At 41.8% G+C, this 72,089-nt stretch overlaps 2 pseudogenes; both read left to right on the top strand.

Annotated features, from left to right (window-relative positions):
• The first annotated feature begins 22,286 nt into the window (after positions 1-22,286).
• LOC110296558 (Y-box-binding protein 1 pseudogene) lies at positions 22,287-23,324 on the top strand (annotated as a pseudogene).
• Positions 23,325-26,399: 3,075 nt separating this feature from the next.
• LOC110296790 (small ribosomal subunit protein eS24 pseudogene) lies at positions 26,400-26,834 on the top strand (annotated as a pseudogene).
• The last annotated feature ends 45,255 nt before the right edge of the window (positions 26,835-72,089 follow it).

The following is a 72,089-nucleotide window of genomic DNA, read 5'->3' on the forward strand; positions in this document are numbered from 1 at the left end:
CTCCTTTATAAATATTGCTGTGGTCATTGTGTCTCTTCACAACAGTAAAAACCCTAACTAAGGTGCCTGTTTATTTTATGGTGGCCAGGAAACAGAGACACAGACAGATAGGAAGGGTTCACGGCAAGATACATCTTTTAAAGATATGTTCCAAGTACTGTACTTCCTACAGGTAGAACATACCCTTCATAATACTGCCACTTCTTAAGAGTCTAGTCAAAGTTTGAATTCATCAGTGGATTACCTATTGAGTGTGTCATAGCCCTCATGACCTGTCTGGAAATTTCTCACAGATACACCCAGAGGGTGTATAATAATACTAATCCCCTAAGTGTCCTCCTTTCTATCCTTTGTGTGTATATGTGATAGATGTCAGAGTGGGAGGACAGGATGTGTGCTCATTTGTATGCATGGGTGTTTTCTCTATTGCTCTTCATTGTATGTTTTGAGACACAGTCTCTCACTGAATTTAGGGCTTACCAATTTGGCTAGGCTGGCTAGCTAATGAGCCCCTGGGTTCTATCTGTGTCTCCTAGTGCTGGGGTTACAGGTGTGGGTTATCACACCCAGAGTTTTACATGGATGCTGGGGATTCGAACTCAGGTCTTCATACTTATACAGCAGGCTCTTTATCCATTAAACCACCTCCCGTCAAGTTCCTTATATAAAATGTATTTGTATATAACTTAAGCACATCTTCCTGTACAATCATCTAAGCCATAATGATATTTCAATGGCAGACTGAATATATGATTGTAACCCTATATTATGTTCCTTGTGTTCCTTGGTTACATCACGGGCACCTTTTTAAAAAATAGAGTTTATGAGCATCACACAACAAAATTACTCAGCAGTGGCTTCTCAGGATATGTTCCTGTTAAGGGTCATGTGATTATAAATCATCTGTATAATACCAAATATAATGTGAATGTTAGGCCAGGTGTTATTATACAGTATTAATGGAAGAGTTGATAATGAGAGATCTCCGTACATGAGCTGCATTGGTGTAATTTTTTTTTCCTGAACATTTTTGAAGGATTTATTTTATATGTTTGAGTGTTTTGCCTGCATATATGTATGTGTACCATGTGCACGCTTAGTAACCACAGAAGTCAGAAGAGGGCATTAGATCCTCTGAAACTGGAGTTATGGATGGTTGTGAACCACCATGCAGGTTCTGGGAATCAAAGCTGGGTCCTCTGTAAGAGCAACAAATACTCTTAATCTCTGAGCCATCTCTCCAGACCCCTGAATATTTTTTTGGTTCATGTTTGAGAGAAGCATTGGTTGAATAACTCGTGGCTATGGAAAAATGACTACATCTTATTTCCATTTCATTGATGAGAAAATTGAGTCTAGATTCCCCTATTTAAGAGATCAGCAACAAGAATGGAAAGTGCATTGTAGGTGACATGCCCTTCTTAAAAGCTGTACTCATTCCATTATAGGGGTACAATAGACTGAGGGACTGACTGGCTTTTCTGTCCTAGCATTTTGAAATATCACTTCCTTCCATTACCTCTGTGGTTGGTTTTTTTTTTTTTTTTTATGTCTATTTGTTTGTTTTGTTTTGTTTCAGAGAGGATCTTACATTGTAGCTCTGGCTGTTCTATTCTCTGTGCTGACCATGCTGGCCTGAAGTTCATAGACCATGGAAACTGGTCTCCTGGAGGGTCTCTGGCATCCCATAAACGGATATGGTTCAGATTTGTCTTTGCATTAGTTGGTGAAGGGTTCTGTATGCTTTCCTTCAGTATTGTTTTATTATAAGTGCCTCCAAGGAATGATTTGACAAATAGCTAAGTTAGATTGAACATTGCTTCCTGGCCTCTCCACCAGTGTTCCAGTATCCTAGGCAATCATTGAGCCAACCTTGGGCTTTGAATTTTGTAAGTATGTTACTTATTAAGACAAAATGCCTCCAGTTCTGACAGAGAGATAGTGAAAGAAATCAGGCATTGCAGTTCACTGAATTAGAGTAGAAATCTCAGGGCAAGTTCTACAAAGTAAATTTGGAATTCTCATTATAGTCATGTATGGCAGATTACATTACATATTAGAAGAAAGTTGGTGGGCTCCTCTGATAAATGGAGGTCCCTACAGATAAAATAACAACTAAGTCACTTTCATATGCAGGAATTTATAATTGCTTAGGGAGAAGGTGGATTATACAATAGACTAGAATTGGAACTATGGCAAGGGCATGAAGCCCTTGCCCCTGGCTTTTAAGAATAAACTGACCTTAGGTAGGGCTGATTTTTATCCCAGTTGTAAACACTGCCTGGTTCCTGTCAGATTTTTTTTTTTTTTTTTTTTTTTTTTTTTTTTTTTTTTTGGTTTTTCGAGACAGGGTTTCTCTGTGTAGTCGTGGCTGTCCTGGAACTCACTCTGTAGCCCAGGCTGGCCTCGAACTCAGAAATCCGCCTGCCTCTGCCTCCCAAGTGCTGGGATTAAAGGCGTGCGCCACCACGCCCGGCCCTCTTTTTTTTTTTTTTTTTTTTGGTCCTGTCAGATTTTATGTATGCATTTCTCTGTTTTGTGTAGAGTCATTATACATCGGATGACCTTAATGTATCACCTAACTTCCTTGTTTTCTTCTGTAATATAAGTCTGATTCTCGCTTTGAGCAATTACATTCAGATCCAACACTCTCTTGTGTTTGTGTCTGTTTGTCACTTGCGGACTCCTTGCTCACCTGAGTACTGGGACCCGGAATTCTTCTGCGGGTTGAGGGACTCCGACTGAGCCAGCCCGCGGCACAGTGCCCCACTTTAAAATCCATATAAAGTTCTCAAAGCAATGATGTTTGGTAGAAGCCTCTTCAGAAGAGCCTGCTGGTGGCTGATTGCAGTTAGTAACAGCTTTCTGGGGGTGATAGGGACAGCCTGGGGTACAAAGGTACTTTCAGGAGCAAGGGAAGGAACACAGCTATGCAGGCGGCTGATATAAGACTTCTCAGACCCAGGGTGACTCAAGGCCAGAATAAATGAGAGCACAGAGCCACATGGCTATTGTATTTATGGGGAGGGGTATGCCTCCAAGGGAGCAGGGAAGAGCAATTTGGGGTTGTCAATGTTTGACACAAGAAGTTCCTGGGGGTGGCATCTAAGAGATAACTGAGACAGATTTTACATACAGTCATGTCCCCAAACAAAACAGCAGAAGATGGATTTGAACATAAAATTAACTAGGGAATAAAATCAGTCTTCATCCTCCTCTCTCTTTCTCTCTCTTTTCTGTATAAAACCCAGGGCCTTGTATGTTCTAGGCAAGTTGTCTATGACTGAGTTACATCTCTAGTGCTCCTATCAAAATTTCTTAAGGGGCTGGGTATTGTGGCACATACCTTTAATCCTGGCACTTGGAGGGCAGAGGCAGGCAGATCTCTGTGAGTTTGAGGCCAGCCTGGTTTATAAAGAGTTCCAGGACAGTCGGAGCTACACAGAGAAACCAAAACCAACTAACCAAACCAACAAAAAATTTCTTAAGAAAATTTCTCAAAGATGAATTCTAAAATTCAAGGTATGACTGAGGAAGATATTCCAAAAGGTTTAGGGGAAGAGATCAGTATCTACCACCCTAGAAGATGCTCCTTTGGAACAATGCTCATTTAGTGTTAAAGGTGCTAAACATTTAAGAGATCCCTGCCATTTTTTTTTCTGCCTAAAAGCAGGGAACAAATTTCCTTTTAAAGAAGATGCCTTTTATATTTCCTGAAAGAGTGTTTGTCATAAAAAAAATGAAGTGCTTGTTGTGCCCAGACCTCGGGGTCCCCACAGACCAATAAAAACCACCAAGAGTCCAATTCATATGTAAAAGCTAAGTCTTTATTCAAGCTCAAACTTTGACATCTCCAACCTCTCCAATGCAGTGGATGGGTGTGAAAGGCCCTGAGCTGGTGAAGCCCTCTCTATTTATTACAGTTTCAGTACGATAAGGGGCTTTCTAACTTGGCAGCTACATGATTGGTTGACATTTGAAAATTACAGCTTGGCACATTTCTACTGGCTAGTGATGATTTCAGCTTGGTATGAATAATAGTGGCTTGCTTAAGCAATCTATTTTGAGACATCTGGAACGTTAAGTACTTTCCTCCCAAGAGCTGATTGGCTGTTACTAGGGTGTGGAGTGGCTGTTTGCTAGAGGAGTTGTGGCCGTTGTAGGAGTGTCTTAGTTCCTGGAACAAATTGTGCTTTTTCCAGTAACTGAGTTCATGTTAAGGTTAAGCTTAACATAAGATGGAGTCTGAATCCAAAATGGAGTTTGTAATGTTAGACTGGGCCCTTCAGAGCCAATGCCAAGCTGAGGTTATTGAAGCAGATCTTATTACACTAGCATTTATCACCCATAAACCCCCACTATATTTCACAGTCACATTCTCTTGATTTATTTCCCTTGAAGCTCAGATTGTTTTCCCTTTGTTTAGAGGCTAAAACATCACATTTGTTCATTCCTTCTTATGCTCTGGTGCTTGTAAACCCAATCAGAATGCACAGGCTTTCTGCTAATCTGTAGCTTAGGCCCCTGGCACTGTAATCTAAGAGGGTATAGAAAAGTTTTTCTCCATGATGAACAGTAAAGGACAGTAAATATATCCACTGTAGAACTGAAACTGTACAAAAAGGGGGAGGAAGACTAAAGTTACAGATTTAAAAATATATAGAAGTAATATAAAAAATTATACATCAAAACTTGGAGGAGGAAAATAGAAATTCTGAACTTACTTGCCTAGAATGGGTTATGTCCCCAGTTCCTTAAGAAAAAAGATTTGTTTTATCTATCTGTCTGTCTGTCTATCTATCTATCTATCTATCTATCTATCTATCTATCTATCTATTTATGAATATATGTGGGTGTAGGTGTTGTTGTTACAGGTATTTGCAGACACCCAACTTTTTACATGAGTGCTTGAATCTGAACTCTGGTCTTCATGATTGTGCAATAAAGGCTCTTGAAGCTGAGTCATCTCTCCAGCCCCTATTCCTGCCATCTTTAACAAATATTTCCAAGGTAGAGTAAATTAATATTCTACCTTAGATTACCTTATCCATGTTTATGGGAAATCAATGTATATAACCTAATGATGACAAATAATGGAATTGTCATTTTTTTACTTAACAGGCATACTGAGAAATATCAAACTGACCAGTAGAAGAAGCAGAGGAGGGATGGAAAAAGAAAAGGAAAAGCATTGTGAAGTCATTATTCCTCCTGTTGGGAATGTCCTTAGTACAAGGAAAGGGAAGTATGGTGTAAGTCGAACAATAGAAATGGGGAAAGCACAGGGATGTTGGCTTCCACAGTGATGAAAGAAATGCAAATATAAACAATGGTGTGGTATTACCACAAACCCACCAAGATTGCTAAGACACAAAATGAGACCATAGAAATTATGCTAGTATTTCAACCCTAGATAGAATAAACCAGTTCATACAAGGCTATAGCATATAGCCACTAGACTAAGCTGGCTACAGGGACACTGTGATTGTTATTTTTGGTTGTCAACTTGGCTACATCTGGAATAACTAAAACCCTAAAATGGCTAGTCATACCTGTGTGTGGGGAAACCCTGCTACCTAGTCTACCATGACCTGATAGCGCCTCTGAGCTCCGAGCAAAATGAAAGACTCTCTTTACCAGCAGGACTTCCCCTTCTCCCCTTGTCTACATGATACAGATGGCACACCACATGGAAGGCAAGAATCCACTATTAATTTGGAGATTCTTGAATGGCATACACACATGCAAATGATATAAGTCTAGGAAGAGGAGAAAATTGGTTTCTCAGCAAGCTGAGCTGAGTCACATGGCTCCAGGGCATGAAAACTAGGACATAGGAATATAGCCTGAAAATAGCATTATACAGTAAGTAGAAGGGAATTTAAGTTTACATTATATAAATAATTCAGGCCTTGATCTCATGAAGGTCAAGGCAGGGAACAGGTAAAGCACTGTCTCATTGGTTAATAAGTGTTTACATTGCTTTATTTGCTTTGAATTGTTTTAATCATCAAAATGAGTGTGGTTGAGTTTGGTGGTTATACTAAAACTCTTCTGAGAGAGAAGTCAAGCTAAATGGTCAATGAATTCTAGTTATTGGACCAAGGACATGCTATTTTGGAAGAAAGGCTCTGTATTTGTGTTGACAGGAAAGGAGAATAGTCTCTGGACCCCTTCCAGAGTGGTATGGATCAGATATGACAGGGGGGAACCCCCTGAAGAACTAGAAAAGTTTGAGAAAATCAAACATTCACATAGCATGAATGAAAACGTATTACAATTGGCTATTGATAAAATTAGCTCATAAAAAGACAGTTGTCTTTTTTTTTTAGATTTATTTATTTATTTATTATTTAAGTACACTGTAACTGTCTTCAAACACTCCAGTGTCAGATCTCATTACTGATGGTTGTGAGCCACCATGTGGTTGCTGGGATTTGAACTCAGGACCTTCAGAAGAGCAATTGATGTTCTTTACCACTGAGCCATCTCTCTAGCCCCCAAGACAGTTGTCTTTTACCTGCTCAAAGAGCAGAATTTCATCCTTAACTGATCTGTGCACCCTGCACAATCCATAAGAAAATCTTAATGGTACCAAAATTTTTGGTTTTAAGATTCATATGTTGCATCTCTGACAAGATTCATCCGCTGGGATGCTGAACTAACCTACTGTTCCAACCCCCTGCTCCCTGATGTTGTCCAGAGACTTGTTTCCAGAACAGCTTTAGGATTGCTGCTGATTCTAGGTCATCTCACCTTATCCAACCTTTCAGACAGATCTGGTGAGAACTTCAGTCAAGCGCCGAACCATCCAAATATGCAGAGACTGGATAACAGATGCTAAAGCTAGCTTTCTTAAGTCCAGTTTTTATAAATTATAGATAGGTTGTCATTTTAAGGGATAATTTGGAAATGGTCATAATTTTGAGCAGGAAGGAACTAGATGGGATGGATTACTAATTTCATTCTTGAACAAGGCATTGTGTAAAAATAATCTTTTGATAGAAATCTTTGTAATTGATACAAATTGAATTTATAAGTTTTTACATGGGTTCAAAATCTATATTGATACAGAATTTTAGGTTTTCATTGGTGTGAATCTGTATATTGATACAAAATTTGAAATTAATATTGTTACTCTTAGATAGGCATTGTGCCTATACAACTCATTTAAGAATATGAGGCTTAGACCCAGTCCTTCTAATAACTGCTTGACAAACTGTTTAAGATGACTAAGTAATACAAGTTAAGGGCCAGATAGCAAACTCATGGTTATATTAGATTCTGATTTATTTATAGTAAAGTGTTTTCAGTTTAGATGTTCAAGGATACTATTTTAGATAGTTTTCAAAAACATAAAAAAATTCATAGAATGCGACATTTAATATTATTTCATTATTAAGGATCTTTTGACTATGAGACAGGTCTACTCCTGACAGCTTCCCCATACTCCTTCCAAGAAAAATTGAGCATTGTTACCTCCAGGCAAGGTTGCTTATCATGGCAAGGCAGCTATAGACAGAAATTGCCTATTTCATCTGCAGGCAAAATACTGTCTGGGAAGAGGACACACTGTGCAGGATAGTTGACTGACAGTTCTGCCAAGACAGGGTAAACAGTCCTTCATAATCCTGCTTTGCAAAGGTCTGTCAGATGATCCTGGGACAGAAGGCTGAAGACAGATGCTCCAATGTTATAAGAAATTAGGGGGCTGTCCAGGTAGTCAGCTCTCTCTACAACTGTTTAAATTTGAGAAGCTCTGTTTGGTGCTTCCTACATACCCAGGTGATATTTCAGTGGCTCTCAAATGTCTGATGGGGTTGAAAACTATTTATAGTCTCATAATCAAACTCAAGTTATTTGGCATTGAGAGAACGATTATTGATTGTAAGACACGGTTTTCAGATGATGTTACAGGCTAATATCTAATCATAAATCAGGGATAGAATTATCACTATTTAAGTTAGGAATGATGGTAGAATACTTTATCTAATTGACAAATATGATAGATTAGATGTTAATTGCATATCATACTTTGTTATTGACGTGATTGTTATGGTTTTATTTAATTTATGTCTGAGAGAAAAGGTTTTTAAAAATTGGACAAAAAAGTGAGATGTACAGAGTGGTTCTGATGTTTTTATTAGAAATCTGCATGTGAACTCTGGGGGTCCTGTTTCCCAATTGCTTCTTGATTAATCAATAAAGATGCTAGCAGTCAGTGAGCTGGGCAGAATAGATGGGACTTCAAGTTTTCCCACAGGCAGGCTAGCTGATGCAAGGGAGAAGAGGAGGTTTTTACCATGCTTCAGAGGAAGAAAGAGCCACCAGCCATGTGAGATCTTGGGTAGAGTGGCCATTGGCAGCTTTCCCAACTGGGCCTGGGGTAGCAGGCGGTATATTAGAAACATAATTAAGCTGAGGACAGATTTGGGGAGTTGAACAAGGAGAAGGTAACTGAGCAACTAAAGTTTAAAGTAGATTTAGGGTTCTGAGCTGGGAGTGGAAAAAAGGGCATAATAGTCAAGAGAGGCCCTACCATTGAGAAAAAGCATAGCAAAGATAAGTTAATGTGTGTGTGTGTGTGTGTGTTCCATCTGCACAGCTGAGGGAATCTGGGTGGGGCTGGTAACATGGTCCACCTGGAGTTTAAATCAGGGTAACAAAAACTACATACTACAAATTGAGAACCACAAAAACAGATACCATAGCTGATGCCTGGAACATGGGGCACAGTCAGCTGACATATAACACATGTGAGGCATTTTTACTCAATTAAACTTATTTGAACTGGGGAAATCCACTTCTAATCTGAATTTTTGAGGTGGGAAGAGCAATCTGTAATCTGGGCCACACCTGCAGGTAGCCTATATAAAGGACATGGAAGAAGATGAGTGGCTCTCTTTCTTGGCTTGCTTTTGCTCTCAGTGGCAAGTCCATTCCTTCACCAGCGTTAGAGCTGACTTCTTTGGGATTCTGGAGTATCTGGAAGAGCATCTGGGAAATCCAGCCTCGTGGGCGAAACAGCTACTGGGTTCTTGTACCTTCCGTTGGTAGACAGCCATTATTGGATTAGCTGAATCAAAGCCATTCTAATAAACCCCCTTTATATAAAAAGAGTCATTCTATAAATTGTATTCCTTTAGAGAACCCAGACTAATACTAGATTAAGGAACAGTACATCTTATCGAGATAATGTTGTGCCAAAGAAACCAGGCATCAAAAAGTACATGTTATTTTACTTCTGGTTTTATCAAACATAAACACAGTCAAAGCTAACTGTCAGTAGCTTTAGGAGAACAGGCTTGACATGGCTGTTGTTGGAAAGGGGTGATCAAGAAGTTTCTGGTATGTTGCTTACATGATTCTTTTTTTTTTTTTCTTTTTGGTTTTTCGAGACAGGGTTTCTCTGTATAGCCTTGGCTGTCCTGGAACTCACTCTGTAGACCAGGCTGGCCTTGAACTTAGAAATCCGCCTGCCTCTGCTTCCCGAGTGCTGGGATTAAAGGCGTGTGCCACCATGCCCGGCAATTACATGATTCTTGATCTCAGTGAAAAATATATACTTTTATTTGTCAAAATGTATCAAGGTATGCTCTTAAACTCGTGTATTTTAGACATTTCTTTTGCATGTTTGTATGTGTATATGGATACTGCATGTATGTACATGTGTATGCATGCGTCTGTGGAAGCTGGAGGTCAATGCCATTCTTCATATGGTGTTTGTTAGAGACAAAGAATAATCTCAGTGTCACACAAAGGAAGAAAGAACAAAGTGGAAATATCTTGGCAAGCAACTCTTTTTGTGAAGAAAGGTGTGCCAGAACCCAGACCTGGTTAAGAAGCTGGCCAAGATGGCTGCTGTCTTTATTATCCCTGTCATACATAAGTGGTGATTTTCTCTCATCCCATGGCGGTGGTGGTGGTGGTGGTGGTGGTGGTGGGTCACTTAACAATCTGATGAAATTTGTTAATCAGTGTGAAGAGAAAAGGGAATGTTCAGGAAATAGAAGCCATTATCTTGATAAAACCAAGACAAAACAAAACAAAACAACCCCCCACTCTCTTCCTGCCCAAACCCTTCTATTTACATTTAGTAGAAAATAAACAAAAAACATTTATCAGCTGGGTGTGGGGGTGCTCACCTTTAACTTTAGTTCTGGGAAGGCAGATGCAGGCAGATTTCTGAGGTTAGCTACAAAGGAGTTCCTGGACAGCCAGAAAATAAACAATCAAGCAAACACACAAACCCAAATGACAACAGCAACAACAAAATCATTTCTCAAGCTGTTACCTTGCTTTTGTTTCTAAGACCTGGTCTCTCACTGAAACTTAAGCACAGCTGGCAGATTAGTCAGCTCCAGGGCCTATGCCTGCCTCTGCTTTTCCAGGAGAGCATTACAAGCCTACACCACTAGACCCAGCTTGGTTTTACTTGGTCGGTGAACCCTGGTTCCTATGCTTCTGTGGCACAGACTTCATCAGTTGAGCTATTTCTTTAATCCTTCTTTTTGCTTTTTTGAGGCAGGGTCTCTCATAGACCAGGCTGGCTGGTCTCAAATTCCAAACCTGCTATATAGTGAATGATAACCTTGAACTTTTGATCACCTCATTTCTGCCTCCCAAGTACTGGAGTTACAGGGGTGTACTACCGAGCTTGATTTATGAGATGCTGGGGATCAAACGCAGGGCCTTGGGTGTGTTAGGCAAACATTACACAACTAAGACACATCATCCCCAGCTAAAATAGTTAAGAAACAACAAAGCCAGGAAGGGAATTCGGAGCTTGAGCATAAGGCGAGTGCCCTTGCAGGATGGAGAAGCTATGGCCAGGTGATAAAAGTTTGGTCAGTCTCCGGAGCCCTCTCTTCTTGGTTTGGCCTATAATTGGCCCTCTAAGCCCTGAACCTACTGGGTCTATTTTCACAAGAATGCTGCCTGTGATTTATATCTGATTGCATTCCTCCACTGAATCCTTACCTAGCCTTTAGTGAGAATCTTGTTGGGCCAGTCTAACAACAGCTCCCCACCCATGATGCCTAATGAGGTCACCCTTAGTTATTTTCCTCAGCTGGTCCCTTGGCTCTGCTTGTTGGCTCTAAATCCCTGCCATCTTTGCTGTGCTGCTTGGAGCTGAGTTCAGCTGTACACGGAGACCTTGCTTCCTAGTAACTTGTTGGGAGCCATTAAGACAACACAATTGTCCTGATCTCTGAATTGGGCCTCTCCCCCCAACGAGAAGAAAAGGGGGTCAAAAGCGGGCCAGGACACACAGTTCCGAGAACAGCCACAGGATGTTCCAGCCCTAAGTCAGGGCCAGATGTCCTGACCATACCCTGATACCACCAAGTTCCTGCTTCCCCGTATAGCTGCCCAAAGAAAAAATTTCTATTGCCCCCTCCCACTGATAAGTACTTCTCCTTTTGCTTGTGCAATTCTATTGCCCCACCCCTCCTGCTGATAAGTATCTGTACTTCTGCTTTTGCTTGTGCATTTAAACCTTGGGCCTGGCTAATACATTGGGGCCTTGATGCAACTCAGAACGCTTCCGTGTCATTATTCGCGCAACGCCCTCGTCTCTCTCTAACCCCCAAATTGGTTCTTAGAAGAAGGTCCCCTCGAGACCCTCGAATAACTGGACCTGCTGGACGGGTCAGTAACTCAGGTGTAATGCCTGATAATGCCATTTGCATCATGTCCAGTATGTCATTTCTCTTTTACAGTAGCTCTAGAGTCATTCAGCAACCATGTTTGAACATAGAGTAGATGTCCTTGACTTCAGGCCTTGAAGTGGTGGAAGTGGGAGGGAGGAAAGGTGCCTTGGTTTCCCTTTTCTCTCCTGCTTCTGACATTCAGGCTTGGTGAGGCCTTGGGTTTGATATCCAAGGGTGGAAAAAATAAATCTTAGTGGCATCAGCAAGAGAGAAGAAGTTCTAACCTTTGTAAGTTTACAAAAACACTAACTTAATATCTATGTGTAGATAACAATACCTAGAGGCTATACAAAATAATTTGAATATATAAATTTTTTAACCTTTTTGCTAATAAATTTTTATTCATTACTTATCATCTATCTATCTATCATCTATCTATCATCTATCTGTGTGTATGAATATTTTGCCTGCATATGTTTATGTGCACCACATGCATGCAATGTTCATGGAAACCAGAAGACATTGTCTGAACTGGAGTTACAGACAGTTGTGAGCCACCATGCAGGTGCTAAGAACTTGACCTGTAGAATCCAAAATAAGTTCAAGACCACCCAGCCCCTTCCCTTCTGAAGGGACTTTCCAAACTTCCCTTCTGAAGGGACTAGCGGTCAAAATGACCTGACTAAGCTTGCAGCTGCCAAAACAAGATTAACAATTCTTGGAAAAATAACCATAACAAAAATAACATTTCCCAGAAAAATTCCCCTACTCCGCCCCACACTGAATTCTGAGAAAAACCGCAAACTTCCCTGATTTGCTGCCAGAATTCCCCATGACATTAATAGGTGACCCATAAGTTCAAAAATATAATGCTGCATTGCTGACCAATTATAATATAGCCGTTCAACACACACACCCTGAAAAGATTATAAAAGAGCTGTGCTTTTTAAGTTCGGGGTTGACTCTCCCTGTGAGGCTGAGCAACCCCACGTGCGTTGGAACAATAAACCTCTTGCCATTGCAGCAATCTGTCATCAAGTTGTGTTTTTTGGGGGTCACACACTCAATACTAAGGCCTTAGGGTCTTACAGACCTGGGTCCTCTGCAAGAGCAGAAAGTATTCTTAACCACTAAGCCATCTCTCTATCCCTGAAAAAATATAGATTTAAAAAACAAAAGTTCAAACTAGGGTGTGGGCTCAGTACTTGCCTAGCCTGGGCAAAGCTCTAGATTTAATCCTTAGTACAACATAAAACCAGGCATGGTGGCTTGGTCCTAAATCCTGGCACTTGGGAGGTAAACATAGAAGCATCAGAAGGTCATGGTTATGTCTTTAGTTCTGGCACTTGGGGGAAGAGTCAGGCGAGTATCTTTCTGAATAAATCTATAAATGAATTAAAAAATAAAAGAAGTTGTTTGGGGCCATCTTCAGCCACATAGCAAGTTCTTGGTTAGCTTGAGCTTCATGATACCTTGTCTAAAAAACAAACAAACAAACTCCCCCTGCCCCCCAAACCATGATTTATTTGTGTTTCCTTCAGAAATTTTAGATTTAAGGATACATCAAACTGAAAGGAAGGGATGCTAAAAGGAGTTAAACAAAAAGAAAATAAAAGATAGCAGGGATGACCATCCTTGTATTACACAAAGTAGAGTCCAAGTCAAGTCATTGCAAGGGGCTAGAGAGAAGGCTCAACAGTTAAGAGCACTAGTTGATGCTTTCTCAGAGGACCCAGGCTCAATTCCCAGCACCCACATGATGGCTCACAAATCTCACTAATTGAAGTTTCAGGGAATCTGATACTTTCTTTTGCCTCCTACAGGCACTAGGCACACAGGTGGTGCACAAACATACAGGCAGATAAAGTACCTGTATATGTAAATAAAGTTAATTGAAAAAAAGAATAGAATCTAAGTTCTGTCTTCTCTCTTGGTGGAAATCAAAGTGTAGTAGCAGCTGCAGCAGGAGGAGGATAGGAGGAGTAGGAAGAGGAGGAGGAAAGAAGAGGAAGAGGAAAAGAAAAAGGAAGAAGAAGAGGAAGAGGAAGAGGAGGGGGAGAAGAAACAGAATATTCATATAGTGGTATGCCATTCAACTTTAATAAAAGGAAATATGACCACTTGACAACTCCATGTATGAACCTGAAGAGCATTATCTTAAATAAAACAAGACACTTGGATGATATTTCAAAGACAGTTCAACTCAGAACCAGAGAATGGAGATAGATATAGACCTCAGTGATAGAGAACTTTAAATTTATTAAATGTATTTTATGAGTGTTTTGCCTGAATGTATATATGTACACTCCATGCATGGAGCATCCTTGGAGGATAGAAAAGGGTATCAGATCTCCCGAAACTAGAGTTACAGATGGTTGTAAGTCTCTCTGCAGATCTCCTGAAACTAGAGTTACAGATGGTTGTAAGTCTCTCTTCAGATCTCCTGAAACTAGAGTTACAGATGGTTGTAAGTCTCTCTGCAGGTGCTAGGCAACAAACCTAGGCCACCTGGAAGAGTAGCAAGTGCTTGTAACCATTGAGCCTTGTCTCCAGACTCTAGAGTTCTTTTCTAACAGACATGAAATCCTGAGCTCAGTCCCAGTACAAAAAACATCAGAAAATTCCATGGTGAATCAGTGGTTGCCAGAGACTGAATGAGGGTGGGAGTCAGACATTTGTCAAATGGCACAAGGTCTTATTATGTACCATTTAGAAGGGAGTTGGGAATCTAGCTCAATCTCTGGCATGTTTGCTAGCAATCTCCCACCCCACCCACCCTGGGCTCAGTCTCCAACAATGAATCAACTGGGTCTGGTGGTGTGATGGTTTGTATATTCTTGGACCAGGGAGTGGCACCATTTGGAGGTGTGGCCTTGTTGGAATAGGTGTGACCTGGTTGGAGTAGGCGTGTCACTGTGGGTGTGGGCTTAAGACTCTCACCCCAGTTGCCTGGAAGTCAGTCTTCCGCTAGCAGCCTTTGGATGAAGATGTAGAACTCTCTGCTCTGCCTGTGCCATGCCTGCCTGGATACTGCCATGCTCCCACCTTGATGATAATGGGCTGAACCTCTGAACCTGTAAGCCAGCCCCAATTAAATGTTGTTTTTATAAGACTTGCCTTGGTCATGGTGTCTGTTCACAGCAGTAAAACCCTAACTAAGACAGGCAGATAGAATTTCAAAGTCATTCTCAGCTACACACCTAGTTTGAGACCAACTTGAGATAGACTGTGTTCTCAAAGAGTGGTGAGTGAAGCCTGGAGAAATTAACTCAGTGGGCAGGAGCACTTTCTGTGCAAATGTGACCACTTGTGTTTAAGTCCATTGCACCCACATAAAAAACTGGGAATGGCTGTGTGTGTAGACCTGTAACCCCATCCTTAGGGTTGGTGGACACAGGAGAATTATTGTGATTTTCTGGCTACCAGTCAAGCACCATGTTCAAGGGAATAAGATAGAACAAGACATCTGTTGTTCTCCTCTGGCCTCCAAGTGTACGTACATGAACACCGCCGTCTTCCCCAAGTATTTAAGTCTAAGGGGAAACTTTTGGAGGCTGTGGTGGTTTGATTGAAAAAATTCCCTTTAGGCTCAGATGTCTGAATGATCATTTCCCAGTTGGTGGTGGATGGGTTTAGGATGTGTAGCCTTATTGGAGGAAGTATATAACTGGGATAGGCTTTGGTGTCTCAAGGCCACATGCAGTTCCAAGTTCTTTCTCTCTGCTTTATGCTTGCAGGTCAAGATGTGAGCTCTCAGGCTATTGCTCCAGTCACCATGTGTGCTGGTTGTCATGCTTTCCCACCTTAATGGTGATAAACTCTTTACCTCCTAAAACCACATACCCAAATAAACCCTTGTTTATTTGGTTGCCTTGGTCATGGTGTTTTATCACAGTAGGGAGAGAGGAGGAGGAGAAGGAGGAGGAAGAAGAGGAAGAGATCGAGGGGGAGGGCTGGTCTGGCTTAAAGCCCAACCTCCCACCCCACCCACCCACCCACACCTTCCACTGTTATACATTTCCTCTAACAAGGCCACACCTAATCTTTCTAATTCTTTCCAAGAGTTCCACTCCCTGGTGACTAAGCATTCAAATACATAAATCTATGGGGGCTATTCTTTGTAAAAACACAAGCTTGAATATTAGGTATACCCACCAATGTACTTTAAAACTCTATTGATTTATTACTTTCTTTGCTCTCTTCATATCAAAATGTCATGAAATTGTTACTTTGTTGAAACATGGTATCTAGAGAAACCCAAATTTTTTATTTCCTTGGTCACTTATATTGGTCTTTTAAATAAACCATCTCCCTTTTCCTTTGAGGTGAGAGCTGTATTTTTGTGTTAACAGTGTTCCTAGTCTTTAAGTCTATGTGAAGAAAGGTAGATCTATTTGAGAGATGGATGGTATGTTGCTCTACTTTGCACTAGGTCAATAGAATAGAAATAGCACACAAATTCTTCCATCTGCAGAGATCCTTGGATAAATATTAAGAATACACAGGCTAGCAAGGACCATCTATGTGGCTGTCCAGGGGTTAAAATAGCTCACCCCCTTATCTGTATTGTAAAGAACATAAATGATGGACAAATTTACTAGTTTGTTGAATTTATGTCTGAACCACAAAGATTGTTCAATATGTTTTGTTATTCTTACAGAAATTTAAATTTAAATAAATTATTTGTTCACGTAAAAATGTTTTCAAGCTGGGGTAAGGGGTGGGAAGCTGGGGTGGGGTAGTGGTGACAGTGACAGCAGGAAGCTTTTAAGCCCAGCATTCAGGAGGCAAAGGAAGGCAGATCTCTGAGTTTAAGGCCAGCCTAGTTTGCAGAGTGAGTTCCAGGACAGCCAGGGAAACCCTGCCTCCAAAAAAACAAAAACAACAACAACAACAACAACAGAGACGTCTTCAAAAGACTATATTATAGTAATTCTAATTATTTCCATTTTTTTTCAAGAGAGGAAATTATGTTGAATATTTAGTTTCCACTTCAATGAACATTTTCTGAGAAAATTCTGTTGTAAGAATTCTTGCTTGATAATCCATGATATAGGTGAAACTGCATAAAATACATTACTGGGTATGCTGGCTAGTTTTATGTCAACCTGACACAAGTTACAGGCATCTGAGATGAGGGAGCCTCAATTGAGAAAATCTCTGTAAGACTGGGCTGTGGGTAATTCTATACGTTGGGGTCTGGGAATCACCACACAAACCACTCAGACACTAATCTCAGTTAAACAGGCTGGTTTATTGCATTCATACCCTGCTGGAGATTGGACTTAGTGAATTCCCAAGTTACATGGGAATTTGAATGTCTGCAGGTCCCTGCATCCACTTGTTTTTGATTAGGAAATAAAGTTGCCAGTGACCAATGGCTGGGCAGAGAGACAGAGGCAGGACTTTTAGGATTCCTGGGCAAGAACACAGGTGAGGGAAGAAGAGTCCATTATGAGAGGTGTGTAGGGCAGACGATGCTGTGAAGGAACAGGAAAGTGTAAGTGCAAAGGGAAAACTGCCCCATGGGAGGACTGCCCAGAAGGAAGCAGAGCAGCAAAGATAAAATACAGATTTAGAAATGTTAACTCAGGAATACTGGAGGGGAGTGTGTGCTAGCCTCGGGGATGTTTGGAAGTGCCCAGCAATTGAGCTAGTTGAGGTATATTAAAACATAAAGGTTGCATGTGAATGTCTTTCATTCGTGAATCCAGAGCTCTTGGGTGGGCACAGAGCCATGCATGCACACATGCATAGAATGGACTTTAAATATTTATTTCTTTAATTCCCCAAGACTGATCCACTAGGGATGCAGTCCATGACTTGGGAGCTGAACTGTGTCTAGGAGCCAGAATCCTATAGAATTTTTAAGCCTGAAATCTACAAGCCTTTGTGCCAAGTTATTCCACCAATAAGGATTTAGGGACTGGGAACTTACTTAGGAACAAGTCTTTGTTGTACACTTAATCTGTTCTCATTGGATGGGGTATTTAACTGTGGCGGGGGACTTGCCGTGTCTTTCAGTCATGTTTTAACTTGTCAACCAAGATGGAACTTGTCTAACTTTCATGTCTTAACTTGCCAACCAGAATGTGCGTGTCTCTTTTTGTCAAGTAGGATGTCAATTTCCAAGGAGGTCCTGGGAATTTAAACTTTATTTGACCCCTACTCAAAATGGAACTTTTACTGCAAAGGACTTCTTACATCAGTGCAGGTGTCTCTCTTATTTTGGGGTCCATTCCAGGGGCAGATTATAAAATCAAAAAACATAAAAGCTCATACACAGCTGCAGGAAGTGCCGCTGGGCAGTTGGTTAGTGTCCAAGCTTATTGTAGCTAACTATACAAAGATGTTCTAACTCACCTCTACTGTGATTGGTTTCCAAGAACACCAAAGCACAGAACATAACAGAACATACAATAAATCTGGGTATGGGAAAGTTTCCTAGTAACAACACATGAGAAAGTTTCCTTGTAGTAGCAGAGTAGTAACAGAACAAAATGGCTGGCTAGACAGGCAACAGTTCCCTAGGCCTTAACACTACTGGGCATTTTCTTAGTGAATAATGTAAGATGGCCTCACCCTTTGTGGATGGGGCTATGCCTGGGCTTGTGGTCCTGGATTTTATAAGAAAAGAGGCTGAGCAAGAAGTGGGGAGCAGGATGCTAAGCAGCACCCATCTATGGCTTCTCCATCAGCTCCTGTCTCCAGATTCCTGCCCTTCTTGAGTTTCTTCTCTCATTGCTTTTAATGATAGATTGTTATATGAAACTGTGAGTGAAAAAACAAAAAACAAAAAAACTCCTCTCCTCCCCAGGTTGATTTTGGTCATGGTGTTTTTATCACAGCAATAGGAACCCTAACTAGGACACTGGGGAAAGCCTGGATGTAGCCATCATCAGGCTTTGGAAATGTGGGAAGACCTATGCTAAACTATGTTGTTTGGTCACCTTGCCTTTCAGATATAATATGTGCATCAATATCTGTAGGCAGGATTTCAGTTATACTGATTGTATTAGGACAGCTTGGGGTCATATGGGGTGGGGGATACCTTTAATTCAGGCAAAAATGAATTTGCCTGCTTACAGTATAAATGTCTGAGAGTTTGGAGGGTATACTTTCTCAAAGAATGCTGGGTTGGCCTGCTATTGCAAGCTGAAATCACTTCAATGAGTACATCTTCAGGAAGGCCCCTTTGGCTTGTCCTTCCATATGTGCAATGAGCCTTAAAGAGTCCTTGGCAGGAATGGGGGTGGGCATGTGATGCAGCTCAGTTGATTGAGTGCTTGCCTATCTTACACGGGGCTTTGGGTTTGGTGTCCCATACCTTATAAACCAGGTGTGGGGGTGTGCAGCTGTAATTACTAGCTTTATTGAAGCAATTTTTAGTTTGATGAAGTTTAAAGAAGTTTGTTATATTGAATCTCACAGCAAGTCCTATAAAAAAGAGGAATGAGGGGCAAGCCAGGCCAGTGAAGACCAGGGTGGTAAGCCAAAGACTCCAGTCAAAAACGTTGTGATACTGTTATAGAAATAATATATAATGCCTCCCCTATGAGAAATCACTCTGCACACTTAGAGATTAATGAAAGTTAGTGCCCAAAGAAGAGCTGGCCTTGAAAAAAAAAAAAAACGGTTTACTAAATTGTATACTCCTTGACCTGATTCATTTCATGTACACTGCCATCTTTAGATCTATTTTAGGTCCTACACCCCAAGTTAACCCTTTGAACATGTAAACAGCCAGGAGACTACAAGTCTGGTCACTTGGGCAGATGGTAGATTTATACACCAAAATCTTGCCATAATTATTCTTATTATTAAATAATAATAATAATTTCTTACACAGTGTGTGTTTTTTTAATAACATAATTGTTACCCTTGGTCACCTTGCCCACCTGGCCGAATTATGGTTTTATTGATAAGAGCATGGGGACTTAATGGCAGACCCCTGAGCTGCCCCCTTTGAACTGCCCCTTAGAGGCCTGTTCTTTGATATGGGGATGGGTCTAATGGCCAGTTGTAAATCAGGGTTATTTCCTTTCTTATGGGAATGGAGCCTCTTTGCATCACTTGATGAATAAACATTAGCAGAAACTTTCTCAGCATCAGTATGGTAGAGATTTCTTTGTCACAGTCTCTAAGAAGTCTGGTTAGGACACTTCTTAACTTACAGTCACACTGGAGGCAGTGCTCCTTAGCTAAATTCCACTTTGTATAACTTAATGTTCTCTAAGCAAGCTTGCTGGTAAATCTTTTATAGTGCCAATTCTACTGCTTCAAGCTTTTCTTCCATCAGTACCAAACTTATTCGACTCATGCTCCTATTGTCTTTCTTCAAGATTATCCCTAACCTTTTGTAAGGTCTCTTTGATAACTCCTGATTTGTTAGCATGAATGCAGCAAACTTACCTACCATCACACAAAGTTTTCTCTGGAAAATGAAAACTAAGCAAGGACTATTTCTGCCAGAGACTCTACCTAGGAATGGAGGGAACTGATAGAGAATGGAAGATGTCTGATGTTTGTATCTACCTGCTGACTCATCTATTTTAGGCCCTCTTTCCCTCTGGTTAGGGTTGTAGTACTTATTAAGGCAGTGGTCCCTGCTACCCCATCCCTACCAGGTAGAGGAGTAGGGCAGCCCAAAGGGAAATAAAAGATGGGCCCCTTCTGGTCCCAAATATGCATACACTTGGGGAAGAACATGTACAACCACACAAAAAAACTAGATTATTATACAGATGTTCTGAGGCCATACATCAGATGAAACCAGTAGTGGAGGCAAACCAAGTTCCCTGGGAGTGAACTAAGGTTCTTCTGATCAAAGAACAATAAGTTGTGCCCTTCCCCCACCCCAGTCTTGAGCAGGCTAAAAAGATCTTAAGTATTTGCCACAGTCTTCTGCTGATCCAGGTGGAGTCTTCCCAGCCTGCAATTTCCTATAGGAACAGACTGCCTGCTGAGCTTGCTTTGCAACATAATCCAGCTGAAACAGAGGATAGGTCTGTGGGCTCTCCCTATATAAATACAGTGCTAAATACTAAACTTTGAGCCTTGATCAGAAGCCTTTGTCTTGGATTCATCCTTTTCTCACCCCACCCCCGACCCCAGTCCTTTTCCCATTTCCAGCCTCCCTTTCAGGTACCCAGTTCATTCATGGCTGCTGGACAGCTACAATAAGTCTAGCATTTCAAGAAGAAGGGGAATTAGCAAGGGAGAAATTTGCAGTGATAAGGCATGGAATATTTCCAGTCACAACTCCCAACAAAATAGTGGTTTCAGAAAGTGAACAGACAAGCCAGTTGGTGGCCATACTTATCAGAATCTCTGCTCCCAACCTGATGCAATAAGAAGAGACCTTAAAATAGATCCAGAAATCTTGAGCCAGTTCAGGCCAGATATAATTTAGGAGGTGGTGCATTCCTTGGAGCCTAGCAAAAAAACTTCAGGTGTTTCAGGGGTCCCCATAAGGGTAGAGTTAATTATCACAACTCCAAGTGTTGATGAATGTAGACCTGCAGTTTCAGGGGCTTTGGGCTGTTTTTGAGTCTGGGGAGGGGAAAAGAAAAATAAAGGTTTATTCAATGGGGATTTCCAGCCAATAGTATATTGTGGGGTATGGTATTGTCTGCTGTGGCTAGTAAACAAGGCCCCTCGGTTATGCCCAGTTGTATATAATTCTATTCCCAGGTGGAGCCAATGACCCAACCATAATATAGGGGGCTGTTTACCTGTAGGCATATACAGTTACTAGTGTTTGAACAATTCCTAATAGGTCTCCTACTTACAGACAGGAAGGCAGAATCAGTAGGCGCCCCTGAATATGTAACAATGTCTATGCATATCCATTTTGGACAGAAGAACTCTCCCTCATTGAGCACACTGAGATCTTTCATCTTGGGTGTCCCAACATTTTCTATTTCCTGAGTCTAGAGAAAGTTTAATTCAGCAACATGGCTCCTCTGGCACCCCTTTAATCCCAAATAACAAATAAAGTTAGGTTATAGAAGGAAGCAGTTAAGTTTGAAAGTGATATCTAACTGAGGGGCAGACAACGTGATGAATCAGAGAAAGATTTGACAGAATGAGTCAGCGATAGGACATGCCCAACTTTCAGGTGAATACCAGAGGAAGAGAAGCTATTTAAGAGCAGTCAGAATTGGAGTCAGAGTCAGAGTCAGTCGTATCAATGAGTGCAGTTTAGTTTAGTTTAGTTGGATTGAATCAGGGAAGTGGAGTTGACTCCATGTAGTTTGTGGAGCAGGGGCTGTTGAAGCCAGAGACTAAGAAGGAACCAGAAAATCAGAACAAATTGCCAGAGTTTGTTTGAAGCCAAGCATCACAATTCAGTGAGAAGCTGAGAGAAGCTAGATTGAATTAGTTCACTTAGAGAGGAGTTTGAGTCAGAACAGCTGAGTTGAACCAGCCAGGCAGATATCAGAAAGAACCAGAAAGGGTGAGCTTATTCAGCAGTAAGCCTCTGAGATGACAATTACATCTGGTGAATAAAAGCTACTTTTACACCTGAGACATAGGTAAAAGTCTATTTAAAAAAAAAAAAAGTTCTAGCAATCATATGGGATATTAGAGGGCACTACATCAAAGCCCATGAGAAAACAACTTCTAGCCATGAGTGTGGGAAGGTTTAAGAGTTTCATAAAATTGCCCAGAGAGCCCCGAGAGCGCTGCCACCAGCCTAGTCACCATCACACCCGGGAGGAGCCACAGCCGCCGCCATCGCTGCAGCCCGCTGCCCCTGCTGCCACCCTCAGCGCCGCCGCCACCAAGCCCAGCTCCACAGGCAGTGGCGCGGGTAGTGGCGGCCTGGGCGGCTTCACATCGGTGGTGCCCACCGGCAGGGACAAGGTCAACACAACGAAGGTTTTGGGAACAGTAAAATGGTTCAATGTAAGGAATGGATACGGTTTCATCAACAGGGATGACACCGAGGAAGACGTATTTGTACACCAGACTGCCATAAAAAAGAGTAACCCCAGGAAGTACCTTCTCAGTGTAGGCGATGGAGAGACTGTGGAGTTTGATGTTGTTGAAGGAGAAAAGGGTGCGGAGGCAGCAAATGTTACAAGCCCTGGTGGAGTTCCAGTTCAAGGCAGTAAATACGTAGCAGACCGTAACCATTATAGACGCTATCCACGTTGTAGGGGTCCTCCAAGCAATTACCAGCAAAATTACCAGAATAGTGAGAGTGGGGAAAAAGAACGAGGGATCGGAAAGCTCTCCTGAAGGCCAGGCCCAACAACGCAGGCCCTATTGCAAGCGAAGGTTCCCACCTTACTACATGAGGAGGCCCTATGCGTGTCTACCACAGTATTCCAACCCCCCTGTGCAAGGAGAAGTGATGGAGGGTGCTGACAACCAGGGTGCAGGAGAGCAAAGTAGACCAGTGAGACAGAATATGTATCAGGGTTACAGACCACGATTCTGAAGGGGCCCTCCTCGCCAAAGACAGCCTAGAGAGGATGGCAATGAAGAGGACAAAGAAAACCAAGGAAATGATACCCAAGGTCGGTATCACCACAACTTCAATTACCGATGCAGACACCCAAAGAACCCTAAACCACAAGATGGCAGAGACAAAAGCAGCCAGTCGATACACCAGCTGAGAATTCGTCCGCTCCTGAGGCTGAGCAGGGCGGGGCTGAGTAAATGCCTGGCTTACCATCTCTACCATCATCCGGTTTGGTCATCCAACAAGAAGAAATGAATATGAAATCCTAGCAATAAGAAATGAACAAAGATTGGAGCTGAAGACCTTAAGTGCTTGCTTTTTGCCCGCTGACCAGATAACATTAGAACTATCTGCATTATCTATGCAGTATGGGGTTTTTACCTAAAGATATCTCTTTTTGGTAATGACAAACGTGTTTTTTTGTTTTTTTTTTAAAGATTTATTTTATTATTATATGTAAGTGCACTGTAGCTTTCTTCAGACACACCAAAAGAGGGCGTCAGATCTCATTACAGATGGTTGTGAGCTACCATGTGGTTGCTGGGATTTGAACTCAGGAACTTCGGAAGGGCAGTCAGTGCTCTTAACCACTGAGCCATCTCTCCAGCCCAACAAACGTGTTTTTAAGGGGGGGGGGGGAAGCTGGTTTTTCTTAATACACCTTTAACGGTTTTTAAATTGTTTCCTATCTAGTCAAGTTGAGATTTTAAAGAACTTCGTTTTTAATTTGTAATAAAGTTTACAACTTGATTTTTTTTTTCAGAAAAAGTCAACAAACTGCAAGCACCTGTTAATAAAAGTCTTAAATAATAAAAAAAGAGTTTCATAAAATCAATTTTAAACTAGGCTTATTGGACCCTTCAGACCAGTTAGTTTATGTCATAACTTTCCTGGTGTGGAAGGAGGTTAGAGTAAAGAAATAAATGGGTGGTTTAGGTGCACTATATAGGTAAGTAGGAATCCTATTTTCATGAGAGTCTTAGCTTGAGGGGATATGGATAATAGTATACGGTCCTTCCAAGCAAAACTCAGTTGTTCTTTATGGACTTTCTTGATGTGCACTTGGTCCCTCATTGGAACAAATAATAGGGCACCAAAGATGTAACCATGGGGCATCTGAAACCTTAGTATGAACTGCAGTCTGAACCTGTTGGAGAGATTGGAAAAGAAATCAATTAGTAATCTCAATAATGGGTTTCTTAAAAAGGGTAGCAAGGGGGATAGCATACCAAACATATTTTTAGGGGGTTAATTCTACCTTGTAAGGGTGCATCTTGCCCAAAGGAGAGCCAGTTTCTAAATTAAAGTTAGAGAGGAAGGGTAGACTTCCTCTGGTTTATGCATTCAACCTCCCAGAACTCTGAGGTTAGTAAGGAGAGTGGAGCTTCCAGGCCAGGTTTAATGCCTAACTGAGCATCTGAGCTCTGGATGAGGTAAAGTCAAGTCCATTATCTGACCAAATTGATAGGGCAGTCTGAACCTAAGAATAGTCTCATATAAAGGAGTCTTGACCATTGTCAGAGTGCTCTCTTTCTCTCTCTCCCTCCCTCTGTGTGTGTGTGTAACAAACACTCCCATCTGGAGAAGGTGCCCATCCATCAACAACAACAGGTATTTATTTATGCTATTTATATCTGGTGTGAGAAGGCTTCGTCTTGGTGAAGTCAACTCCCCATCTCTTATCAGGGGCTAGTCCCTTCAGGTGAATTTTCCTTTTGTTCTTTGTTTGGGTTTACCCAGGTACAGGAAAGACATTGAGATGCAGCTTGGGCAGCCATCTGTCAGGGCTGCAAAATCTGGTTACCTGGAAGTAACTGTAGGCCAGTATGGTAAGTGCCCAGATAAGTGGTATAATTAATGCAAAATGATTCTTATGTCTGACAAGATTCACTATCTGGCTGGATCCTGTTTTGTGCCTTGGAAGCAGGCCTTTTCCTCTTCTTCTTGGAGACAGGTTGGTTGAGGAGGGAGCTGTGGGACAAGAAAGGTGATGGGCAAGATAGAAGCTCTGTGGGAATCTCAGCTGCTTGACAGATGTTTGATATCCCCTCCAATTCTTTGGCTTCAGGTGTGTTGGCCCTTTGATGTCCCTTATAATGGTTAAGAACTTAGGGAGCCAGACAACTTCAAGGAGAGCTAAAGTTTCTTCTTTGTTTTTAATAGTCTTCCCTTCATCAGCTAAAAAGGGCTCTTTCTTTGTAAATCATGACATGAATAAGAAGGGTCACATAAGCATACCTGGTGTACTGGCTATTTTTGTGTCAACTTGACACAGCTGGAGTTATCACAGAGAAAGGAGCTTCAGTTGAGGAAATGCCTCCATGAGATCCAACTGTAAGGCATTTTCTCAATTAGTGATCAAGGGGGAAAGGCCCCTCTTGTGGGTGGGACCATCCCTGGGCTGGTAGTCTTGGTTCTATAAGAGAGTAGGCTGAGTAAGCCAGGGGAGGCAAGCCAGTAAAGAACATCTCTCCATGGCCTCTGCATCAGCTCCTGCTTTCTGACCTGTTTGAGTTCCAGTCCTGACTTCCTTTGGTGATGAACAGCAGCATGGAAGTGTAAGCCAAATAAACCCTTTCCTCCCCAACTTGCTTCTTGGTCATGATGTTTGTGCAGGAATAGAAACCCTGACTAAGACACCTGGTATCTGTATAAGTATTTACTTGTAAGTTTTTTTCCCAGTGCAGAGCCCAAGTGAACTCTACTAATTCTGTGTTTTGGGCTGGAGTACCGTGTGGCAAAATTTGAGTGTGCCATTGGGTAGATGGACAATTATTGCTGCCACAGCTCTCCTGCCTGCCTCTAAAGATGACCAGGCTGCTTCCATCAGTCAAGAGTTCAACATATACCTCAGGGAGGGGGAGAGTCTTAAAAGTCTGGGCAACTGGCATGGGATGTGTCCATCAGGTTCCCACAATCATGGAAAGGAACTTCAGGCTGTTGGTGGTTATTAATGTCACTGACTTGAGACACAGCATTGAAAGTGAGACAGGGAAGATCAAGTAAGAGGCTCTGATATTGGGTGACACAGGCATTTGACATCCATCCTCACCTCCCTCATAGGAGGGTGTACATAGCATGGCAAGATGTGTGCATCGGATCTTGGTCTAAAGTGAGTTTGTCAGCTTCCCTCACTAATGTATCATTTACAGCTTTAGCTTGCAAACAGGATGATCAACCTGAAGCCACTGGATCTAAACGCATGGGCAGATATATTCTTGGTCTCTGCCAATGTCCCAGGGTCTGAGTTAAGATATCCTTTGTAGCTCTTTTCCTCCTCTCCAGCTCCGGCGCCGTAGCCATCATGAATGACACAGTAACCATCCGGGCCAGGAAGTTCATGACCAACCGTCTGCTTCAGAGGAAACAGATGGTCATTGATGTCCTTCATCCTGGGAAGGCAACAGTACCAAAGACAGAAATTTGGGAAAAGCTGGCCAAAATGTACAAAACCACACCAGATGTCATCTTTGTTTTTGGATCCAGAACCCACTTCGGTGGTGGCAAGACCACTGGCTTTGGCATGATCTATGATTCTTTAGATTATGCAAAGAAGAATGAGCCTAAACACAGACTTGCAAGACATGGCCTTTATGAGAAGAAAAAGACCTCCCGAAAACAGTGAAAGGAACACAAGAACAGAATGAAGAAGGTCAGGGGCACGGCAAAGGCCACTGTTGGTACTGGCAAAAAGCCAAAGGAGTAGATCTGCAGTGACTTGATGTTTTGCTGTGATGTGCAGATTTCCGAGAGGACAAATAAACTAAAAAGCTTCTACAAAAAAAATAAAAATAAAAATAAAAAAATATCCTTTGTAAGTCAGAGTCTTGTAAATGAAAAGGTGGGATGTTTTAGAGACATTTATTAGAGCCACGGCTTGGGTCTGGCTTGCATTGATCCTTGAAAAGCCTATTCTTTTATGTCTGTCCATTTTAAAGGCTGGTATCCCACCATGACAGAATAAAGGGGCTGGGCTATTTTGGCTGAACCTAGAACTCAGAGCCTGCAGTATTCCCAGTGCCCACAAGTTCTATACCTGCTTCTAAGTTGGAGGCATAAAAATCCTAAGGATGACTTCTTTCTAGTGGTACTAATAGTTTTCTTACTTTGTGTGAGCTGGTACCCTAGATAGGAGACTTCTTATGGTATACCTGGGCCATCTTCTAACAGACTAAACAGCCCAGTGTCTTTTAAACAGATGGCTATGTTGGATGCTAGATCTGTGTACTGGGAGAGAGTTGAATCAGGGTGGGATAACCTGAATTCTGCAAAGTCCTTTTATGATGCTTCTCCAGAAAGCATGGGGGTGGGATAAGGTAGGTGGAGCTTTAAACTCTTGGGGTAATTGACTCAGTTAGCTGACTCTACTCAAAGATAATATTCATCTCTTTAAATGCAAATATGGACTGGCTCACCAGTGCCAAGAAAATGAGAAAGAAAGCACACTTAAGGTCCAGGACTGGATAGACCTGGTGATTTGGTGGGAGGATGTTAAGCAAAGTGTATGGATTCACAGTAGAAGAGTCGATGATCTCAGTCTAATTATTTACTTCCCAGAGACTACCTGATAATCTGATGTCCCCAGTTTATGGACCAGCAGGAAAGGCATATTCCAGGCTGACTGGCACAGGGGAAGAATATTTGCTCCCAATAGCCTCTTGTTACAAGGGTCAATTTCTAGTCTAGTCTTTTGGTTCATAGAATATTGCCAGATCTTCATGGGTATGGGTATAACCAAGAGACTTACCATAACGACTGGGTGATATGCCCCCAAACCTAGAGGATTTGCTTCAGCCCATACCTTAGGAAACTCATTATAGGTCTCAGAGCAAATTCCTGGGATGGGTGTTTGCCTCTGCTGAGGAGTCTAGACAGACTAGGAGATATTCTTTAGACAGAAGGGCCGTTATGCTGGTAGGCAATCATGGAGGCCATTTTAGTCTCCAGAGGAATAAAGGTGATGATGGTACCTAAGTTTTAAAGGAGAACTCTGCCTAGAAGGGGAAAGAGCAATCTGGGACCACCATAGAGGAGTGAGTCATCTGCTCAGTCTACTTGCTTTTTCGTTCAGGTGTGACATTGTCTTAGGGTTTCATTGCTCTGAAGAGATACCATGACTGAAGCAACTCCTATAAAGGACAACATTTAACTGGGACTGGCTTACAGGTTCAGAGATTCAGACCATTATCATCATGGGAGGAAACATGGCAACATCCAGGTAGGCATGGTGCTGGAGAAGGAGCTGAGAGTTCTGCATCTTGATCAGAAGGCAGCCAGGAGAAGACTGTTCTCTAGCAGCTAGGAGGAAGGTCTTAAAGCCCAACCCACAGTGACACACTTCCTCTGACAAGGCCACATCTATACACACCTCCTAATAGTGACACTCCCTGGGTCAAGAACATTCAAACCACCACAGATATGGAAGTCTTTAACTTTGCCAGTGGCTGCCAGAACTGCCATCTTTCTATTTGTAATTTGTCCCATTAGGGCCCTTAAAACAGAAATCTCTGCCCCAGTGCCTACCAGTAACTTAACTGGGTAGCCTCCTGTTGATGTGGTAATCACGGTCTCTTGGGAACCTAAGGAGGTAGAGCCCTGGCCCCTTCATTCTGACTCACTCTCCAGCTCCTGTGTGGTCAGGAGGATTAGTGCTTTCTTGAGTTGGGATAGCTTGGACATTCATTCCTCCAGTGTTCCTCTTCCTTACAATACGCACATTGAAACCTTTCCTGTTGGGAGCGACCTTGTTTGAACATTAACTGCCTTAATGACTTGGCCTCTGTGAGAAAACACTAGCCCAGCTGAGTACAAATAGACATAGATCTTGAAGTCAGCGGAGAACAAATAGCTATAAATCTTGTGGATAGGTGCCTAATAACCCATTCTGTTCTGATCTTCCTGCTGAACTGTTTACCCAGTCAATATCCCGGGAACAGGTGCATTACCCAGAGACAAAGCGACCCCCCTCCACCCCCTTCCTGCTCCTATGAGTATATAACCTGTGTGTGAAAAATAAAAATTTGTCAGCTTGATCAGACCTCTTGACTTGCTGTCTGTTCTTCACATTTCTTGTCCCTCATTCTCTTCCAGGTGCCTCTCAAGTCCCTGTTGTCTGTCCTGCGGGCCGGGACACTTTCCAGTGCAGGTTTCCCCATTCTCCCTACCTTTTGCTTCTGATGATCTCTTTTCTGGATTCAAATACTTGGATAAGTGAAATGCAGCCATCGTGATTTTTGTCTGTTTGTGAGTGGCCATGGCAACTTGTTTTTGTTTTTCAGTATTTTTAAAAAAAAAGAATTATTATATATGTGTGAGTATACTGAGGCTGTCTTCAGACACACCAGAAGAGGGCATTGGATCCTATTACAGATGGTTGTGAGCCATCATGTGGTTGCTGGGAATTGAACTTAGGACCTCTGGAAAAGCAGTCATTCAGTGCTTTTAACTGCTGAGCCATCTCTCCAGCCTGGTATCTTGATGGTTGAAAACTTTGGGCCACCTTTATAAGCTGGGAGGTATTAATTCCAGAAAAGTCCTTTTGCTTTAGAAGCTTTCTGCAGGCAGCAGGAGCAGATTAAGAGAAAGGGGTAACATTCAATGCCCTGTCAGTCAAATGGAGGGGTTTGGGTTTTCCAGTTATACATATCTGAGGCAGAGAAAAGAAAACAGACTAGGAAACACTGACTCCCTCTGAGTCCCTGTCTCTCCTTCAGTAACTCTCTGTGCCCTGCCTGGAGTAGGGCTTACTGAAGCATGGCAGGTCCTCAAGTGAGAGGCTAACAGGGGTAAAGGACACACAGGGATGAGAGCAACGGGATCTTCCTTAGTCAGAAAGGGATTATGGTGGTTGCCAGGAAAATATGAAGGAGATAGGCAGTGTTGTACCTAAGGAGAAGTGGGGAAGGAGGTAGAAGGCATAGGGGCAGAGGTTGTATGAAAAGATATGCCTAGACTACAAAGAGGGGCCGGGTAAACCAGAGTCCTCAGCCTCCAAAGGGGGAAGGGAAGGAGGGAAGAAATGGAATCTTTAAAAATCAACCCAGTGGGATCAAATTTAAAAGCACGAATCTTGAGCCAGGCAGGGTTGGGGGCAGGGGTAGGACAAGTGTTAATAATTGACCAGTTTAAGGAGATTGATCGGGGCATTCTGGAGTTTCCATGACTTTAAGCCAGATTTATCAGGCAATAGCTGGATCTAGGGAACACCATAGCCCTCCCCAACCCCTTGGAAGAATTTTTTCTGCTAACAGTAAAGGGTGAAAGCTTAGATCTGAGTGTCTCCATGTTAGGAGAAAGCTTCCATGGTTCAAAGTAGAAGATTAATGGGAGCAGCCTAGAAACAAAAACAACGAAGAAAAGATGGCCCCGTGTAAGACCTGACACAGGTCTCGCATAGGGGAGAGGAGTAGGGTTTCAAGTCAGAGGACTGACTCCATGATAAATTTGACCTGATGGAAAATTTTCTGTCTGCAGGTGGAAGGGGGATAACTAAGGAGCTCACAGGCAAAATGAACGAAATGAAAGAGGCCATCAGGAAAGGCAGAGAGTAAAGCCCGGCGTGGTGGCGCATGCCTTTAATCCCAGCACTCGGGAGGCAGAGGCAGGCGGATTTCTGAGTTCAAGGCCAGCCTGGTCTACAAAGTGAGGTCCAGGACAGCCAGAGCTATACAAAGAAACCCTATCTTGAAAAACAAAACAAAACAAAGAAAGAAAGAAAGAAAGAAAGAAAGAAAGAAAGAAAGAAAGGGAGGAAGGAAGGAAGGAAGGTAGAAAGAAAGAAAGAAAGAAAGAAAGAAAGAAAGAAAGAAAGAAAGAAAGAAAGAAAGAAAGAAAGAAAGAAAGGAAGAAAGAAAGAAAGGAAGAAAGAAAGGAAGGAAGAAAGAAAGAAAGGCAGAAAGTGTTTAAGTCAGACAAGCTGCAGTGAGGTCATGGCCCTGTGGGGGTGGGGGTGGGGTGAAGGTGTGGAATGCAACCAATGCCAGAAAAGCCTGTAGGACCCCAGGGAGAGTTGGCTTTTTCTCTCTGAAGGAAAAGGTGCCCTACAGCTGTCAATACAATCCCAAATGGAACTAGTTGCTTGTATAACATAAACAATGAGGACAGTGGGTCTCTCCCTAGAGAGTGAGAGGCTTCATGCCACCACTAAGTTAAAGTGAGTGCAGAGAACAGTCTAGTTTTCCTCCTCTAAAGACCAATAACAGGGAGGAGATGAGACAAGAAGGAGACATCAATAACAAAGTCAACACAATAACTCTGGGTAGAGTGTGCCCAGCATGCATCCACCACTCACAGAGATGGCCAGCCATTCATCCAGAATAAAACCCAAACCAAATCTCTCGTGAGACACACGAGAAAATCAAGAAACCAGGTTCTCCTCTACTGACACCTTAACTCGATGTGGGAAAACCAGGGAAGACTCTGCTTCAGGGTTTGTTTGTTTCCAAGACTTAGGAAGGCTCCTCAGAGGGCATGTGTTTCTTAATTCTAAGATGGATCTCCAAGAGGCCTGCTTTTCTCAATCAGAACTAGATTCACCATATAGACTTACCTCCTGGGAGTATCAGAAAAACTCAATCTGTTTCAGGATTTTAGAACATGGAAGTCATTCCAGACCTTTCTGGACTCAGTGAGATGAGTGCGGTCTTGGCATATTTGTCAAGGAGCCTCTTCTGTGCACCGTGTTCCTGGTCAGGAAAGCCCCAAGTAACACAGAGTCCTGTGAGGTATCGGAGAATCTTACTGGGGCCTCCAAAAAGAAAATAATCCATGTGAAAAAGATACAGACCAACACACTAATAAGCCAATTAAGAGCATAGTGTCCTTTAGTTTTTGGTGATCAAGTGTGGGCTAATGCCTCAGAAAGTTTCTTGATGCCAAAGCTAAGGGGTATGGCATTTTAAAAAGCAAATATGGGCAATATATTTACATATTTATTACATAAGGGTCAGAGTAACCTTGCTACACCTGTTTTGGCAGAACATAGTAGTAATTTCAAACAAAACATGACAATTTGATTTATACCTTTTTCGGATATTTTGCTTTGTGTTTAGTTTGTGTAAACCTTAATTATTTTGGTTAGTACATCTATCCTATAGATAGGATCACCAAGGAAGACATAGCTGTTAAGGAGGCAGAGGGCTAAAAAAGTGTCTATGCAGACACAAAATGGATTCAGGAAAAGATGGTGTTACCTTAATCACTTCAAGATTAGGGGCAAAATCTCCTGAGATTGCTTCCTCCGGGTCAGTACACACAAGCTGTGGTCCAGAGGGGGCCAAGGCTATACTTTGTGCTGATAGACAAGCTTGCTAATACATCAGAGGTTCTTCCAGGTGGTGCTAGATTTGAAGGCATGAAGATGTCACAGAGAGTAGCTTAGCTGTGGCTTCATGCTATGAGAGGTCAGGGGGAGAGGCCATTAGTGAAGGTGCAGCCTCAGTTGCAGTAGTGAGCCCAGAATTGAAGCAGTCATGGAAAAAAGTTGAGGTTGGAACAATGTAGCTAGCTCAGAGTCCCTGAAGAGAACAGAGGAGAGGCTATTGATGAAGGTACAGCCTGGTTGTTGCAGAGTATCCAGCATCTGGAGATGTCAGTATCATGGGATGACCACCAAGGACAGGAACAACTGTGGAGTAGAGCTGGCCTGAGCCCATGAGACAAGTGTATGCTGTGGGAGGCAAAGACAGAGAGGTGGAACTTTAAAGCCCTTTGAAGCCCAGGTGATCATGAATCCTAAAAATTTGACACTCAATGTTTTGTACAGTTTGACTTTGATTTTACTTTAATTTGCTTGTGACTGTTCCCTTTTGGAGTAAGAAGGAATAATGCCTCCATAATATGGCCTATGAGCAATTAAGCAAACCTATTGGACAGTTTCTTTCTTCCTTCCTTCCTTCCTTCCTTCCTTCCTTCCTTCCTTCCTTCCTTCCTTCCTTCCTTCCTTCCTTCCTTCCTTCCTCTCTCTCTCTCTCTCTCTCTCTCTCTCTCTCTCTCTCTCTCTCTCTCTCTCTCTCTCTCTCTCTCTCTCTTTCTTTCTTTTTTTTTTGACAGGGTTTCTCTGTATAGCCCTGGCTGTCCTGGAACTCACTTTGTAGACCAGGCTGGCCTCGAACTCAGAAATCTGCCTACCTCTGCCTCCCGAGTGCTGGGATTAAAGGCATACGCCACCATGCCCGGCATGAATCTTTATGACCAGGAAAACACTCTTAAATAGGAACCAGTGAGCATGAATTATTAAATTGACAATCTAAGCTACATTACATAAAAAAGCTGCCAGGCATGGTAGTGGCAGCACACACCTTTAATCCCAGCACTTGGGAGGCAGAGGCAGGTGGTTCTTTGAGGTCTACAGAGTGAGTTCTAAGACAGGCAGGGCTATATTGAGAGACACTGTCTCAAAAATAAATAAAGTAGAGTAAATAAAATTTTAAAAGCTTATGTTAATCAAACATATAAAAATAGTTGTTTTGTCTTTTTAAAACTACTTCTTAACAAGGAGCACCAAAGACTCAAAGTAGCCAAAGCAGAATTTATTTTATCAACCTGCAAGGTGGCCAAACATTCGTTTTGATAGCCCTAATTGCAAATGCCTGCTCCCTCTTCCCATAGGCTGAGTAGGTTGGTCTTCCCTGGTATACTCTCCAGCCTAAGTTCCTCGGTCTTATTCATTTCATTGACATTTTGTTTTCTCCCACATTCCAAGGACACTGAGCCTTATGTAATGTATATCCTGGGGGTGGAGAGTCCCTCCCTGGTATTTTACTGGCTGCAGCCTAGAACCAACTGTAATTTTCCACTCTAAGATAAACTAAAGGCTCTAGGGAAAGAGGTAACTCTGGAGCCAGGACCTAGTACCTGGTTAACTTCTGCCTATCTGAGGCATGTTGGTATTGGAAACACACTGTTTTTAGTTTATTTCCTACCCCTGTTATTTTTTTTAACCCCCATAGTGGTCTCAATTTTAAAGAAAGAATTTTTGCAATGAATTAGTACTTCAGGCCTATCTGATCCCAGACTTTGTCTGTCTCCTTTGTCACACTCATTCACTGATGTCTGAACCTGTGTCTGCTAAACTGTAATCCCTAAGCCCCTCCAAAAGACCTTTTAGTTTCCCAGTCTCAGAGCTTGAATCAATTCACAGTTTGCTAGCTGCTAGTTTAGCTAATGATTTGTATCAGTAATCTGAATCCATTTAATCAGTCTTTTCTTTAGCCTCCCCTCAGTTCCCAGAGGAACCAAAACAAGAGATAATAACCTAGATCTTACCAGAGCTCTTGTGTCCTAAGGAGAGATGCTAAGGGTAGACAAATGACCTTGTGTTGTAGAATGTGGTCCTGGGAGCAAAATAGCAGCCATCTGCACATCATCAGAGCCTACGTACAAGAGTTCATCATGAGATGTAGCTTATGAATTATTGAAGGTCCTTTATAGAAGGAGAGGTCAGGGAAGATCTGTAGACCCTTCACTGGATTTTCAGCCATTCCTCTTAGCCATTTGTATACACTTCTTGACTAATTGCTCAGGGTTTTGGCTCTTGAGAAAGTGCTGGGGTATACAGGCTAGAGAAGGCTGAGTAAGGAGATTCTATTTATGAGGCCATTGGGAAACCACTCTCCATGCTGGGTATAGATTATTTCATGTAGCTTCTTTGGAGTCATCCATGTTTTGTCCATGATCTATACATAAGTTTAATACACTCACTGTTCCCCAGTGGGAGGTTTGATAGAATTGTGCTTTGGTTTGTCAGAGAGTACTTATAAAGAGAGGGTAGACTTTAAGTTCCCCCAGTGAAGGAAGTCTTGAAATATGAGATAAGAAATTCCCCCATGAGTAGATTGCTAGGAATCCCAAGTCATCTGGAAGGTTACACAAGACTTCCTTTAGAAGAGGACTTCTTAAACTTTTCCACTCAGGACTTCATTTTGCCTGAGAAATTTTTATGTGACCTCAGGTATGCAAACATCAGTACATGTTGATGTACTGATAATAAATTACAAAGAAGTTTACTTTAAAAGAATTCTCTGAGGGCTGGAGAGATGACTCAGTGGTTAAGGGCACGGGCTGCTCTTCCAGAGGACCTTGGTTCAATTCCCAGCACCTACATGACAGCTCACGCCTGTCTGTAACTCCAGTTCCAGGGACTCTGATGCCCTCACACAGACATACATGCAGGCAAAACACCAATTAACATAAAAGAAAAATAAAAAATTTAAAAAGGATAGTTCTTTGATACATACATAATTTGACCATTTATTAAAGAAAGGACAATTTGTATACTAATAAGCTGGATATGGTTTGTGGGGGGGGGGGGGGGTTCACTTTATTTTGCTCTATTTTGAGACATGTTCACTGTGTAGCTCTGCCTGGCCTAGAATTTCCAATGTAGACCAGGCTGGCAAATATAGACCAGAGTTAAGGAGCTCTGCCAGCCTCTACCTCCTAAGTACTAGGATTAAAGGAGTGCCATCATGCCTTGCTATTTTTACATAAAGCTTTAAATCTTGGCTGAATATTTGATATTGCAGGATAAAGGATATCTTCAGTATATGTCAAAATTGATTAATATTTTGTAGCTGTCAGTACTGAGAATGCTATTTCTCATACACAGGGAAATACAAAATGGCAGATATTTGTTTAGAGTCATTTTAGAATTGTTGGAAATTCAATTCTAATTCCAAGTCAAAATTCTGTTTTAATCTCACATCAGCAGCTCAAATATCAATTTTTTTTATAACCAAACACCTTAACACAATCCAATCCAATGATATGTTAATTTAATATATGCTAAGGAATGGCAACCTAAAATTGTTTAAAGCTTTTTTTTTTTTCTCTTATAGAAACATAATGTCTGGGGAAAAAAAAATAAGTCTTTGTTTACCATAGTTAAGCCACCATGCTTCTATAAGAGTTTAAAATTCTGATTTTACAGCAAAGACCCTGCAGATCTTAACATAGAGTAGTGTCAAACATGAGCTGAGGTATTCCAGGCAGTATCTGAAGGCCTTTTGGAGTGTGACCAGTACAAAACTAGTACTCTGTATGTTTAGAACCAAGGCTGCAGTGAGGTCATGTGATACAACCTAGCCAAAGGCTACCAGAAACCCATCAAGTTATCACACCTTTGATATTTTCCTTCCTTTTTTCTTTCCTTCCTTCCTTCCTTCCTTCCTTCCTTCCTTCCTTCCTTCCTTCCTTCCTTCCTTCCTTCTCTCCTTCCCTCCTTCCCTCCCTCCCTCCTTCCCTCCCTCCCTCCCTTCTGTCTGTCTGTCTGTCTGTCTGTCTGTCTTTCTTCCTTTCTTTCTTCCTTTCTTCTCTCTCTTTCTCCTTTCTTTTTTCTTTCTTTTTCTTCCTCCTCCTCCTTCTCCTTGTTACTTTCAATTAATTAACTAATGAATTAATTATTTTGTTTATTTATTTATTGGTTCTTCAAGACAGGGCTCCTTTGTGTAGCCCTGAATGTCCTGGAACTAACTCTCCAGACCAGGCTGGCCTTAAACTCAGAGATCTGCCTGCCTCTGCCTCCCAAGTGCTGGGATTAAAGGTATTCACCACCATCACCCAGCCACCTTTGATGTTTCATTCATTTGGGTTTGTGGCACATTCAGAAACCTTCCAGTATTGCTAGATTTTCCTTGATGTCCATATCTAATGATCTATTTCATGCAAGGTCATGACCCCCAGTTTAAAAAGTTGGGCTGTGGTACACAAGTGGAATAAAAGAACATTGTACTTTATCCAAAAGGACTAAGTAAGAAAGTATTTCAGGAAGAATAAGAACTCCAATGAGTCATCTGTGGCAGGGGCAGAGCCCACTATCACCCGAGGCACTTTCTTTTCCCTTTAGGGATCCCCAGTCAGGCAAATCCAGGATCTTTGGTTTCAAAATGAAATTTCAGAATGAGCCTATAGGAAGCTGAGCTGGTAGTTGCCAAAATAAATTACAACATAAGTTTAAGCATGAGGGTAAAGGGGAGAAGGCATCCAGGGGTTATGGATTTCTCAAAGGTGAGTCCCATAGACCCCCCCCCTTTTTTTTTTACAACAATTTGAGGTATGATCTTGAGAATTTCTAAATTCATTTCTTAGCACAGGGTTTGAAGGTTGAAGAGTTTCCTTTTGTAGATAAAGTCGTAATGTGTACTTATGAGTAGTATTGTGCAGATTTAGAAATGAAAGGGAAATGTTAAAAAGTCTAGGTCATAGATCATTTTACCTCTAAGTAAATAGTTTGTGTATTAAATTTGACATCTTTAGTTTAAAATATATCTTCAGAAAAACACTGACTCTGGAAGTTGACCTTTGCACGTGTACCCATCGCATGCTCCAATGCGACAGTTATCTTGGTAGGCAATCTTGGCTTTAGCAGTAATGCCTAAAGTTTCCTGTCAGTTAGAGGGAAAGCCAAGCCAGATTTCTCGGTGAAGGGTTTCTTTTCTCCTTCATATGCCTTTATAACCCTTCTTTCTCTCTTGTCTCAAGCTCATTGGAGACCTGTCATGCATGACGCATGTGTAAGGGGTCAGAGGACAATTTTCAGGAGTCAGCTTTCTCCTTCTACCTTTGATCCACAGATCAAACTCGGGTCATCAGGTTTGTATGAGACGTATCATCACCTCCTAACCTATCCTTCTGGCCCTGTTTTGGGGATCACGGGTGACTCCACTTGGACTCAAGGCTTGCCCTCTGTCCATTTGTGGGCTGAATCAACCTGGCATGGTTAAGAGTAGGCTGACATTGAACCAGGGATCACGGCTTTATTGTGGGTGGGGTAAGTTCTTCAGGGCCCTGGGTCCTTGCTTCTCTTGTTTTCTATAGCATCTTTCTTGGTAAGTTCATTGGCTCAAATGGTTTACGTGTCATCAGGCTGATGTGATCATTTTCATTGTCAACTTGACTGGATTTGTAATCATAAACCTGTAGCCACGGCCGTGAGGGTGTCTTCAGGGATTTAATTGAGGAGGAAAGACCTGCCCTGAGTGCGAGTCTATCTACATGGAGTTGGGACGTGAACTGAGTAAAAATAAAAGAAAGGAGAAAGCAGAGAGCCGGCACCCACCAGTCTCTGTCTCTTGACTGTGGATGCAATGTGACCAGTTGCCTCCTGCATCCGTGTCTTCCCCACACTGATAGAATGTGCTCTTAAATCGTAAGCTGTAATAAACCCTCCCTTCCTTGAGCTGCTTTCTGTCAGGCATAGGAACAAGAGAAGTTACTACAAGTCGGGCAGTGGTGACGCATGCCCTTAATCCCAGCACTTGGGAGACAGAGGCAGGTGGATCTCTGAGTTCGAGGCCAGCCTAGTCTACAGAGTGAGTTCCAGGACAGCCAGGGCTACAGAGAGAAACTCTGTCTTGAAAAACAAAACAAAACAAAACAAAACAAAACAAAACAAAACAAAACAAAACAAAACAAAAAAACAAAAAAAGCAAGAGAGAGAGAGAGAGAGAAATTACTACAACATCTGATAATTGACAGATTAATAATTAGTACCTAGATTTCTCTTCCCACCTCTCAACTCAGGCCCTGTTTGATCCCTCTTTTGCTTGTGAAACATCTAGTCAATATTTCTTTGTTTGTTTGTTTGTTTTTGTTTTTCGAGACAGGGTTTCTCTGTATAGCCCTGGCTGTCCTGGAGCTCACTTTGTAAACCAGGCTGGCCTCAAACTCAGAAATCCACCTGCCTCTGCCTCCCGAGTGCTGGGATTAAAGGCGTGCGCCACCACACCAGGCCTAGTCAATATTTCTAATCTTCACCCACTATCTGCCCCACAATTACAAAATAACCCCCTGCTTCATTCTAGACTCCCTTCTCTTTTCTATTTCCAAAGTTATTCCTCCACCTCTTGAGCTAAACCTTGAGATATTCTTGTCATTTCAGTTTTCCTTCAACTCTCCCCCAACCCCAACCCTACACAAATCCTGCCTGGTTTATTCACTTTGGTTTCTAGCCTACCTCACAAGCTAGAGTAATTTTAACCATTCAGTCAAAACTTACTATTCCCTATTCAAAACCTTCCATCCAAGGGTCCTGTATAATATAGAATTTTCTTACTCTTTACATTTCTTCTTCTGAAACCTCTCTTCCAGCCCTCACCTTTCTATTTGTTGTGTGAGATAGGTTCTGACTATGTAGTATTGACTATCCAGGAGACTGACTTGTCTTTGAACTCACAATGATCTGCCTGCCTCTGCTTTCTGAGTGTTGGGATTAAGGGTGTGTATCACCATGCCCAGCCCAGTATTTATCTTTATTTTACTTTTAAGATTTGTTCTATTTTATTTGTGTTTGTATGTGCACCACATGTGTCTTAGTCAGGGTTTCTATTCCTGCACAAACATCATGACCAAGAAGCAAGTTGGGAAGGAAAGGGTTTATTCAGCTTACACTTCCACATTGCTGTTTATCACCAAGGAAGTCAGGACTGGAACTCAAACAGGTCAGGAAGCAGAAGCTTATGCAGAGGCCATGGAGGGATGTTCTTTACTGGTTTGCTTCTCCTGCCTTGCTCAGCCTACTCTCTTATAGAACCAAGACTACCAGGCCAGAGATGGTCCCACCCACAAGGGGCCTTTCCCCCTTGATCACTAATTGAGAAAATGCCTTACAGTTGTATCTCATGGAGGTATTTCCTCAACTGAAGCTCCTTTCTCTGTGACAACTCCAGCCTGTGTCAAGTTGACACAAAACTAGCCAGTACAATTGACCCCTTGTCAACTTGACACACAAACACATCACTAGTAAGCCTCAACCCTTACATTCTTATTTATTCCCAAGGTCTAAATAACTTTAAATGTCCCAGAGTCTTTACATATTAAAAGTCAATCCCTTTAAAATGTCCAATATCTTTTAAAATCCAAAGTCTTTTTACTATTAAAAGTCTCTTAACTGTGGGCTCCACTAAAATAGCTTCTTCCTTCAAGAGTGAAAATATCAGTGCACAGTCACAATCAAAAGCAAAAATCAATCTCCAACCATCAAATGTCTGGGATCCAACTCAAGATCTTCTGGGCTCCTCCAAGGACTTGGATCACTTCTCAAGCCATGCCCTTTGTAGCACATGCATCGTCCTCTAGGCTCCAGATGCCTGTACTCCACTGCTGCTGTTCTTGGTGGTCATCTCATAGTGCTAGCATCTCTAAAACACTGCATAACCACTTCAGTCCTGGGCTGTCAATTGTAACTGAGGCTGTACCTTCACCAATGGCCTTCCATGGCCTCTCACAGTGCCAAGCCTCAGCTGCTCTTCGTGACCCCTTCATGGCTTCAAAACCCCACCTGGGTAACTCTTACACATTATCAAGTCCTGCTGCAGCACGAAGTAGAACCTTGGTTATCTCTGGAACACAGCCTCTTTGTGCTCTTAGAAAACACTTCCCAGAAGATGTCACCTCAATGATGCTGGTCTCTTCTTAATCACCGCTAATTTCTTAGCTCTAGCTAACCAGCATCAATAGTCCCAGTAATACAAAGGTTTCACTTTACTAGTTCTGGTATCTTGTTAATCACAGCTGATTCTTCAGCCCCATCTAACCAGAACCACAGAATCTTCACAATCAAAGAAACAATGGCCCTGAAAAGAGTCTTTAATTTTCCCTGTGAAATTTCACAAGCCAGGCCTCCATATTCTGCACTGTTCTCAACATTATCTTCCAAGCTCCTACACAACATCTGACAGAGCTCTTAACAACAAATGGGTCTTCTGGCCCAAAGTTCCAAAGTCCTTTCACAGTCCTCCCCAAAGCATGGTCAGGTTGTCACAGAATACCCCACTATGCTGGTACCAATTTGTCTTAGTCAGGGTTTCTATTCCTGCACAAACATCATGACCAAGAAGCAAGTTGGGAAGGAAAGGGTTTATTCAGCTTACAATTCCATACTGCTGTTTATCACCAAGGAAGTCAGGACTGGAACTCAAACAGGTCAGGAAGCAGGAGCTGATGCAGAGGCCATGGAGGGATGTTCTTTACTGGTTTCTTCCCTTGGCTTGCTCAGCCTGTTCTCTTATAGAACCCAAAACTACCAGGCCAGAGATGGTCCCACCCACAAGGGGCCTTTCCCCCTTGATCACTAATTGAGAAAATGCCTTACAGTTGTATCTCATGGAGGCATTTCCTCAACTGAAGTTCCTTTCTCTGTGATAACTCCAGCTGTGTCAAGTTGACACAAAACTAGCCAGTATAACATGTGTACCTGGTATCTGTGGAAGTCAGGAGAGAGTGTCATATCCTCTGGAAGTGAAGCTACAAATGGTTGTGAACTACTAGGTGAGCGCTGGGAACAGAATCTGGGCCCTCTGCAAGTGCTCTCAATGCCTAAGCCATCTCTCCAGCCTCTATTTTTAAGCACTTGCAACTTTCTGGCAGGAATAAGCTCTCATAATTTCCTTGCTTGTAGCTTTCAACGAATTTCTGTAGCGTGTAGCACAAAACTAAACCTTGAAGCCTGGAATCCCTTTGTGCTCTGGTTCTGGCTCATGTCTCTGACACTCTTTCTTCCCTTCCTCCCTGTCTGTCACTTTTCTCTATCTACAGAGAGAGAATGAATAGACCCCTTTAGAGCCTTCGCAAGGGAGAGGCTATGCTTATATATTTACATGCTTACACATGCCCCTTTTGGAGCAACGTGATCCTCAGTAGTGATATCTGATGCTTCCAATTGTACCAGCAGACCATCTGTTCCCAAACCCAGGCAGAACCTATCAGAACACTAGGTACTTTCTGTCCTTGTGTCTATTCCCAGTAAGTGTCCTACAGAGCAGAGAGCACAGCACTGACAGAGATATCTCCTGGGAGCAACAAATAATATAGCAGTGTCCTGGATTTTCCTACGGACTGTTTATCAAGAGCCATAAAAGCATTCATGCACTTTGACCACTTTGGTAATTCTAAAACCATCCATTTATCTCAGAGAAGTTATTTAAAGTGGGGGAAGGGGGGAAAAAGCTGGATGAATGAATGAAAATGTTTATGATATTTTGATATGAATTGTAAGGCAATTAAAACTACAGGTGTCCAATGTTTATGAGTTAGAGAAAAAGTTATATGTGATAAAGTATACAAGTGTTAGAATAGTTGAGTCATTGAAACAAAAGGTATAATTACTGTGTCGCACATGGAAAAATCCTTTTGATAAAATCTTTGTAAACAAGGGTGCAGTAAAAACACCTAAATGGACCACTCTATGGGTAGAAAGAAAGGTCTATTGAGGATCAAACTGCCAAAGCTGTCTCTTGGGGGACAGAGAAAAACAAAATATCAAAAAAAACCAAGCATATTTTATAGGACAGTCAGCAGGGTGGTCTTTGAGCTGATGCGGGCAGTTTGAATTAATGGAGAACCAGATGCCCTTGCCCAAGGTATTTGACCTTTGGAGCAGATTAAGGAACCTCCTGCTAAACAGAAACTGCCTTAAAAGATCTGCTTTTCAGGTACACAGAATCAACCCCACCTTTAGTCTTCTGTTTACCCAATAACAATCTTTCTATTGTCAGGAGCACAGTCATTTTCAATCTTTAGATGAAGAGAAATTCAAGGTGGACTTGACAATATGTACCTAAAACTGGAGGACTTTAGAGGCTTCGTCTGAAGAGTAAGAGTTTAAGTCCAAAACAGTTTGCACAGCGAGTTTAAAGGACGTCTGAGCTATGTAAAGCCAGATACCCAAACCAAAATCACCTGGCACAGGTGGGTTAGGGGGTGGTTCTGATGCTTTGATCAGGAGAAGGTCCTAGTCCCCAACTGGTTTTTGATTGATCAATAAAGATACCAGCTGCTAATGGTTAGGTGGAAGAGAAGGGACTTTTAGGTTCCTGCAGGCAGGCTAGGAGACACAGGAGGAGAAAAGGGATTCACCATGCCTTAGAGGAAGATAGAGCTACCAGCCATGTGAGATCTTGGGTAGAGTAGCCATTGGCTGCTTCCCCAATTGGGTGTGGGGTAGTAGGCAGAGATTAGAAGTGTAACTAAGCTAGTGCAGATTTAGAAGTGTTGAGCAAGGAGAAGGTAACCAGGCAACTAAGTTGATGGCAGATTCATAGATGTTGAGCTGTTGCGGCCCGCCCGCGGTCCACAACACAAACGGTTCACTGAGAATGGCAGTTCCCTGCAAAGAGAGGAATCTAGACGGGGCGGAAGAAACAATGGAGTCAAGACAAGACTCTGATCAAGACTCAATTTAATATTTCCAGACACTCAGTTTATAAAGGAAGGGGGAGGGAACCCAATTTCCCGCCAAGTAACTCAGGGTCCAGTAGCAGGACGAACACGTGTGTGACTCCAGGCAGCAAGGGCAGGTTCCAGCAGTGGGCGTGGCAGGACGAATGAGCCGGTAGCTCCACCCTTGAGCAGGCAGGTTCCAGGCTGGGGGGAAGGGAGGCCACATTTCCCCCCATTAGATAACAAAACAAAAATAAAAAAGGGGGTGGCCTGTGGCAGAAAAATTATCTATGTTCAATAGTTCTGCCTGAGTTCCTAGGGCTAAAGAAAAAACCTATATCCGTGGGATTCCCTAACTATTTTAATGGTAAACTGTATCTGGCTGAGACTGTCTTAAAAGCACTGACTGAATAGCAGCACTGGGCTGTAGGCTCTGACTTTATAATGCTAATTAGTGCTGAATAGGTAGCTACCTGTTTGCCTTTTAAGTAGGGCGTTGGAACCCTGGCTGAGTTTAACTAAACAATTTTTGGAATAACACTGAGCTGATAATTATCCACAATTTTGGGTGAAAGGCAGGGGGCCAGGGAGAAGGGGTTAAGACTGGCTGGCTCCTAGTACAAGGCCAATTGGCTTTTTTATTTTTTGGGTGGGAGGCAGTGAAGGGCCTGCTCTTACGACAGCAAGGTCTCCAATCTCTCTCCCCCCTATTAATTAAGTTTAAATAGGCAATGCTTAACAGAGGTGATCAAATGATTTTCTCATCCGTAGATGAGTGGGCCTTTAACCTTGACTTGGGTGGACATTAGCCTGATTCCTCCCGTGAGCATTGTAACGACTCACATCTGTGGCTCTTGGTATCTTTTGGGGAGGGGAGGCAGAGCCTTAAGTATTTTTGGTTTTTAGCTGGAATCGGATACCAACCTCCGTCAAATCAGGTGTGTCGCACAGGGAACTCAGAAACGGTCAAACTGGACCTTCCCTCCGCAGTAATCTCCTGCGCCAAGTGGTACCCATACCGTATTCATATGATTATGAATCAGTATCGCAATTCTGAGTTATTGCGAGGTCTCTATGTGAGACTTGTCAACCTCAGATTTAGCAAGGCCTAGACAAGAATTATGTCAGTATTAACACCATTAATTTTGGTTAAAATAGGAGCTGAAAGTCTTTCCTCTTCATCTCTGTTATTCCCAGTAGCCTGAGGAACTAAGGACACCTTGCAGTAACAGCAAGGGTGAAAAGCCAGAGGCCAGCTAAGGGACTAAGCCTATATCTATCAAAATAAGAACTAATCTTTGTAAATATATATGAAATTTCTACTTCCCTAGCTCTCCTGGTAAATCTAAATCTTATCTTAGACTGAAAAGCCACATGCTGGGATGTCCCTGGAAGGGAGATTAGCAGAACCACCTGTTTGCTCGTAGGGGCGGGGCGGAGAACCGGAGAATGTAGATTGACCTGCTTGAGAGAAGGAAGAATACTAAACAATGAGAGTGTAGCAATGTAAATTTTCTGTTTGGAGAAGTCAAGGTACTTTATTTAGATGCAAATTGTAAAGCTAAAGTTAATCTCCGGCCTCTTGTAGGGGAATTGGCTCAGAGGAAACAGTGTTTTTTGAGAGCTTCCACTCCCAGCTCAAGAGGAATTTTAGTCTTTAGAATGATACTTACGAGGAGAGAGAGAATCTGTGTTTACCTGACGAATTAATCTCTCTGGTAGCCACCGTGCTTCATCTTCATCTCGTGAAAAAACACAAACCGAGCCTCTTCCCCAGATTAGAACTGGATCTGGACCCTTTTATTTATTAGTCAGGGCGTCCTTCCATTTTACCAATGCATAAGAATTAGAAGTAACTGGGTGCCAGTGGCGTTCCGCTGCAGACTGACCTTTAATGTCAGTTTGCAAAAAGTTTAGGACAAATAAGGTAAAGGCAAGATGAGCCTTTGGTGACCTTGGGGGATATGCTCTGAATTAACTTTGCTAGGTAATTTAGAATATAGGAATCTCTAATAATTGAACTGAATATTAGACCAGTCTAAGATTGAGTTAGAATGGCTGGTCACACTGAAGAAGAGTGAAAAATCATTATGACTCTATTAAATGATTAATTTTACTAGGTCTGAATATACAGTCTCTGATGTACTATTGCCATAAAGTTAAAAGGCTAGAAGCTAGTCTAAACTGGAAAAATGACAAGCAAGGATGGATCTAAAACATGAATTTAATCCTTTAGTCCTTTTAATCAGGACACTGAGTTAACTTACCTGTCAGCTCAGCACACGAATTACCAATATGCTTCTGTAGAGTTCTGTGGAGAGAACTTGTTTTTCCCTTTCCTAATAAGGTAGCTGTTTTAGGATCAATCTATAAGCCAATAAGTAGACCCTTTTAAGATACTAAAAAGCATTTATTAAATTTGACATTTTAATCTCAAATTTTGAAAATAAAGGTATGATTTAAATAGTGTGCATGGAAATGCACTAAATAGTATATATGGGGATACAATTTCTTTCTTTTGTCTTTTAAGAGGTTAAAGTTTAAAATTTTACAATATCTAACCTTTTGAATTAATAACTTTTTGGACAAAACATTTTAAATATTTGGCTGTAAAGGGGCAGTGACTAATTGCACTTTCAATTATTTTTCTTAAGGAACGGTTGTAACTAGAAGGCTAGAAAAGTTATTAAGAGTCACACGTGCATAATTTATTTATTTATTAACTAGAAATATGTATAAGCAATTGTAAATTTGAGAATTAATAGTATCTGAGGGACGAACAATTTTAAGTAATTATGAGCTCAGAGATATAGCATTGACTATCAATATATAAATTAAGGTTTGATTGTTCAGCATTTTAAAACACCATCTACAGCACACAACCAGATTATTTGTGCTGGAATAGGGGCAACTGTGTGTCTTAAGACTCCGCCCCACAGCAGCTAGTTGGGCCCACGTGGGCTAACGATTGGCTGGGAGGATGAGAAAAATGACTTTACAATAATGTTTTTTCTGGCCAAAGAATTGTCTTCGGCACAACTAATTTTTAATTACCAATTAACAACAATTATAAAAGCTTTCTTTATTTTTTGTAAAACCTTTTGCAGCAAACCAAAACACCAAATAACAAAAGGATACTGTCTCTGAATCTTTTGGGTGAGAGCAAGGATTTAAGGTAAACTTCCCTTGAGAAGCATTAGTTAATAAAATACTTTCCACTTAGGAAACAATATATACTGAAAGATTAAAACTTTTGGCTTCTTGTAAAGAAGCAGAATCAATAAACATTTTTCTTACATAATGTAAAGCTATATTAGCCATACATAGAGGCAAAATTTTCTAGTGATTACCAGTTTACTAGAAGCAAAAATCTTTGAATTTAAGCATTATTTTAAACATCTGAATAGATCTGTAACACTGTTAAAAAGAAATTTTCTTGAACACAGGGAAAAACTTTTTTAGGCATTGTTTGCAAAACAAAAGAAAGGGCCACAAGCCGCTCTGGGACTGCCCAGAGCCCTGTATTGACTCAAAGGTAAAATACTTTTTAATCTGAGCATTAATCTTAAATTTGCAATCAAACTGCAAGCTGCAGTCAATGGAACAATGGCAGATTTAACCATAATTTTTAAGTTTTTGTGCAAGGTTAGGATAATACCTACAACTTTGGGAAAGCAAAACCTATGTTTAAAACAATTTATCACCTTTAAAATCAATATTAGAAGCATTACTATCATATTACGAAGTTTGGATATCAATTAATACCTATGAATACCTATTAAAGCAAGCTTTAACGCTTTAATAAAGAGGCATTGCTTTATATCTTATCTTAAATTTTACTATTTAGGATAGGAACCACATTAATCATTATCTAAACTAGAAATATCTTAAGAGACTCAGCCTCTGAAGCTTAATCTCAAACTTTAACTCGCTTCAGGGCCTCACCAACTTTCTCCCAGGTTCCACAATCTATCGTTTCTTCTTCTTTGAACCATGGACAACAGCTATCTATCTTATCTAAAAAATTTCTTACTAATTGTACTTCAAGCCTTACTCCTTTTTCCTTAAGCAACTCCTGAAAACTAAACACAATCGCCTGATCCATGATTTTGAACCCTTCTTTCTTCCACCTAAGCAGTTTTCTAAAAAACTGCGGCACACCGCCTGTCTCCGTATCTAGTTCCGATTTACGAACTGCTGACCCCAAGCAGAACCAGTGTTGGGTCAGCACTGGTTCAAACTTGTTCGTATCCTACCGCATCCTCAGCAACACTTTACAAAACTGAAATTTTTTAGGCTAGCGCTAGCATGTGTACCTGTCCGTTGCTCCGATGCTCCTCCGATACGAAGATTCTTTCCTTTCTTGTGGAGCTCCACACAGCAGTCGTTTCTCTTAACATCCCTCTGCCATTCTTCAGGTCCCAGTTCTGGCGCCAACTGTTGCGGCCCGCCCGCGGTCCACAACACGAACGGTTCACTGAGAATGGCAGTTCCCTGCAAAGAGAGGAATCTAGACGGGGCGGAAGAAACAATGGAGTCAAGACAAGACTCTGATCAAGACTCAATTTAATATTTCCAGACACTCAGTTTATAAAGGAAGGGGGAGGGAACCCAATTTCCCGCCAAGTAACTCAGGGTCCAGTAGCAGGACGAACACGTGTGTGACTCCAGGCAGCAAGGGCAGGTTCCAGCAGTGGGCGTGGCAGGACGAATGAGCCGGTAGCTCCACCCTTGAGCAGGCAGGTTCCAGGCTGGGGGGAAGGGAGGCCACATTGAGCAAAGGAGTAAAGAGAAGGGCACGCTAGCCGAAAGAAGCTCAGAAGAGCTCAGCCACTGGGCCATAAGGCAGGTTAAAAATGAGCTAGTGTGTGTGTGTGTGTGTGTGTGTGTTTCATCCTCAGATCCAAGAGAACCTGGGCAGGGTCTGGTAGTATGGTTTTCTCAGAACTTAAAGTGGGGTAGTAGAAACTACATGTTACAAGATGGCTTTCTGAGTTCAAGGCCAATCTGGTCTGTCCAGCCAGTTTCAGGCCAGAGATGCATAGTGTGAAGGTCTCAAAATCAACCAACCAAACAGCAATAGAAACCTAAAGAAATAAAGATTTTGTATGAACTGCCCAAATTTATGTGTGGAATAAGTGACAGAGCATACACTGTGAGTGAGATTCATGACTGCCACCCAGACTGGTCTCAGCTAGACATCGTGAATGCTCAGACTTTGTATCTAGCAATGAACATGTGTTCTTCTCTTACAAACCATTTGAGAGGACTAAAGTTGTTTTTAGTTTTAATTACCGTGCTTAAGAGATCCATAAAACAAAAATGCTTCTAACCTGCAAACCCCACTTGTCCAAGGACAGATGACTTCCTGGAATGCCGGGCATAGTTCATGTAAGATAATGAGCTGCAAGCCGGGGCAGTGGTGGCACATGCCTTTAATCCTAGCACTTAGGTGGCAGAGGCAGTTGGATTTCTGAGTTCGAGGCCAGCCTGGTCTACAGAGTGAGTTCCAGGACAGCTAGAGCTACACAGAGAAACCCTATCTCAAAAACAAAAACAAAAACAACAACAAACAAAACAAAACAAAACACTGGGAAAAAAAAGACAATGAGCTGCATGTTTTCACTTTAGTAAACAAGGTTGTTTGTCTCAATCATATAGGATGTGTTTGATCACACATAGGTGGGAATTATGTAGCCAGGAAGTATATTGGGATATAGAGTTCCTGATTGGATGAAGGGGAGGGTGGGGAGGGGATATGTGGACTCATAGTTTTGTTTTTATAAGCCCCTGTCTAATGTATTTCGAGACCATTCTCTCAGAATCCAGGGTATAGACCTGGCCAGTGTCCATTGTCCTAGCTAGCATTTAATAAAGCCTGCTTCAAATTTGGCTCAAACATTGTGGTAGTGGTCTTATTCTTGCCCTGTGGGATTAACATGTTGCCTTGGTAGTCTCTGCAACTTTTCCTAGACTGAGCAGAGCCTTCCCATGGCCCACTTATTTCCAGGGATCTCAGTTACACCATTTGCACAGACTTTCCTATGATGATAAGCAAGTCACGGATGGAGTCTAGAAGGTACACAGTGAGAGTTCCAGATTCTTGTATCTTAGAACAAGGAGTTGGACCAGGGTGCCACAGACAGCCATGGAAATAGAGATGTTTATTAAGAAAGGGAAAAGCCCTCCTGAGAATGGAGAGGGGCTAGAGAGCTTTGGACCACCAGACTCCTGAACCTTATGGAAGCACACTTTCTTGGAAGAGATCATGTGGTGTTTCTCTCAGATGCTCTGCGTTGTGACAGTTACCTTGTGGGAGGGGTTTCCGGTCTTTCTTTGGTTAGCATTGGTTTCTTTCATATGTTAATCTCTCTCTTTTTTTTTTTTTCAAAAAAAATTGTTTTTCTGAGAGGTTTCTCCATGTAACAGCCCTGGCTGTCCTGGAATTCGTATTTTAGACCAGACTGGTCTTGAACTCATAGAGATCCATCTGCCTCTGCCTCCTGAGTGCAGGGATTAGAGGTCTGCACTACTAAACCCAGTTTCATATGCTAGTGGGTCTTAAAATTGAATGAATGAATGAATGAATGAATGATAATAATAATAATTGTGTGTATGTATGTGTGCATGTATATGTACACATACATATATGCCACAACATGTGTGTGAAGGTCAGAGGACAACTTTCAGGAGTAGGTTTTTTCCTTCTGTGGTGGTTTCCCTGGTATTGACCACAGAGCTTGACAGCAAGTACCTTTACGCCACCCCCTCTCTATTTCTCTGCTCCTCATGTGTTATTCTTGATGCCTCTTTCCTGCACGAATACTCCACAATACCATATGGATTGCTTATTTTTTCCAAGTGCAGAAGATTTTGAGTTTACTGTCTACAAAGACAATAATAGCAAAATAACTCATAAGAAAGGAGGGGACTAGTCATTCATAAAAACACATTCAGGGACATTTATCAAACACACTACGATGGAAGGAAAGAGATGAATGGAAATTGAGTTTGGTTCTAAAGCTGAAAAAAATGTAATGAACAGAAGAAAAGCGAGTCTTTCATGGATATGGGGTGATAATGAGCTATGAAGGCAGAATATTATTAACTTTTTACACTTCGAATTTCAAACTAGAACATTCTGGAAAAGCGAGCACAGAACTCTATTTCTTTCAGATTCTCCCTGCCAGGCAGTAAACTGGCTTAAGATTCCCAAATTAGACAGATGTTTGCAATGTTTGTTGTGTTCTGTCTTTCTCTCTAGAGTGGATTCCTGTTAGGAAAGTTTTAAATAAAACATTAAAACAGTTGGCCACATAAGACCCTGTCTCAAGATAAAAACCATAAGCCTGATTGAAGTTTGTGCTTTTCTCTTTGTTCAGTTTTGGCTTTAGACAGGGTTTCTGTGTAGCCCTTGGTGTCCTTTAAGCCCCTTACTTCACTGGTGATGACCTTGAAGTTCTGATCTCATTGCTGGCACCTCTGAAGTGCTGAGCTAACAGGTGTAGACCAGCATGTGGGTTATGGAGTGCTGTGGCTGGGACCTGTCCTTTGCTCCACACACCATCTCTCACCTGAGTACATCCCCAGCTCAAGTGACAGTTTTCCAACTTCACGATGCTTGTATTTCATAAGCAGTATTGATTTGGAGAGGGATGATCTAACAGTTGTTTGTAGATTACTTTACCAGCTGGAGAGCTGCTCTCAATGGTTTTGAATTTCGGGGGAATTCTTTGTCATGCAAACCAAGGCAGTCAGACTGATGAAGCTGGGTCCTCCCAAGGGCCCAACAGATGGTCATTACTCATACTGAATGAATGGCAGGAAGAACGCGGGCTCTGGCTCTCTCTACCAGGTAGTAAACTGGTTCAAGATTTGAAACTACACAAACGCGTACAGTGGCTGATACTCTGCCTTCTGCACTCACTGGAGTTCTGGCTTGAAAGCTTTGTTTCCAAATCACAGGTCAAGACTGGTCTAAAATATAAACTGGAAGTTGACTGAATTTCTTACGTTATTTACACGTAACAGAATAAAGCAAGTGAAATGCTGAAGCCACATCCTGAGTTGGGAGTTACTCCGGCTTCTGCCTATCTTCTCACTTTATTAGTTGTTTTCTTCCTACACCTTGCTCCACATCTTAGTGGCTAACTACAGAATTAGTTAAAATACATCATCCCTGTCTCTATGCACTGATCATTTCTTTTTTCCCCCTTTTTTATTGGTTATTTTATTTATTTACATCTCAAATGTTATCCCCCTTCCCAGTTTTCCCTCCACAAGCCCCCTATCCCTTCCTTCCTCCCCCTGCCTCTATGAGGGTGCTCCCCCACCCGCCCAACCACTCCTGCCTCAGCAGCCCAGTGTTTCCCTATTCTGGGCCATCAAGCCTCCACAGGACAAAGGGGCTCCCCTCCAAGTGATGCCAGATAAGGCAGTTCTCTGCTACATATCCAACTGGAGCCATGGGTACCCCCTGTGTGCTCTTTGGTTGGTGGTTTAGTCCTTGCGAGCTTTAGGGGGTCTGGTTGGTTGGTATTGTTGTTCCTTCTTTGGGGTTGCAAACTCCTTCAGCTCCTACAGTCCTTGCTCTAACTTCCCCATTGGGGTCTCCATGCTCAGACCAATGTTTGGCTGTGTATATCGCATCTATATTGGCCCAGCTCTGGCAGAGCCTCTTAGGGGACAGTGTTTTTACCAACTGGTTTCTTTTATATACTAATCACAATGCCCCACTCTCTGACCCATTCTCTTGCCTCAGTGGAAACCAGATGAACAGACCTGCAGATCTCTAAATGATCATATTGTTCTTAGACTCACAAGTCGAAGATGCTCAATGGTCTCTAGACCAAGATAAGATGTATACACTGTCCATGTTCTCAGAGGAATGAACTACCCTGGCTCTCACTTGTCTAAGACTGCAGTAACATTCCTACAAGAGACAGTATAAAGCTCTCAAGAGCTTCAGGAGGGATGGTCACAGGTATCAGTCTGTGACCAATTCAGGAGATTGGAGAATCTCCTGAATGTTGGTTTGTTGCTAAGGTAACAGGGCCTTCTCCTTGGGGAGTTGTTCTTGGCAGACTTTCTCTTCTTTCCCCTTCTAATTCTAAAGGAAAGCTGTACCAAAATGATTAAGATGGTAGCTACTAAGTAATCTTTATTTAGATTATGAAATAGAACGTGTGGTAAGTGTCAGATGTGTGACACCCTTCCTTAAACCCCTTTGTATTTTTGAGAGTGTTCTACACAGATATACATGCTATGCTGATGAGACTGGCTTTGAACTTGTAATCCACTTGTCTCTACTGTGCACATGCTGACATTGCAAGCATGCACCATCATGTCCAGTCTTCTCCTTAGCCTTTAATCTTGTACCCCTAACACAAAACAAGTGAACTAATGTGAGGCTAATTTGTTAAAAAGTAGTATGTTTGTCTAAAGAAGATAGAGGAATGAATCACGGGTTACAGTCAACAGTAATCTCTGTCCAGAGGGGAAGGGAAATGGTAAGACATGCGCTGAGTGTGATGAAACCCCTTGCCTGCCCATTCTCCCCCTGCAACCCCTCCCATCTCCATAAAAGGCCTTCACTGTAGCTCAGTTCCTTAAGATGTTCTTTGGCGAGGTGGGTAATTCTCCTCATCTCTCAGGGTGCTGGTCCTTAAATAAACCCAACCTCCACTGTGGTTTTCTAAGCTGTGAGTAGATGGGGTGGAGTCTAATAACAATGAGTAGCCCCTCCCCCTTTTAAACAAGGTCTCACGGTCTATATCTGGTTGACCTAGAACCTACTATGTAGATCAGACTGGCCTTCAACACACAGAGATCCACCTGCTTCTGCCTCTACACCCAGCTAAGAAAATCTTCCCTTAAATCCCTCTGTCTCTGAGGTTAGGCTCTCTGGTGATTGCAGAATCAGATCTTTCAGTTACTTCACATTTATACTTTAATGAAAAGGAACAGAAAAACAGAAACAAAACAACCCCTCCCCCCGCCCCACGACTACTTGTTTTCTGGTTTTGTTTTTTGTTTTAATTTTGTGACAAGGTCTCCCTCTGCAGCACCTGGCCTTGAACTCACAGCCATCCTCCAGCCACAGCTTCCCACATACAGAGGGTGTTGGGATGAGCCACCACACATAAGAAACAGAACAAGCATTTGTATAGTCTTTTTTATACCCATCCCTGTTTTTTGATGCTAGGAGTAAGCCCTGAGCTTTGTGTTAGCTTATTTCATGTTCTATTATCAGGCTCTACTCCTGACCCTTTCACCTTAAAGATAACTTGTTTCTTGATTTTAATATGTCTTTTGAAAAGCTGGAAAATAGAAAGTATAGAGGCATATCTAGACTGGAGAGTCATATCACAAAGAGATAAGAAAAATTTGGTTGATTCTTCTCTCTGTTCTTTTTTTTTTTTTTTTTAAAGATTTATTTATTTATTATATGTAAGTACACTGTAGCTGTCTTCAGACATTCCAGAAGAGGGCGCCAGATCTCGTTGCGGATGGTTGTGAGCCACCATGTGGTTGCTGGGATTTGAACTCTGGACCTTCGGAAGAGCAGTCAGGTGCTCTTACCCACTGAGCCATCTCACCAGCCCCCTTCTCTCTGTTCTTAGTACTTGCAGTTCTTACATAAGTGAGGACACAATAAATGTACATATTAAATGTGTAGTCTTATTTTACTGAGTACTGTCAATGTATTTTTCATGTTACTGGTAAGCTCATTGTCTTAGTCAGGATTTCTATTCCTGCACAAACATCATGACCAAGAAACAACTTGGGGAGGAAAGGGTTTATTTGGCTTACACTTCCATGCTGCTGTTCATCACCAAAGAAGTCAGGACTGGAACTCAAGCAGGTCAGAAAGCAGGAGCTGATGCAGAGGCCATGGAGGGATGTTCTTTATTGGCTTGCTTCCTCTGGCTTGCTCAGCCTGCTCTCTTATAGAACCCAAGACTACCAGGCCAGAGATGGTCCCACCCACAAGGGGCCTTTCCCCCTTGATCACTAATTGAAAAAATGCCTTACAGTTGGATCTCATGGAGGCATTTCCTCAACTGAAGCTCCTTTCTCTGTGATAACTCCAGCTGTGTCAAGTTGACACAAAACTAGCCAGTACAATTGACCCCTTGTCAACTTGACACACAAACACATCACTAGTAAGCCTCAACCATTACATTCTTACTCATCCCCAAGATCTAAATAACTTTAAATGTCCCACAGTCTTTACATATTCTTAAAATTTCAATCTCTTTAAAATATCCATCTCTTTTAAAATTCAAAGTCTTTTTACAATTAAAAGTCTCTTAACTGTGGGCTCCACTAAAACAGTTTCTTCCTTCAAGAGGGAAAATATCAGGGCACAGTCACAATCAAGAGCAAAAATCAATCTCCAACCGTCCAATGTCTGGGATCCAACTCACGATCTTCTGGGCTCCTCCAAGGGCTTGGGTCACTTCTCCAGCCATGCCTTTTGTAGCACATACATTGTCTTCTAGGCTCCAGATGCCTGTACTCCACTGCTGCTGCTGCTCTTGGTGGTCATCTCATGGTACTGGCATCTCCAAAACACTGCATGACCCCTTCAGTCCTGAGCCTTCAATTGCAACTGAGGCTGCACCTTCACCAATGGCCTTCCATGGCCTCTCACAGTGCTGAGCCTCAGCTGCTCTGTGTGACCCCTTCATGCCTTCAAAACCAGTACCACCTGGGTGACCCTTACATATTACCAAGTCCCGCTGTAGCAGGAGTACAACCTTGGCTATGTCTGGAACACAGCCTCTTTGTGCTTTCAGAAAACCCTTCCCAGAAGATGTCACCTCAATGATGCTGGTCTCTTCTTAATCACCGCTAATTTCTTAGTTCCAGCTAGCTAGCATCAATAGTCCCAATAATCAAAGTTTTGCTTTAGTAGTTCTGGTATCTTGTTAATCACAGCTGATTCTTCAGCCCCAGATAACCAGAACTACAGAATCTTCACAGTCAAGACAGCAATGGCCCTGAAAAGAGTCTTTAATTTTCCCTCTGAAATTTCACAAACTAGACTTCCATCTTCTACACTGTTCTCAACATTTTCTTCCAAGATCCTATACAACATCTGACAGAGCTCTTAACAACAAATGGATCTTCAAGCCCAAAGTTCCAAAGTCCTTCCACAGTCCTCCCCAAAACATGGTCAGGTTGTCACATGAATACCCCACTCCTGGTACCAATTTGTCTTAGTCAGGGTTTCTATTCCTGCACAAACATCATGACCAAGAAACAACTTGGGGAGGAAAGGGTTTATTTGGCTTACACTTCCATGCTGCTGTTCATCACTAAAGAAGTCAGGACTGGAACTCAAGCAGGTCAGAAAGCAGGAGCTGATGCAGAGGCCATGGAGGGATGTTCTTTATTGGCTTGCTTCCTCTGGCTTGCTCAGCCTGCTCTCTTATAGAACCCAAGACTACCAGGCCAGAGATGGTCCCACCCACAAGGGGCCTTTCCCCCTTGATAACTAATTGAGAAAATGCCTTACAGTTGGATCTCATGGAGGCATTTCCTCAACTGAAGCTCCTTTTTCTGTGATAACTCCAGCTGTGTCAAGTTGACACACAAACCAGCCAGTACACTCATCAAAGCATCTCTGAGTGCTGCCCTGTACTTTAATTCTATGAATATGCCTCTGAAAAAAAAATTGCAAAGACCTTGCAGGAGCCATAGCTTAGTGGGTTAAGGGGCTTGCTGCCAAGCCTGATAAGCAGAGGTTTGATTCCCTGGGCATCCATGGGGGGCGGGGGGAGGGGGAGAACTGGTTCTTCAAAAGTTGTCTAAGCATAACCCTGACCTCCTGATTCTCCCTCCCAAGTTCTTGGATGACAGGTATGTGCCATTGTGTCCTCTTTGAAAGTTAAAATCGTGACATGATCCAATTTATAAACTCTTTATAATTCCTGGTTTACATTTTTATTGTTAAACTCATCATTATTCCAAAGTTCTATTATCTTACATTTTTTTCTGCAAGTTTTGAATAATTTTTTTTATAACTTAGTTCATATTTGTGCTGAGGTTTGACTCTTATGTGAAATAGAAACAGTATTGTCTTTTTGTTTCCCAATATGGTAGTTCAGTGGAATTGAATGCTATGTATTGATTTGCCTGTTATTTTTCTAGTGGCTTATTGACTTGTCTGAAATGTGAAGGCTTCATATGCAGCTGGGTGTGCCTCTAGGGCTTCTCAGAGACAAACCGAGCATTCGACGGGTTTTGTACTTGAGTAGCTACTCTTATTTTTCAGTAGCACACTTACTTCTTCTCATGAGTTCTCCAAATCATTACTGAGCTTAAAAATTGAGAAAGCATGCAGATGAAGTCACAAAATTCCTTAGCATGGGGAGACATAAAGCTTGAAATGTGGGTTATGTAGGCTGTTTTCACCTAATAAAGCAGGCTTCTGCAGAGCCCCTGGCACCATAAGGGTAATTAACAACCCCAGTAAAAGCTTTTCCTGGCTTCTTATAAATCTTATCTGAAATGTGTAAGTGACTGATGCCTAATCGATGCCCCATGCAATTTTTGTCTTTCAGAGGCATTTTGACAACTGCTTTGCTAGAAGGTCCCCCCCTCTTCCTTCCCCTCCCTTCCCCTCCTCTCTTTTCTCTCTTCCATCTCCTCTCCTCTCCCCCTCTTCTTTTCACAGTTTATCTATCTATCTATCTATCTATCTATCTATCTATCTATCTATCTATCTATCTATCTATCTATCTATTTTTATGAGGTATGGTCTCATGTGGTCCAGGCTGGCCTGGAAGTCACTATGTCACAGGGAATGGCCTTTAACCTCTATGTATCCTTCTGCCTTTCACTTCTACATCTGCCACCCTGAGCCACCATGACCAGTTCTATGTAGCACCAAGGATGGAACAGGCTTCATATGCGTGGTAGGCAAGCACTCTACCAACTGAGCTCAGATCCCTACTCCTCCTTTTTGTTTTTAAAACAAACAAGTAAGTGTGCTACTTAGACCCCTTGGGACCATGATGGGAGAAAGATCTTATGGGAGGTGGGCCACATAAAGGTAATAGAGTACGTGAGATATAGCTGTCTCCTGAGAGGCTCTGTCAGTGCCTGACTAATACAGAAGTGGATGCTCACAGTCATCCATTAGATGGAATATAGAGCCCCCCAATAAAGGACCTAGAGAAAGTACCCAAGGAGCTGAAGGGACTTGCAGCCCCTTAGGAAGGACATCAATATGCTCTAACTAGTACCTCCAGAGTTCCCTGGGACTAAACCACCAATCAAAGAAAACACACAGAGGGACTCATGGCTTTAGCTGCATATGTAGCAGAGGATGGCCTAGTAGGTCATCAATGGGAGGAGAGGCTCTTGGTCCTGTGAAGGTTCTATGCCCCAGTATAGGGGAATGCTTGAGCCAGGAAATGGGAGTGGGTGGGTTGGGGAGCAGGGGGAGGCGGGAGAGGATAAGGAATTTTTGGAGGGGAAACTAGGAAAGGGGATAACATTTGAAATGTAAATAAAGAAAATATCTAATTAAAAAAAGAGAAAGAAAGGAGGTGGGTGGATTATTGGGGGAGAAAGGGGGATCAGACAAAGTAGGGAAGAGAAAGTGGGGAAGGGCAATGTATAATGACACACATATGCAAATGTCACGCTGAAACTCATTGCTTTGGATTCCAGCATAAAAAGTTAATTAAAGAACCCAATCAAAATCCAGATCATTAAATGCTATTTTGGAGAGTACTTTTTTATTTTTATTTTTTCTGATACAGGGTTTCTCCATGTAGCTTTAGCTTTTCTGGAATTCACTCTGTAGACTAGGCTGGCCTTGAACTCACAGAGATATGTCTGCCTTTGCCTTCCAAGTGCTGGAGTTAAAGGTGCGTGCCACCACTGCCAGACTAGGGAGCACTTTTCATGTTCCATTAGTATTTATTTTTGACTCTGGAGTTATGTCCTAATGTTAGCTTGATGAACACTTTCTTCTCACATGGTGTGCCTCAGGTCCTTTTTAATTTAAGAAGATGTTCACTTCTTTTTGAACATTAATTATTAATTTGTGGGGAGCAGGTGCTCATATGCCATGACATGTGTGGAAGTCCGAGGACAATTTGTAGAACTCAGTCCTCCCCTTCCATCATGTGGTCCCAGAGGTTGAACTCCACTTAGCAGGTCCCTGTACCTGCTGAGCTGACTCAGCAGCCTGATGTGTTGGTTTCTATTTCTACCCTGTAGACAGCATGATTATCCTGATGAAGAATGAGTTCTGTTCAGTGCTTTGGCCATGACGTAGACAGATTATATTGACTTTTCTTTTCTCAAAATTGGTAAGTCTGACCCATTCCATAGAAAAATCCTATGTGGCGCACCCTTTCATTTGTCAGACTTCACTTGATTTCAATATACTATTTTGTATGCATTGGCTCACATTTATACTGTGCATACAGTTAATTTCTGTCATTTACAGTAGTCATATTCGGTACAGTGGTGGTGAACACTGATTAGTGAATTCTGGACCATTGGTCCTGAAGAATATACACAGGTTCTTGTAAAAGTCTTGTCCTAGCTTCCATTCTGTTGCCTTGTGACTGTGGTAAAACACTAAGACCAAAGCAACTTAGAGAAGAAATGATTTATTTTGGCTTATAGTTCTGAGGGATAGAGTCCAACAAGTCAAAGACTGGGTGACACGGTCTAGCAGCAGGGCCAGGAAGCTGACTGATAACATTTTATCTACTCTCAGATAGCAGACAGTTAGGGAGCATAAGCAGAAATCCGGTGAGGCTATATTGCTCCTGCCCAAAGATTTGTTTATTTATTATTATATGTAAGTACACCGTAGCTGTCTTCAGACAGTACCAGAAGAAGGCATGAGATCTCATTACAGATGGTTGTGAGACACCATGTGGTTGCTGGGATTTGAACTCAGGACTAACAGAGAGGAGTCAGTGCTCTTAACCTCTGAGCCATCTCTCCAGCCCGAGGTTATCAACTCTCAAAACCCATCCTAATGATGTACTTCCTCCAGCAAGACTCCACCTCCTAAAACTTCCATAACCTCCCAAATAGCATCACCAACTAGGGATTAAGTGGTCAAATGCATGAACCCGTGAGGGCTCATTTATCATTCAAACCATGACAATTATGGTCAGAACAGCTAGTCAATCAGTTACTATACCAAAACCTTGTTGAATATGTATTTCCAGCTAAGTAAACCTTGTGGGGTTTTTTGTTTTTGTTTGTTTGTTTGTTTTATTTTTTTAATTGTTTAGTCTGTGACAGAGCAAAACGATGCAAAGTCTCCTCCATCTTGTATTCTTACAGAGACCATTTAACCAGAATTTAATCTGCTTGAAGGAGAATCCCATGGAAAATTACCAAACAATTCTAGGAACCCAAGGTCAGGTTGTCCTAGCTAACTTATCTTAGCTTGTTTGCGCAGAACCCCCTACAGCTAACTGCTTATCTTAGCTTATATCAAACTGCTTGCTTCTGTGGACTACCACTATAGCTGTAGAGTGAGATGCCAGGACATTGTTTTTGCCTTCAAAACCTTGTGTTCTAGAGTGAGTCACACCTAGGCTTGAACCTAGGTCCCCAAATACCTGGGTGTGGTTCCAGCCAGCTGTAATAAAGACTTTAAATTGACTGTAAACTGTATTTGAGTGGTCATCTCTGTTGGGCTACCTGCAACAACTCATTAACATGGAACCGAAAGTCAGAACAGCTATGTAACTCCTGCCTGACCAAATGTTATTTAATACATATCTTTTGTTAGTTACATTATGGTCTTAGGAACGCTACATAACAAATGTGGGACCTATTTTAAGCAGTGAGATTACCAATAATAAATTTGAGTATACAAAATTTGTAATTTCTTTCCTCTCCAGAGTGCTCCTTACATTAGGCAGGGGCTCTACCACTGAACTATATACTCCAAATGCCCCACCCCGAATCCCTCTAAGCTATAGGTTATTCTGGAGCCATCTTGAATGGTCATGACACAGGAACAAAGATTTAGGCTCCCCTAATTCCATGTTCTAAAATGGAGGCTTTACAGAACAAAGAAAGTCATAAATAAAAGCATGTTAAAATACACTGGTGGGGGCCAGATGGTGATGGCACATACCTTTAATTGCAGCACTTGGAAGGCAGAGGCAGGTGGATGTCCATGAGTTCCAGGCCAGCCTTGGCTAAATAGAGAAACCCTCTCTCAAAAAATCAAAAGGAACAACAAAAATACATGGGTAGGTACATGAGAGAGTTGGTCTATAGCATGTCAGGGAAACTTTTCTACAGACCTCACCTGTTATCTGATAGCATTCTTAGCTCTTGGATTAGTGGAAGCTAAGTAGGTCTAAATTAATAGATTCTAAAGGGTTTTTAAATCTACTAGGCACAAGATGTTAGTTTGGACATAGAGATGGGCAAGGAATGGCTGTTCTGGAGACCTAGACCTAGACCCAGATAAGGAAATTAGCCTCTGGAGTATTCCACTCTCTGCAGTACTGAAACTCTCATTGGTCAGTCAGACTCCGCAGACACAAACTCTTTCCAGGAGATTTTGTTCACAGTTCCCCATTGATCAAAAATCACATGTTGTATATTTTCGTGTATTATGACCCATAATATTAATTTATTATTATAAGGTTCCTTGTAGTTAGGATCATATCAAACTATTAGCCATTGTGAGCCTGATATGACCTTTATCTTTGTCCTTACCTTTTCTGTATCTGGCATAACATTTACATGTTACATATTATAGGATTAATATCCCTAAAATTAAATAATCAAGAACACTATTTGACCTAATGGGCTGAAGGCAACAGATGAAGGAAACGTATATGTAAAACAACCCAAATTTACTTTACTTATTTATTTATTTACTTACTTATTTATTTATTTGGCTTTTCAAGACAGGGTTTTTCTGTGTAGCCCTGGCTGTCCTGGAACTCACTCTGTAGACCAGGCTGGCCTCAAACTCAGAGGTTTGCCTACCTCTGCCTCCCAAGTGTTGGGATTAAAGGTGTGTGCTACCATGTCTGGCCCCAAAATTTACATATTTTAAAACTAAATTGGACAAGTCCCTTCTGGTCCACTCCAGTACCGGGGTTCCTTGACCGCTGAGTCTCTGGACACCAGCAAAGACCCACACAGGATCCCCCACGGGATCCTAAGTCCTCTGGTGAGTGGAACACTGCATCTGCTCCAATCCAATCTAGCGGGACCCGAGACTGCATTAATTAAAGAAGCAGATAACCCGGCCTGATCAGGGGCACAAGTCCCTTCCAGTCCCCTGCAGCACCGGGGTTCCTGGCCCGGGGAGTCTCTGGACACCCACAAGGACCCACACAGGATCCCCCACAGGATCCTAAGACCTCTGGTGAGTGGAACACAGCCTCTGCTCCAATCCAATCGAGCAGGACCTGAGACTGCATTAACTAGGGAAGCAGATAACCCGGCCTGATCAGGGGCAAAACTCCCTTCCGGCCCACTCCAGCACCAGGGTTCCTTGCGCATGGAGTTTCTGGACACCCCCAAGGTCCTCACAGGACCCTCCTCGGGATGTTAAGACCTCTGGGTAGTGGAACACAACTTCTGCCAGGAGCCAGGTTCGAATACCAGATATCTGGGCACCTTCCCTGCAAGAGGAGAGCTTGCCTGCAGAGAGTACTCTGACCACTGAAACTAAGGATAGAGCTAGTCTCCCAGGTCTGCTGATAGAGGCTAACATAGTCACCTGAGGAACAAGCTCTAACCAGAGACAACTATAACAACTAGCTCAAGAGATTACCAGATGGCGAAAGGCAAATGTAAGAATCCTACTAACAGAAATCAAGACCACTCACCATCACCAGAACGCAGCACTCCCACCCCACCTAGTCCTGGGCACCCCAACACAACTGAAAAGCTAGACCTGGATTTAAAAGCATATCTCATGATGATGGTAGAGGACATCAAGAAGGACTTTAATAACTCACTTAAAGATGCAGGAGAACACAGCTAAATAGGCAGAAGACCTTAAAGAGGAAACACAAAAATCCCTTAAAGAATTGCAGGAAAACATGACCAAACAGGTGATGGAATTGAATAAAACCATCCAAGACCTAAAAAGGGAAGTAGACACAATAAAGAAAACCCAAAGTGAGGCAACGCTGGAGATAGAAACCCTAGGAAAGAAATCTGGAACCATAGATGTGAGCATCAGCAACAGAATACAAGAGATAGAAGAGAGAATCTCAAGTGCAGAAGATTCCATAGAGAACATCGGCACAACAATCAAAGAAAATACAAAACACAAAGGATCCTAACTCAAAACATCCAGGAAATACAGGACACAATGAGAAGACCAAACCTACGGATAATAGGAGTTGATGAGAATGAAGATTTTCAACTTAAAGGGCCAGCAAATATCTTCAACAAAATTATAGAAGAAAACTTCCCAAACCTAAAGAGATGCCCATGAACATACAAGAAGCCTACAGAACTCCAAATAGAATGGACCAGAAAAGAAATTCCTCCCGACACATAATAATCAGAACAACAAATGCACTAAATAAAGATAGAATATTAAAAGCAGTAAGAGAGAAAGATCAAGTAACATATAAAGGCAGGCCTATCAGAATTACTCCAGACTTTCCACCAGAGACTATGAAAGCCAGAAGAGCCTGGACAGATGTTATACAGACACTAAGAGAACACAAATGCCAGCCCAGGCTACTATACCCGGCCAAACTCTCAATTACCATAGATGGAGAAACCAAAGTATTCCACGACAAAACCAAATTCACACATTATCTTTCCACGAATCCAGCCCTTCAAAGGATAATAACAGAAAAAAACCAATACAAGGACGGAAATCACGCCCTAGAAAAAGCAAGAAAGTAATCCCTCAACAAACCAAAAAGAAGACAGCCACAAGAACAGAATGCCAACTCTAACAACAAAAATAAAAGGAAGCAACAATTACTTTTCCTTAATATCTCTTAATATCAATGGACTCAATTCCCCAATAAAAAGACACAGACTAACAGACTGGCTACACAAACAGGACCCAACATTCTGCTGCCCACAGGAAACACATCTCAGGGAAAAAGACAGACACTACCTCAGAGTGAAAGGCTGGAAAACAATTTTCCAAGCAAATGGTCTGAAGAAACAAGCTGGAGTAGCCGTTCTAATATCAAATAAAATTGACTTCCAACCCAAAGTTATCAAAAAAGACAAGGAGGGACACTTCATACTCATCAAAGGTAAAATCCTCCAAGAGAAACTCTCAATTCTGAATAAATATGCTCAAAATGCAAGGGCAGCCCCATTCATTAAAGACCCTTTAGTAAAGCTCAAAGCACACATTGCACCTCACACAATAGTAGTGGGAGACTTCAACACATCACTTTCATCAATGGACAGATTGTGGAAACAGAAACTAAACAGGGACACAGTGAAACTAACAGAAGTTATGAAACAAATGGACTTAACAGATATCTACAGAACATTTTATCCTAAAACAAAAGGATATACCTTCTTCTCAGCACCTCTCCAAAATTGACCATATAATTGGTCACAAAACAGGTCTCAACAGATACAAAAATATTGAAATTGTCCCATGCATCCTATCAGACCACCATGGACTAAGGCTGATTTTAATAACAACATAAATAATGGAAAACCAACATTCACGTGGAAACTGAACAACACTCTTCTCAATGATACCTTGGTCAAAGAAGGAATAAAGAAAGAAATTAAAGACTTTTTAGAGTTTAATGAAAATGAAGCCACAACATACATAAACCTATGGGACACAATGAAAGCATTTCTAAGAGGGAAACTCATAGGTCTGAGTGCCTCCAAAAAGAAACTGGAGAGAGCACACACTAGCAGCTTGACAACACATCTAAAAGCTCTAGAAAAAAAAGGAAGAAAATTCACCCAAGAGGAGTAGACGGCAGGAAATAATCAAACTCAGGGGTGAAATTAACCAATTGGAAACAAGAAGAACTATTCAAAGAATTAACCAAACGAGGAGTTGGTTCTTTGAGAAAATCAACAAGATAGATAAATCCTTAGCTAGACTCACTAGAGGGCACAGGGACAACATCCTAATTAACAAAATCAGAAATGAAAAGGGAGACATAACAACAGATCCTGAAGAAATCCAAAACACCATCAGATCCTTCTACAAAAGGCTATACTCAACAAAACTGGAAAACCTGGACGAAATGGACAAATTTCTAGACAGATACCAGGTACCAAAGTTAAATCAGGATCAAGTTAACGATCTAAACAGTTCCATATCCCCTAAAGAAATAGAAGCAGTCATTAATAGTCTCCCAGCCAAAAAAAAAGCCCAGGACCAGATGGGTTTAGTGCAGAGTTCTACCAGACCTTCAAAGAAGATCTAATTCCAGTTCTGCACAAACTATTCCACAAAATAGAAGTAGAAGGAACTCTACCCAACTCATTCTATGAAGCCAAAATTACTCTGATACCTAAACAACAGAAAGATCCATCAAAGATAGAAAACTTCAGACCAATTTCCCTTATGAATATAGATGCAAAAAAAAATACTCAATAAAATTCTCGCTAACCGAATCCAAGAACACATTAAAGCAATCATCTACCCTGACCAAGTAGGTTTTATTCCAGGGATGCAGGGATGGTTTAATATACGGAAATCCATCAATGTAATCCATTATATAAACAAACTCAAAGACAAAAACCACATGATCACCTCGTTAGATGCGGAAAAAGCATTCGACAAGATCCAACACCCATTCATGATAAAAGTCTTGGAAAGATCAGGAATTCAAGGCCCATATCTAAACATGATAAAAGCAATATACAGCAAACCAGTAGCCAACATCAAAGTAAATGGTGAGAAGCTTGAAGCAATCCCACTAAAATCAGGGACTAGACAAGGCTGCCCACTTTCTCCCTACCTATCCAACATAGTACTCGAAGTCCTAGCCAGAGCAATTCGACAACAAAAGGAGATCAAGGGGATACAAATTGTAAAAATGAAGTCAAAATATCACTTTTTGCAGATGATATGATAGTATATATAAGTGACCCTAAAAATTCCACCAGAGAACTCCTAAACCTGATAAACTGCTTCGGTGAAGTAGCTGGATATAAAATTAACTCAAACAAGTCAATGGCCTTTCTCTACACAAAACATAAACAGGTTGAGAAAGAAATTAGGGAAACAACACCCTTCTCAATAGATACAAATAATATAAAATATCTTGGCGTGACTCTAACTAAGGAAGTGAAAGATCTGTATAATAAAAACTTCAAGTCTCTGAAGAAAGAAATTAAAGAAGATCTCAGAAGATGGAAAGATCTCCCATGCTCATGGATTGGCAGGATCAACATTGTAAAAATGGCTATCTTGCCAAAAGCAATGTACAGATTCAATGCAATCCCCATCAAAATTCCAAATCAATTCTTCAACGAATTAGAAAGAGCAATGTGCAAATTCATCTGGAATAACAAAAAACCTAGGATAGCAAAAACTCTTCTCAAGGGTAAAAGAACCTCTGGTGGAATCACCATGTCGGACCTAAAGCTTTACTACAGAGCAATTGTGATAAAAACTGCATGGTACTGGTATAGTGACAGACAAGTAGACCAATGGAATAGAATTGAAGACCCAGAAATGAACCCACACACCTTTGGTCACTTGATCTTCCACAAGGGAGCTAAAACCATCCAGTGGATGAAAAACAGCATTTTCAACAAATGGTGCTGGCACAACTGGTTGTTATCATGTAGAAGAATGCGAATTGATCCATTCCTATCTCCTTGTACTAAGGTCAAATCTATGTGGATCAAGGAACTTCACATAAAACCAGAGACACTGCAACTTATAGAGGAGAAAGTGGGGAAAAGCCTTGAAGATATGGGCACAGGGGAAAAATTCCTGAATAGAACAGCAATGGCTTGTGCTGTAAGATCGAGAATTGACAAATGGGACCTCATGAAACTGCAAAGCTTCTGCAAGGCAAAAGACACCGTCAATAAGACAAAAAGGCCACCAACAGATTGGGAAAGGATCTTTACCTATCCTAAATCAGATAGGGGACTAATATCCAATATATATAAAGAACTCAAGAGGGTGGACTCCAGAAAATCAAATAACCCCATTAAAAAATGGGGCTCAGAGCTAAACAAAGAATTCTCACCTGAGGCTGAGAAGCACCTGAAAAAATGTTCAACATCCTTAATCATCAGAGAAATGCAAATCAAAACAACCCTGAGATTCCATCTCACACCAGTCAGAATGGCTAAGATCAAAAATTCAGGTGACAGCAGATGCTGGTGAGGATGTGGAGAAAGAGGAACACTCCTCCATTGTTGGTGGGATTGCAAGCTTGTACAACCATTGTGGAAATCAGTCTGGTGGTTCCTCAGAAAATTGGACATAGTACTACCGGAGGATCCAGCAATACCTCTCCTGGGCATATATCCAGAAGATGTCCCAACCGGTAAGAAGGACACATGCTCCACTATGTTCATAGCAGCCTTATTTATAATAGCCAGAAGCTGGAAAGAACCCAGATGCCCCTCAACAGAGGAATGGATACAGAAAATGTGGTACATTTACACAATGGAATACTACTCAGCTATTAAAAAGAATGAATTTATGAAATTCCTAGGCAAATGGTTGGACCTGGAGGGCATCATCCTGAGTGAGGTAACCCAATCACAAAAGAACTCAAATGATATGTACTCACTGATAAGTGGATATTAGCCCAGAAACTTAGTATAGCGAGATATAAGATACAATTTGCAAAACACATGAAACTGAAGAAGAACGAAGACCAAAGTGTGGACACTTTGCCCCTTCTTAGAATTGGACACAGTCACCCATGGAAGGAGTTACAGAGACAAAGTTTGGAGCTGAGACAAAAGGATGGACCATCTAGAGACTGCCATATCCTGGGATCCATCCCATAATTAGCCTCCAAACGATGACACCATTGCATACACTAGCAAGCGTTTGCTGAAAGGACCCTGATATAGCTGTCTCTTGTGAGACTAGGCCAGGGCCTAGCAAACACATAAGTGGCTGCTCACAGTCAGCTATTGGATGGATCACAGGGCCCCCAATGGAGGAGCTAGAGAAATTATCCAAGGAGCTAAAGAGATCTGCAACCCTGTAGGTGCAACAACATTATGAACTAACCAGTACCCCAGAGCTCTTGACTCTAGCTGCATATGTATCAAAAGATGGCCTAGTCGGCCATCACTGGAAAGAGAGGCCCATTGGACATGCAAACTTTATATGCCCCAGTACAGGGGAACGCCAGGGCCAAAAAATGGGAATGGGTGGGTAGGGAAGTGGGGGGGAGGGTATGGGGGACTTTTGGGATAGCATTGGAAATGTAATTGAGGAAAATACGTAATAAAAAATATTTTAAAAAATTGTATATAAGAATCCTATCCAGAAGGAATAAAGGTGTGTGAGGATTAAAAAAAAAAAAAAAACAACCTAAATTGATGCTATGTTTTCCCTGTATTTACAATTATTTGTCTTTTTTGGACTATCTTACTTAGAGTTAAGGGGTTAGAATGGGACTTCGGAAACCGTCTTTGTTGTGCTGCTTCCCCCTTAGTTAAATACAAATATTGTTTAATTACAACTATTAGTTAAATATAACTGTTAATTTTTAATCCTGGCGGATTGTACTGTTGTGCAAATGAGGAAGGTTGTATCTGTGTCTTTTCTATTCCTCTAGAGTTAAAGCAGAAGTGTTCAGCAAAGGGATATGTCTTTGCTAACCTGCCCTGAAATATTGAGTAAGTTCCTAGCCTCAGCCTAGCTCAGTGTCATCATACAGGGTTCTAATGTAATATATGTATGTATGTGTCTGCCTGTGTATGCTTGTGTGTATATGTATGTAATATTGGATATTTATACATATATAACATACCAAGTAGGAATGCTACGTGCCTTTAGTCTCTGCACTCAGGAGGCAGAGGCAGCCAGATCTCTGAGAGTTCAAAGTCAACTTGGTCTACAATAGGGAGTAAGTTCCCTGCTGTCCAGGGTGACACAGTGTGACTGTCTTTAAAAATGTGTCCTGGACAGGACTCCTCTCTGATTTTGTTTTTGTTTTTGTTTGTTTGTTTGTTTGTTTTCTTCCCGGAGACGAGTTTTCTCCGTGTAGCCCTGGCTATCCTGGCACTCACAGAACTCTGCCTGCCTCTGCCTCCCAAGTGCTGGGATTAAGGGTGTGCACCCTACCACCTAGCCTGGGCAGGTCTTTTTAAAGATTGTTTTCCTTGTAAATATTTAATTATAGTGTTACAGAGGAGGGGAATGTCCAGAAGAGGATTAGATGTCTCTTGGAATACTGCTTCTATTATTGTTTTGAATGTTGCTTTGCCCCTATACCTCACACAGGTGTATTGTGACTGATGACAAGACAGGGTTCTCAAAATGTGCTTGCTTCTAAAAACCAAGGCTTGGTGTAGAGTCCAGTGGCAGAGCAACGGAGGGTAGAGAGGAGAGCTAGCATTGCTAGAGAGTTTGGGGCGCACTAAAATTTCCCATTTAGTTCATCTGGAAGTTGATTTAAATATTTATCCCTGAAAAATAACATTGAGAAGAACTTGAGATTTCTGGTGCTGTTTTGCTTAGTTTGATACTCTCGTGGTGTTTTCTATAGAAGAATTTTTCCTTCTGGCACCAAATGACAGAAAACCTAGAAAGCAACGAAAGGGTCAGGGCTGTGTGCACATTTTCACTCCTATGCAAATCGTCAATCTTAGACAAGGTTCTTTTCCTTAAAGACAATCGAAATTGATCCGTGGTAATTGGAAAATAACAGGCTATTCTTAAATAACTGTGTAAACAGGAGCCTGCAAAAGCAGTGCCCACTGGAAATACTTGCAGAATGTTCGGGAAAAGCGCTCCTGTAGGCACACAAAAGAGGTCTCTCCCTGCGTGGAGGAGCGGCTGCGCACGGCCGCAGAAGGCCATCCATCACGTTTATTGCACTGCAGACAGCAGCGATTTTAAATGAGTCTGGGCTTTGGGAATGAATTCTAATAATTCATGTTATGATCCCTAAACTGTGTGTCACACATTCGATATTACTTTTAGAAAGAGAGATGAAAAAAAAAATAGCTGAGATTGTCAGTCCCCTATTATGGGTAAAATAAGCTGGTTTTATTGCTTTAATCATCAACAAAGACATTAAGACACACAAATACGACTCACTGTACCATAGTTACAAGTTTATAGAGTTTTTAATTTTTTAAAAAGAAGAAATAGATTGACTTTGGTGTAAATGTTGGACTTTGGAGACCAGTTTTTTTCTTTGTGTGTAAAATCAAATTGTATTTTATTGTTTTTTTGCTGATTGTAAAAGTAATCATAGTCATGGAAAAGAAAAGCATGTAAAATTTCATAATTTGTACAGAGAACTTCTGTCCTCCTTCCAGAAATTCCTCCAGGGAACATGTAGGCATTATGCTTTTCAAAGAATACATTTGGGGGGTCATTTTTTGGTTTTTTGTTCTGGTTTTGTTTGGTTTGGTTTTGTTGGTTGTTGTTCTGTTGGGAATTGAACTTGGGTATGCTAAGCACACTTTAAACCATGGAGTATGCTCACTGCTTTCAAAAAAGTGTTACCCATCCATCCTTCTTACTTCTTTCCTTCCTACCTTCTTTCCTTCTTTCCTTCCATCCATCCATCTACCCATCTTTCCTTCCTTCCATCCTCCCTCCCTCACTCCCTCCCTTCCTTCCGTCCATCTATCCATCCATCCATGCCACGACTCCATATGAGAGAGTAAAGGGTTGTGGGGAAAGATGGGAAGTAGTGAGCTCCTGATTTGAGGGAGGCAAAGACTCACACACAGTCCTTTCTCACAACATTTTCAGGCTGATGTGGAAGCCAAGAACACAGGCTTTGCGGTGATACCCCACACCCATATGCGCTGGGAGTTTGGCTCTTTTCTGCCCTATTTAGCTTCATTCATTTTTGTGGTTCTGAGGCATCAAACCCAGGGCCTTGAGCATGCTAGAATGGTTCTCTGCAGCTGAGCTCACCCCAACCCTCTGCTCCACTTCTAACTCACGTAAGACCCTTGGGCAAGCTATTCATCCTCATTCATAATCTGTTTTTTTTTTTAATTTTAATAATCCTTGCATTAGATTCTGTTTTATAGCTGTCTCTTAAAAATAGGATAATTAATTTCTGATGGATAGTTATTTTTTATTTATAAGAGCATTCAATAGGACTTGTGTAGATTCATGCCCTAAAATATTCTAACCAACGCTTGGCAATGCATATTTTTATGATAAACCACTAAACAAGAAACATACATGACTACACAGCTAGCCTCCTTTAGGCTAAGCTCAAAAATACTTAATTTTTTTAGGAGTAGAAGCAAAACAGATGTCTGTGTTGGCAGTGAGAAAATGCTTGGAAAATCGATCACGTCTTGTCATTGATAAAGTGATACCAGCATTGGCATCAGTAACACAGACGGGGCCTGGGAGCCGTTGTCTATGCATGCTGAATTTCAAAGATGTGGCTCTCAGGAATACAGGGGGGTTTGTATGAAGCTGAACTAACCTTCTATAGCCTGAAAACCCATCCTTGGGAAACAAATATCCAGTTGCCATGGAGACACTCAAGGTGGATGAAAGATGGATTAATCAAAATACAGTAAATCCTTTTTACGAGCTTCCTAAGGAATCCAGTGTGAAGTGAACCCTCTGGTCTGTCTTCTCGTATTCTCTCCCCATCACACAGGAAATCCACCATGGATGCACAATGATACACATTTATTATTCTGAGTCCTGTGTGTATACACCAGTGAATGGCAATCTCTCTTTGCCTCAAAGGCATCGTCACATAAGCATAAGGGCTGCACGCCCATGTGAGAAAAATAGATTTTGAAGCTGAAGAGGGAAAAATTACCTTTTTTTGTAAATAAACCTTTTAGGTTAGCATACAAAGAAATAGGTTTCATCATGGTATCTTCATACATATGTATAAAAATTATATTCACTGCAAGAAAAAGAAAACTACTCAAAAATAGAATTCGAAATGGAAGGAAACCTTTATCTTATGTTCTCTGCAGAAAAAAAAAAAAAAAAAAAAGAAGCAGTTTCTAAAACGTGTGATTATTTATTAAATGAGCTCCATCCTCAGGAGAATAAAGGGGATGAAGCAATCTGCACTCGCTCAATTGGAGTCTTAACTTACAACTAATCCGATGGTTTTAACTGTTGGATTGCACCTGAGAACAAGCCATCTTAGTCTCAGCATGAGTTAAATAAATAAATGAATGAATCTAAATAAATTATTCAGCTAAATAAATTAAGTGAATAAATAGATTAAGTGGCTATTCCATCCTCCCCCAACAAACTGACAGGTCAAATTAATCAAAATAGTTAATCCAGTTGCGGGAGACAATTCTAGAAGCCTCCAGTAAATCATTGTTGGGCAGCCCAATTCAATTTTTGCTCCCATTCTTGAATAGCTCCTGAATCCAGCAGACCGGATGAGCTAGCATACAGAATCAGCTGATGTGAGGGGGTTGGACAGCTGCCAAGAACAGATAAAGAAAGGCTCACAGTGATGATGTCAGTTTCTATAGGAAAGGGGCTGGAAGAAATCCAGGGGGACCAAAGAGAGGCCACAGGCAGATTCATAGAGCTCTGTCTCCGTGAGCTCCTAGAGACTGAAGGGAACACAGAATGCACCTTCCGAAGGAATGCAGCCTAAGACTGATTTTGTTGTGTGGAGAAAGGAGTATGTCAGGCTTTCCCTTAGCAT

This window comes from Mus caroli, unplaced genomic scaffold (genome assembly GCF_978045245.1).
Source record: "Mus caroli unplaced genomic scaffold, Mus_caroli_1 scaffold_7, whole genome shotgun sequence".
Taxonomy (NCBI): domain Eukaryota; kingdom Metazoa; phylum Chordata; class Mammalia; order Rodentia; family Muridae; genus Mus; species Mus caroli.